The sequence below is a fragment of the Phalacrocorax carbo genome, chromosome 3 (assembly GCF_963921805.1).
Source record: "Phalacrocorax carbo chromosome 3, bPhaCar2.1, whole genome shotgun sequence".
In the NCBI taxonomy this organism is placed as follows: domain Eukaryota; kingdom Metazoa; phylum Chordata; class Aves; order Suliformes; family Phalacrocoracidae; genus Phalacrocorax; species Phalacrocorax carbo.
The window spans coordinates 92,667,156-92,739,244 of NC_087515.1; the positions used below are offsets into that span (position 1 = coordinate 92,667,156).

Consider the following 72,089-nt stretch of genomic DNA (forward strand, 5'->3'; position numbering starts at 1 on the left):
TTCCAGACTATTCAGAGCATGACTTGGATGGTAGGAACAAAAAACTAATTCAACCCATTTTTTTTAATTAATTGGAAAAGGATGGTGAAAGGCATACAGCTGGTCTTCATCGGAAATCTGTAAAACAAACATGGCAAGCCAAATGAGAAGTTATGAGAGGTTAGCAAAATTAATCTTGCTGCAAGAAATATTATTTGCTCGATTCGTCAAAACCATCTTCTCAAGATACATACTTTCTGTTTCACTAAGCAACAGACATATCATCCAGCCAGCAGGGTCAAGCCTGCTGTTGTACTAATGGCATGGCAAGGGTAAGCATGTCGAAGCTGCTATTGATTTTTTCTAAATGCAGCTGGACTGAACTAGAATTACTTTCAGAATAGCCGATATAAAATAACTAATGAAGGTATGGCCAAACAACTATGTTGCTAAGCCTGACAGCAACGTTTTGCTCTCAGAGGCTTTGGGGGATGAATTGGAGTGCAGAACAGGACCCTGGGCAATGTGAAAATGCTAAGGAATAGACTAAATTTTAAAAGCAAAAATTATTAAGGAGATTGTTTGGCAAGTAGAAAAACACCTCACATCTTAAGGTTCACAAAAGCAATGCATGCAAACTAGCCTATTTTAGACAGCATACCTGTCTCCATCGTAACCTATTTTAGCCATGAATTGGTCAGCATAGGCTGCTCTTAGATAACTCCTGAAAAAGAAGCTACAGGTTTTTTTAAACCTATTTTTAATTATTTCCTCACTTGTATAAAGGCAGTTGCCTTTTGACCACAAATGGACAAATATGATACCAGCTGTATCAGACCCTAAGTGGGTGAATATCTAACACCCAGTCTACTTTCTACACTTAAAAAACCAGTTCTATTTAAAATAACAGGAGGTAACTTTGACTCAGTATGAACTTTCTAATGTAGATGACTGCAGTCTAGGAAATTCTGAGAAATACTAAACTGAGCACAATGGATACCTTGGTATCATAATTGGAAGCATTTCTTAATGGAGTCTCAATAATGGGACATATAACAGACCGTTTCACAGAGTTTTTGGACAACAGGATAGGCTGCACTGGAGGCCAGCGTGAGGGGTTCCTCCTGAGACCCCTCACATCATCAGTGGGTCAAAGACAAGCAACGGTCCAGCAAAGACCTCAAGGAAGACTTCACAGAAAGGAAAGAGGCGTATTGTTTCATATGCCCACAGATCCAGTTTAACTTCTTCATTGCGATTCACTTGCCTGCCTCCCCATGTAATCACTAAAGCCTGTACCTGCAGTCCTTGCTCCTGTTGAGCAGACCTCACTCAGACAAGTAGCGTTCAGCAAAATAAATGGGACTATCTGCATGAATGAATGATACTCAGCAAACTGGGTTGCAGATTCAGGTGGTGAGGTAACAACTGCGAATCAATGTGGACTCAAAGAGCAGACTTTTCTTTGGGATATAACTGGTGAGGGCCTTACAAACCTACCACAGCATGATCCAGTGCTCAGACACTGGCCTACGGGCCAAGAAGCCTGGCCTGATTCTGATTTGTGCAGCCAACCTAGTGTGTAGTAGGTATATCTTCTTTAGAGCAATTTCTAACAGCTCCTCTTTCAATATTTCTTTTGGGTTCTTTCCATTTTGTCACTCACTGGGATGCAGCCATCAAGCATGACAAGCAGTAGATAATTGTTAGTCATGGTTTTCATACCTACAGACATCTCCATCTTGCCATGATTCAGCTTTGGCTGTGGTATCTTCACGCTATCTCCATGTTGCTGCAATCTCCAAGCCTGAGTTGTCTCACCTGTTTATCTGAAAGCTTAATCTATATGTTGAACCGAATAAGACCGATTTTTATGGGACTTGGATTTAATGACAATCACAGCTGAAGGTGTAGTTTCTCTCACAGGCTGGAATTCATGTATTAAGAATAAACCCCTTAGGAATTCAGAGCAGATTTCTTGTGAGGCTGATCAAAAACAGTGCCGTGAACTTCCCCAGGAGCTAAGAGCTATTTATACTTCTTGGTACAAGTTACACTAACAAATAAGCAAAACCAAGTGAACTGAGTTATAATGTTTCTCCTATGTTTGGAGCTCGGTGAATTCCAACAGAGATAGGAACCTTTGTCAGTGAAGCAAATCTTTTTTTGTCTCTTACATGGAAATTCATGTCTTGCACTAATATGGGAAATGAAAGACTGTTCCCAAATGGGTTCAGTGCCACAGAGCTGGTCCTTGCACAGAAGCAAAGAACCTAAGGATATTACTATGGACTTATTAAATTGGAATTGCACATACCTACATAATACATTTTATTATACTTACATTATTCAGGAATTTAGGAGACTAGAGGAGAAAACAAAAAATCCTGCATACAGTCTTAATCTCAGCTTCCCACTCAGTGATTCCTTCTCTGACCTTGGAGGTTTTTGTGGTATTGATTTGTAGCATTTCCTAAAACATTACTTCTTTTCTAAAGGTTTTGCTGACCTGATTTTTTTGGAAACTATTTCATATTTGTTTATTTTAATTAAAAAAAAAAAAAAAAGAAAAAGAGTTTGGTTTAGTTCTAATGAATGATTCATAGCTCCTGCAGATCATCCAGGGACGCCCTTCACAGTTAATGATTAAAATGCAGTAATAAAACATGAAATGTTTGAAAGTCAACAGTGATGCCTCTGAAGGTAGATCTTTGACAGAAATTGCTGACAGCATCAGAAACTCTCCCTCTATAAATATATATTCAAACACACTAATTTATCTTCCCTCCCCCCCCTTTGCATTCTCTCCCTTGCAGGTGTCTTCTATATGTGCCATTTCAGGTCAATACTCTAGCAAGAAAATAGTTTGTCTATAATTTAATTTAACATTTTCTTCCTTAATTTAAATTTTTACTCATTTTTAGCCTGCAGTGATTATTTGCATGGAAAGAAATTGTCTTCAAAGGCTATATTTAGCCTGATATATCGGATTAGAAATGTAAGCCAATCATGCAAAGAGGTTAATTTTAAATCCTGTGGAAATTGTACCACTCTATTCGGTTTTCTCAGTACTGTCACCCATCTTGTTTGAGATCATATGACCTTTAACTCCAGTGTCAAATGTAATTTCCCACCAAAAGCAGTACAAGCAATCCCCTTAAAATAGGCATTTTAGAGTTTGTAAGGAGAAGCCTGAGCAGATTTTTTTTTTTTAAAGCTGATGATCTGAGGGCTCTGATTGTGTTTTAAAATATGCAGAGAATGAATAGAAAAGTCAAGGGAAAAAAAGCAGAAACTTGTGCTTGTTCTCCTTTTCCTACCACAAGCAGTATTCACCAATCTTACTTCGGGGTCACCCACCAACACTGGTAGACCTGCACTTTAGCCAGTGCTGTGTTTATTAGATTTAGCCGATGTTAATATCAGTTATTATGGAGTTCTACAGTTGCCTGTACTGCTTCCTTCCACCTCAGTTTGCCCCCATTCTGCACACCCCACCCCCCCACACCCCACCCCCAAAAAAAGCACCAAACATTTTGGATTTTTGTTTTTTAATAATATCACTGTTTTCTTGGCAGTGACTGTCTAGGGATGACTATCACATTCATCATCCCCATCAAATCTATTTATATCTATTGGTTAAAATTCAGCTTGTGATCACTGAGCTGCAGATGGAGCTCCCCGAACAGCAAAAGGAGTCCATGCATCCGTGCCAGGAACAGTTGGAGCCACAGTGGAGAGGGGGCTGAGAGGATCTGTCATTACAGTCTTTATCCCTTCAACCTCAGAGAGGTGTCTTAAAAGAGGCAAAGACTGCTACCTCACCTGGGCATTAGTGTCAGGGCTTTCGGCAGGCTCAAGAGAAACCTGGTTATTCAGGGCTTTTTGCAAGGTGACATGAATTTTACAAGTAATTAAAGAGAAAATATAGGGAGTATATGTGATTGCCAGTCTTCCAGGGAACTATTGACAAAACACTAAAGGGGTGTATTTTTAAAGTATGGAAAACGCAGGGTAGAAGTTCTTTTTTAAATGTGTTTTTCCAGCAGAACTCATTAAACGAGATCAAGGCATTTCCATTCTAACCTATCAACTTCTGGATGATCTGCCACAGGGATATTTTTGTTTTCTAGGACATGGGCTCACTTGAATATTTAATTTCTTAAGTGCATGAACAGGAGCTGAAAAAAAGGTTTTGAGAAAAGAAGGAAGGACCAGATAATCGGCGAGGATATGCTCCTCCAAGGCCATGAGTCGTGCAGCAGGGTCCCCATCCCCATACATGGCTGCACTGATTTCAGAAGGGCTCCAGATGGACACCAGGGTGTCTCCTCATGGAGCACCACAGAATTAGGCTAAACCAAACATATTTAATATGATCTCGGACAGCTAAGCTGCTTATCACTGTGTGTCAGATAATACATTATACAGCTGAGTGGCTAATAGATCAAACAGAGAAAGGCTGATGGCAGGGCATTTTCAGCTGCTTTGGATTATATTCCCCCTCTAGGAATGACACTGAACTTGGAAGGCGCAGGAAAGATTCTCAGCTTCCTGTTTTTCTAGAACACCTGCTTAAAAATATGTATATAGTAAATACTGTCTTCTGTATGGAAAAAAACCAGGGCAATCTTAAAAGTCATCATGTTTTATAAATCTTGATATGAATGGATATAAATCTTGATATGAACGGATCTTAACAAGGAGTAAGGAATTAATAATTAGATATACATATTATTACAGAAAATCAGTCAAACATAGAACTCTTTGGTTTGGTTCTGAAATTTATGTTTTCAGTTTCAAAAAGGGTTTTCAATCTACAAAAGCGTAAATGAAATACCATTGCTAATGAAAAGGTATTTGCATATAGTTGTAATGGTGCGCACGAGCCTTCGGTGATACCTGTCCAGTGTACAGCCTGGGAAGGATCAGGATTTCATAGTCACAACTATTGCCATCAGTGAAATGAATGGAATGAACAAGCTAAGAGAATTTGTGTGAAAATAAAGCAGTGGTTTTATTTTCCATATTTATATTTATGTTTCTATTTTTGGAAACTGTGTTTATTTACTTAAACCATACCAGACACTGGAACTTGGCCTCCTTCAGTGTGAAACTGTGACTGTGGCCAGTGCCATGGCTTTCATAGAATCATAGAATCATTAAGGTTGGAAAAGACCTCTAGGATCATCAAGTCCAACCGTCAACCCAACACTACCGTGCTTCCTCAACCATGCCCTGAAGTGCCACATCTACACATCTTTTAAATACCTCCAGGGGTATTTCCCCCTAGTCAGCTAGGACTCTCCCCAGCGATCCCCGTGCACAGTTTGGGAGGCAGCATAGGCCAGGGAGCGCTGCTGGTTTGGATGCAGGTGCAGAGTCCCAGCCTATAGCTCATCCCCCAAATTGCAGGTTGGGTCAGCTCTCCTCCTGCCTGCAGAGACCTCGGTGCCAGACCAAGGCCTTCCTGTTCCCCACTAGTGCAGTAAGGTGGGGGGTTGAGATGTACAAAATAGTTTAGAGGACTTGCGGATGTAGCTTCTGCTAACAAGACTACACCCTTGCACTGCTGTGCAAACCTCCGTGCATGCTGGCTGCTTGCCAGGCACATATGAATTTTAAGGGAATTGAACTGAATTGAATCATAAAGGTTGGAAAAGACCTCTAGGATCATCAAGTCCAACCATCAACCCAACACCACCGTGCCTCCTAAACCAGGCCCTGAAGTGCCACGTCTACACTTTTTTTTAACATCTCCAGGGACAGTGACTCTACCACCTCCCTGGGCAGCCTGTTCCAGTGCCTGACCACTCTTTCAGTAAAGACATTTTTCCTAATATCCAACCAAAACCTCCCCTGATGCAGCTTGAAGCCATTTCCTCTCGTTCTATTGCTAGTGACCTGGGAGAAGAGACCAACACCCACCTCACTGCAACCTCCTGTCAGGTAGTTGTAAAGAGTGATAAAGTCTCCCCTCAGCCTCCTTTTCTCCAGACTAAACAACCCCAGCTCCCTCAGCCACTCCTTACAAGACCTGCTCTCCAGACCCTTCACCAGCTTCGTTGCCCTTCTCTGGACACACTCCAGCAACTCAATGTCTTTCTCGTAGTGAGGGGCCCAAAACTGAACGCAGTTTTCGAGGTGCGGCCTCACCAGCGGAGCTCCCCAGTGCAGGGGCACGATCACCTCCCTGCTCCTGCTGGCCACACTATAAACAGGCCCAGAGAAAAAGGTTTTCTCGTTAAGCGCGATGAAAGGGGAGCGGCCCAGCACGCGGGCCCCTCTAAAAAGGCAACCAGATCGAAGGACAAGGACGAATTTAAAGACGGGACGAAGCTGTTTCAAATCCCTCCATCGCCTTTCAGGGCTGGTTTTACTCTTACAGCGCTGGCCAGGCCGGATCGCTGCCTCCGCCGGTCCTGAAGCCCCACCTAGAGCATCGCCGCGCTACTGCGCCCGCCGCCCCGCCCCGCCCGGCCCCGCCCCGCCCGGCCCCGCCCCGCCCGGCCCCGCCCCGCCACCGGCGCCGCTCGGGGAGGGGGGGACGGCACACAAATAACGCCTCCGTCGCCCTTAAGGAAATGGGGAAGGTTGAAGGAACTGAGGACAAACCGGCCTGCACGGCAATCCCGCGCTTCTGCTGCCGGGTCGCTTGGCAAAGGTGCTTCAATGATTTGAATTTGAGGCTTTCCATAGAAAAAGTTAATGTTGAACCAATATTTTCGGACAATAAATATAATTGCTTGCATAACTACAGGCAGCTTCAGCTAGCAAGTGTCATCAGCAAACTAACAGAAATGCTGATACGGGATACTAATGGAAGAATTAGCGGATTATGGATTTATTAATGTCAGTCGACAAAGCTTCCCAGGAACTCAGACTGTCAAACAAATTTGATACTGTTTTAATGAGATTAAGCATTAGACTGATAATGAAGATCGTGGTTGAAATAGTGTCTTTACCAAACATACAACATAATCTTGCATTAAAAAATAACTCCCAACAGTAACAATGTATCTCATAGTAAATGGTAATTTTAAAAACTGGTTAACAACTGGGCCATAAAAATATACTACAGCTGAAGTGGTTTTATTCCAAGGGACTTCATATTTTGTGAGCTTACGGAGGGATCTGTTTCAGCATGAATTTTTTCAATACGTTTATCAGTGCTCTTGATGAAAACATAGCATTACCGCACATAAAATGTGCAATATGACACACAGATTGCTAACGTGGAAAACAACAAAAGCAACAGTTCTATTGTACAGAATGGCTGATCATTTCTGAGATAAAAAAATGTCCAGTTTTGGTAATGCAGATGAGAACCCAAACGCAAGCTCATGCACCTAAGAATAAAAAACATCATCAGATTTCTAGGTCTGCGGCTGAGTCTTAAAATGCCATAGGGCAAGGAGACTCCAAACCCCATTGGAAGAAATCCCGAGGTGTTAATCCACAGCAGTTGGGTGATGATGCCACAGTGAAAAGCCCTAATCAAAACACCACATACATGAGAATTCAACTGATAAAGTATCTTATTAGGACCAGTGTCATAAGCCCCATCACTCCTCGCACATAATATGCAGAATCACAGAATGGCTGAGGTTATGGGGACCTCTGGAGATCATCTAGTCCAACCCCCCTGCTCAAGCAGGCTCAGCCAGAGTAGGTTGTCCAGGACCGTGTCCAGTCAGGTTTTGAGTATCTGCAAGGATGTGTGCCACCAGTGCTGAGCAAAGAAGGGTCACCTCCCTCACCTGCTGGCAGCTCTTCCCCTCCTGCAGCCCTGTGTGCCCTTGGCTGCCTTTGCCGCAAGGGTGCATTGCTGGCTCAAGTTAACACTCATACATCACGCATGATGTATCCTAGCATGGACTTCACAGAATCACAGAATGGCAGGGGTTGGAAGGGACCTCTGGAGATCATCTCATCCAGCCCCACTGCTTGAGCAGGCACACCCAGAGCAGGGGGCACAGGAACACATCCAGGTGGGTTTTGAATGTCTCCAGGGAAGGAGAGTCCACAACCTCCCTGGGCAGCCTGTGCCACTGCTCTGGCACCCTCAATCACCTCTGTCACCTCTGTCATCTCACTTCATTATACATTATGTTCAGGTGATCAGTACCTAATTATCTCCCTGGCACAGGTACCCAGCTATCCTTGTCACACAGAGGCTGGTCCAGCCTGGACATGACCTCAGAGCTAGGATCCAGTTAAAACCATGGGGTTAGCTGCTTTCAGCATCCTGCTTTTGAGAACTGCTTCGTGGCACTTATTTCACCAGGTGACGTAGTCAACCAGGCCTTTCACATTGTTCTCATGGTGTAGTGTGGACACAACCCACCAGTTCTGGCACATACTGCTATGGTAATTTAGTGCGGTACAATTCCCCCTTCCCCAGAACCGCAGCTTCAGTTACCAGTGAAGATGAGTTTAACTGAAAAAACCAGACTTACTCTGAAGTACCCAAAATAGAGCCTCTCACCTCCTTCTGTAGGCTTTTGTAAGAGCAGTCACCTGCAGCAGCAGGGCAGAGCAGACAGCTGGGGGCACTCACGACTCAAAACTCCCCCATCTGTTCTGCTCAGTTCATCTGGGTAAAAGCACTTCCTTTCACTGTTAGAAATGTGCACTTTCTTGCTCTGAACTAGCTCCAACTTCTAACCACTAAGGTTCATTGCACCTTTTTACTGCTCGACTAAAAGCCGTCTACCACCAGGAACAACAGAGCTTGCTATCAAATGGTGTCTCAACCTTTTTTTTTGTACTGAATCTTCTCTTGGGTGTCTCTCCCTGTAAAATCAAGTTTTATGGACCCCAGCGATTCTTGAAATGTGTTTGTGAAGTCTTTTTAGTTTTTCAACACCTCTCTTCAAGTGTGGATGCCAGAACTGCCTACCTTATTTCAGCTGACAGGTTTCACTTGTGGCACAGAAAGATGTGATGCCACTTTCCTCTCCAAACTAAAACCCCAAGGATCAATACTCCTTATAATTTTTTTATTACTGTAACAAAAATGGACTTAAAGCCCCAGTTACAAGTTGACTCCTTTCTCCATCTCCAGAACTGCAGTAAACTCACGGCCATGAAAGGTGCAGGACAGAAAGAAAGGAGGAGAATCTGCTCTGTGGTACAGGTTAACCCAATCCTTCCTTGAGGAAGCACTCCCCTTCGCCATCTTCTCCCATCTTGTAGTAGCTGGCTCATCACGCTTCAGATGGTGCATCCAGCAGGGAGGCAGTTCATGTCACTCTGATGGGCTACTAGAAGGTTCCCTCTGTGGTGAACAGAACGAGATAAAGCAAATGAGAGTAAAGCCTACTTCACCTGCTCGGTTTGGATGGGCGTTGGATCTCCCTTTTAACTGATGATACGGGTTGTCCAGAGAACTAGCTTCTCGAGCCTAACATTAGCTTTTGTAAACATCCCTTGTGCAGGCCTTCGATCTGTCTGAGCAGGCCCAGGATTTTGCTTTAACTGAAATATCCCTCCCCTGTTTGCTCACCTGCAGTCCAGGGTTGACTCAGTCACTGTCCTTGCTTTTCCACCAACTACCCAGCAATTGATCTCATTATTTACTAGGTCTTAGGAGAGGATTGACAGTTTTGGTTATAAAAACAGAAAGGGAAAAAACATCCAGAAAGCAGTCTTCATCAATCAAAGCATCCTTGAAGCACAGTATGGAGGCACAACATGAATAATAGAATATTCTAGCTTTTTTACTGCCAAAAAAAAAAAAAAAGTTAAACTACTGCAAATCCTGAGAAGATGAAAAGGGCGTTGGTTTAACATTACTTAATTCTACTAAAGAGAATTCCAGGATGCTGATGCATACATTGCAGAGTTCATACACTTCCAGCTGTAATGGCTCAGACTTATCCTAAATAGGATTTTAATAAATTAAGGTAATTATTAAGTCAAGAATGCTGTCTCCAAGTTCTTGTCTTTATCAGTGGTGCCCAAAGTTCCCAAGGCATGTGTTACGCTCAGAGGCATCTCAGCCTTCGTGGTGATGGGGCAGCTCGGGGAGCGTCTCATGGCTAACTTAGGTCTGCCTACACTCCCTTACCACGCTTCACTTGGGAGGCACATGCAGAAATCCAAGGATGCAAGTTTCAACTCCCTCCGCTAACTGAGCAGGCACAAATCCCTACCTCCTACTTGCCCGAAGTCTCTGATACATAAGACTGTGAGCTGAGATGTTGGCACTTCTGCCCCCTCACTGGAAGCGTTCCATTTTGCATTTAAAAAAACAAACAAACAAACACAAAAATACAATTTTGATGATACATTCAGGTGCTTAGAAGTGGAGTGAGTTGCCTAGTTCTCTTTCTGAATCTAACACTAATAATCAAGATGTGTTTATATTTGCAATGAAGGTTTTTTTTAAAGGGGAAGATTTTTCTTCATCACTATATGATGGTTGTGGAGCTGGGACAAAAAAGTGTTTTCAAAGCAGTCACGTTCAACGCTGAGGCCAAATTTATTTTGATATAACATCCATTCTCTTCACTGGTTTCAAAGATACATTTGACCTTATTTCTCTACAACATAATTTATATCACTAAACCCTACAGAGACAGAACACAATTCATTTGCTATCCTAGCACTACAAATGAATTTTAAAGCCAAAAGTGACGGATGTTCAGCAGCAACACACATTGTTTTTGATTAAAGAATATGTCAAAATTATTTGGTTGCTGCATTAATTTTTTTTTTAAGACTAATACATATTGTGAATATGAAATTGCAGATTATGCAAAAGCAGCAGAAACAAGTCCACAGATACTGCGTTTGTCCTTCAAAAAGCAGTTTTCTGGAAAAACATCACTGAAACCTTCTAAGAACAAATGCAGCATTTACCATAAAACTGCCAGATCCTGAACAATCTGCATGAAATTTTCCTCCCAGTAGCACATGCCTTCTGGAGAAAGATGTCCTTAACTGAAATGTCTCCTTCAAATAATATTTTTCTCTAACCAAACATTCAACACTTGTTTTTTCAGCCTCTTCTCCACCTTCCCAGACTTTACTAGGCTCTTTTATTATTTCAATTGCTTTAAAAATACTAGTTGCTAGCCTGTAAGCAATAATTACATTGTTTTAATTTGGGACCCTGTTAAAACACACCTATATCCACAACATGAGCACTTAAAGCTTCACATTGTAGTAATGGAGCATCTTATTTTATTATGTGGAAGTATTAATCCACCATATTGTAAATTATATTCCCGTGATTCACCAGCAACCACTGTTGTTATTCACCTAGTACTTCTCCACAAGGCAGCTGTGAGCTCAAAGTCCAAGCAGGTATACTGAAACAACGAATTTTAACAAATCCATAAAATCTCTGAAATCAGCTAGTGGTGTGAAGTATATGTAAATCTTTCTTTCATTACACTATATTTCCCCTTTAATATTTCAATATTTCACAGTCTTGGAAAATTGTGTTGTTAAAAACAATTCCCCATGAACAATGCCCAACGTGCTTCTTTTATACATCTTCAGGTTCAGCCGAGGTCACGGAAGCCCATTCTCCGTTGCCTGTCAGAGACACAAAAGGGGTGTCAGTAACACCGTAACAGCTCCAACGCCACCGCAGGCAAGAGAATGCTCAGGAAAATCCCCTTGAGGGGGCTGCAACTAGTCATAGTACGAGAAGTGACACTAATAGACGTTCTTTCAAAGAATTATAACACTAAGCTGTAAAAGGTGAGCGGTCGCTCTTCACCAGATGACTTGGGAGCACTTGAGAAAAGAAAGAGTGAAAAGATTTTGAGTCCCTTTAGAGTCCAGGGCATGGGAGACAAGCTTAGAAAGTAATCTTGGGCTTCTCATTTCTCAAGGTAGGTGAGCATGCAGTAGGAAAAGCAGTTGGCCTCCAACCAAAACATAGCTTATTTTGATAAATGCATTAAAAAGTACAAGGAGAACAGGAATGTTTATAGCACCAAAACAGACCATTTAATTTTATTTGCATTAGAATTTAAAATATTTTGACTATATGATTGCAGATAATTGAGAGCAAAGGGAAGGATGTGCTCATACATGGCCTATCTTGTACGTAGGAGAATATTCCAACGTGTGTTGAAGGAAAAAACCTTCAGCTGGACCCTAACTACATCTGTACTCGTGCTCTAATACAGAGGTCTTAATCACATCATAGCCCACCTTTATGGCAGTGGAGAGAGGGAACAAATATCTACCTTGCTACTGGAAACAGCAGCCTCAAATGGCACTCTTGTCTACCCAGATCTGCAGAATTGCTTTGATCCAAAATCTTCTTAGTATCAATTCCTGGATCTTAAACAAAGCTTTTCTGCAGTGCAGATGCAAGATACCACCTCTGGTGTACATATAGAGATATGTCTAGATGTGTTTATGCACCTGCTCCACTGTGCAAGGCAGTATCTTATAGCCTGTTCTGAAGGAAAGCATCAGAAAATGTGAAGGCTGTAGGAGCCAAAAGGGACCTTCTTTGGTATTTCATACTCAGTCTGATGGTTTTCATCAGCCTTCGATCTTTTGCAGAAATTGAGTGCCTAAGTCTGTATTGGATTTGTGTGGCAAGGTTTTGGTAGCGGTAGGGCTAGAGGGGTGGCTTTTGTGAGAAGCCACTAGAAGCTTCCCCTCTGTCCAACAGAGCCAGTGCCAGCCGGCTCCAAAATGGACCCACCGCTGGCCAAGGCCGAGCCCATCAGTGATGGTGGTAGCGCCTCTGGGAAAATGTATGTAAGAAGGGGAAAAAAATATGCTCAATTGCAGCCAGAAAGAGAATATGTGAGAGAAATAACCCTGCAGATACTAAGGTCAGTGATGAAGGAAGGGGAAGAGGGGCTCCAGGTGCCAGAGCAGAGATTCCCCTGCAGCCTGTGGTGAAGACCATGGTGAGGCAGGCTGTTCCCCTGCAGCCCATGGAGGTTAATGGTGGAGCAGATACCCACTGGCAGCCCGTGGAGGACCCCACGCCACAGCAGGTGGATGTGCCCAAAGGAGGCTGTGACCCTGTGGGAAGCCCGTGCTGGAGCAGGCCCCTGGCAGGCCCTGTGCATCCATGGAGAGAGAGAAGCCCACGCTGGAGCAGGTTTACTGGCAGGATTTGTGACCCCGTGGGGGACCCACACTGGAGCAGTCTGCTCCTGAAGGACTGCACCCCGTGGGAGGGACCCAGCTGGAGCAGTTGGTGAAGAACTGCAGCCTGTGGGAAGGACCCACATTGTAGAAGTTCATGGATGACTGTCTCCCGTGGAGGGACCCTATGCTGGAGCTGGGGAAGAGTGTGAGGAGTCCTCCCCGTGAGGAGGAAGGAGCAGCAGAGACAACGTGTAATGGATGGACCACAACCCCCGTTCCCCATCCCCCTGTGCCGCTTGGGGAGGATGTAGGGAAATTGGAAGTAAAGTTGAGCCCAGGAAGAAGGGAGGGGTGGGAGGAAGGTGTTTTTAAGATTTGGTTTTATTTCTTCTTATCCAAACTGATTTGATTGGTAATAAATTAAACTAATTGCCCCATATTGAGTCTGTTTTGCCTGCAACAGTAACCAGTGTGTGATCTCTCCCTGTCCTTATCTCGACCCACGACCCTTTCGTTACATTTTTCTCTCCCCTGCCCAGCTGAGGAGGGGAGTGATAGAGTGGCTTTGGTGGGCACCCGGTGTCCAGCCATGGTCAACCCACCACAAATTCTAAATCTCACAGTGAAGTTTCACATCATGCTGTACTCTGGTTAAAGCAAGCAGCATGTTGCTTTAGCTCCCTCATTTATAGCATCACACATTCTTTAAGTTGCAACTTCTTCAAGAAGTTATGGTATTCAAAGCAATACCATGACGATTTTCCCTTGCCAAACCTGACCACCATCTTTGTTCTGGCAATTCAGGGAATCTGTTCCATCCATCACAGTCATTGTAGTAGTTCCCGCCCTGTATGCCACAGCCATTGCTACGGTGCCATGGAAATCAATAGCATTTTTTCCATATGTCAGGGATTTCCCATCGATATTTACATACAACAATTAAATGAGCATGGGTTCTACTCATTTGAATAAGCCCAGGGGCTTTATCCCTGTTGGCACCTCTGGGAATACCAAACTGTGTGACACTGTGACCTGATTTAGTTTCTGAAGGTTTCCACCCTCCTTTCTGAAGCATCCCTCCCCTCAGTTAAGCTCTGAAGCCAGGGCCATTCCTTTCAAGCCTTCTACCTCCCCCTCCAGCTCTTGAATGAAACACTCTGTTTCAATGACCTTCCCATCCAAGCATGCAATTAAGACATCATGCTTGCTTCACAGAGACAGGAGAAAACTGCAAAACATTACTTCTTCCTCAGGTGATTCATATATTTGTCCTGTCCAAGGGAATCTGAAATACCGTACCATTTATCTGCACTGTTATCAACTGTTACGTGGAGGACAATACCTTAAATACACTACTTGCGGGTTTTAGATTAACAAATTTCTGTCAATTAATCCCTATGCCGATAACAAACAGTATCTGAATTTATTCCAGTCCAGCCACTGATTTGAGTATGTTCACATTATTCTGTACAGAGCAGTTGATAGAGAAGCCTGATGAGATGTCATTTGTCCTGAACAAGAGACCCATATATTCAGTGTAATTCAATACCAGTAGTCAATACCTGTATTAAATACACATACTGCCTAAATTCAATACTATATTACCTACATTCAATAACTGATTAATTAGTTGCTAATCAAGCCCCAAATGGTCATTCATGAAAATTAGTCTATAAATTATCAAAACAAAAAGACGTCTCTTCCACATTTCTTAATGCTTTCTCTTGTTTCTATTAATTGCTTTTCCTGATTACAATTTTCCTAGCTACAGTGGGCATGGAGATGGATTATGAATCCCTTTCATCCGATTTACAGCAGCAACAGCATTTCAGACTCTGGCCTGGCCTGCTGCCAGGTACAAGCAATACATTTCCTCCAGTTGCAAGCAATAAAATTATTCCGTCTTTGTTATTCCGCATTTCCCTGGATCTTTTTGAAGGACATCAATGATTCTCTGCCAGCGTTGCTGTGATGAATTATACGCTTTAGCTGTTTAGCACAAGGGTGAGCTATACAAAGCCACAGGAGGATGAATTTAAAAAATTATCCACATGAATTTTTATTGTTTTATTTTTTTAAACCAATTTCAGAATAGTAATACAACTATAGCAAAAATATTAAGTGCAATTAGGGACACTATCAAAATTATAGAATTCAGGGACTGATGGGGGTTTTTTTTTGCATGCTTCATGCCCATTTTCTGGGACTTCAGGATCAAAAAATTAAAAGCTCTGTGCAGCCTGGGAGACTCCATGTCAGGTCTATGCGTTCCAGGTGCTTTTGTGCTTTTGAAATACCTATTCCTGCCTCCTTTTCTTTTACAGTTTATGTCAACATGTTTATGATTCAATTCTAGCCTACTCATTAAATTACATTTTCAAGAAATTTAATTAAGCATATTCAGAGTTCTTGTGCACAATGTCAGTTTTGAGAATCTCTCAATTCTGACTTTCATAATCATGAATTTTCTTTCTTTTTCCATTGAAATGGATAAAATTTTTCCTCCTAAAATTTATCTTCTGGGGAGATGTCAATCTTTTAATTTCAAGTGCATTAAAACTGTATTTTCTCACATATTTCCTTATAGTTTATTGAGAAGAAGTGAGGAGTTTTGCCCGAAAACACTACCTTGGTTAACAAAACTGGTACCATGTCCTGTTTCCTCCAGGTTTTTTTATTTTCATTGAGTGGTCAACGAGTGTTAATTTTGAACACTTGGAACTGCAGAGTCAGCTGTCAACTGCAAACCTGTCTCCCTCTCCTGAATGTCCCATTTATGCCTTCCCATACAGGCAGGTTATAATAACTTTTATATGAAATGTTCTGTTTTATTCTACTCCTCCCAAATTCTTACATCACTTCCATCTCTCTGCTACCATATAACATATTCCATCAGTAAGCCAGGTAAGCACGATCTGCTATTTGTCTCTTTTTCCCTTATGTCTCCAGAAAGAAGTCTGCTTGACTATATTCGTTATTAGAAGTTAGCATTAGGAAAAAATATACCAGTAACTTGGAGTAATAGAAGCCAATGTTCAGAAACCCTCTTACTTCTTTGTGTAATAAAGCCCAACAGCCTTGTTACGTTGCGCCCACCCTTAAATTCAAGCTTATTTGCTAGCTTTACGCAGTCAAGCTTTATGCTTTACACAGTCAAGCTAGCAAATCCTTTACCCTTTTGTCAGCATAATCCACTTTGCTTTAAGTTCTGGGGCATTTTATAATTTGATACCATTCCTCCTTTTCTTTCCCAGTGGTTTAAGGGGGTTTTGTGTTTAAATAACATCGCACACACAGAGTGCACCTGTATAGCTATATATGTCTATATACATAAAACCTGTCATACACATTATTCATCTAGTTTCCCATCCTGCTTAAAAAATACTCTTTGTTTTAATATTTATCCCTTTTGCTATCTTCTCTGATCAGTCATCACTCCCAGATGCTGCTCTGACCCACAGCCTGATTTTCAAACCCCAGATGATGATAAGCACTGAGGCCACCCAAGGCTTCCCTCGACAGCTCCGCCGCCCCCCACCTCCGCCCCCTCCTTGGCGGTGTTACGCGGAGGATGGCTCCTCACCATACGATGGGTGCTAGCGCAAAGATGGGCTGCTGCCCTCACCCCCCGGGCGCCTCTCTGCTCCTGCGTTTTGACACCCCCTCCGACCGCACACACGCCTCCCCACACAACCAAGATGGCGGCGCCAGAGCAGGGCCTCGCAGCCTGCCGACACCTTGGGGCGGCGCCTCGGAGCGACCACCCCCGCCGGCGGTGGCTCCCCGAGGGGCGGGAGCTGGGGTCGCACAGCCCGGCTCAACAAGGTCCGGCCTCTGCCGCCACCTTAAGCCGCCGCTGGAGCACCACGAACACAGGCAGCAGCTATCCGTTGAACGCCCCTTATGTCTCCCCTCAGCGCCTCACCCAATCAGCAGCCGAAATGTAGCCTCCCACCAATAGGGAGAGACGTTTCCTCCACCCCTACCAATCAGCAGCCGGGATCCGCCGCGCTCCGTCGACCTGACAGGACAGATAGGCAATGGTTGACGACGAGAGCCCGCCTCCTCCTCCTCCCTCCTCCTTCGCCCGGTTGCTCGGGTAGCCGCTGTCAATAGCCGCGGACCGGCGCGGCGGCCCCTTTAAGCGTAGCGCGGCAACGGGCCGGCGCGTCTGTGTCCGTGTCCGCCCGGGCGGGCGGATGGGCAGGTACCGGCGTCGGCGGGGCCGCTCGGGGCGGGCCGGGGCCGGCTGGGGCCATGGGGGTGCCGCGGGGCGGAGAGGGGAGCTCCGGGGGGTTGGGAGCGGGCCCGGGCCTAGGCCTAGGCTTAGCCTCCCGTGGGGGTGGTGCTGGGATCCGCAGGCTGTGTGGGCCGGGGTGACCGGCCGGGTGCCGGGGCAGGCGGCGGGGACGGCGGCTGGGCCCCCGAGCTGCCGGCGGCGGAGTTCGGGTGCGGGGGGAGGCTTCGTCCCGGGTACCGGCGGGTCTCGGGCAGTAGGGCCTCCCGGAGGGCGGTGTGGGTACGCGGGCGTTCCGTCCCTTTCCTCGGCAGTCGTTTAGGGTAAAGTGATTTTATTTACATTATGGTGCTATTACATTACATTATGGTTAAGTGATTGCACTTATAATGTGCTCTCACATGTAGTCGTTGGTTGCTTTAAAAAGTGTTAATTAAAAAAAAAATATTCGGTATGTTCTTTAAGAACGTCTCAGTGAAGGAAAAACGCTTTGTTCGCGCTTTGGGAGCTGGAAAGCTGCTTTCAGGAATGGCTAAATTGAACCAGGTAAGTCTACAGACACCAGTGGTATAGGTGGAAATATGAACAATGGCATCGGCCTCCTTGGTAGAGGATTTAGAAAGATAATCTCTTTTCCTGGTTGTAGGACTGGCCTGCCTATTGCCTATTTGGACAGCCATTTCCTTATCTCTGACCTGGGACTTAACTGGAGCTTTTTTATTTTGAGATCTGCTGATGGAAGCAACAATAAGTATTACTGTCACAGAGTCAGATAAATTGAACGTTGGCTCTTAAAACCATATAGAGTTTTAGTTCCCCAAAAGCTGGTAAACCTAGAAGAAATGTATACGGTTACGTTAGCAGCTGCAGAAAGCTTCCCTAATAAAATATTTGCTCCTCACTAAAGCTTCATCAGTGAGTATGTTTTGATGTGACACAGTTCTTTTGCTCCTCTCTTTTTCTGGAGAAGCTATAGTATTTAGATCTGAAAAAGATGGGTGGAGGAAGAGGAGGGGACAAATTTCTGTTGAAGTTATTCTTTGCTCTGAAGTTTAGCACTTTAATAATTTGGATTGATGCTTTTGTACTCATCTGAAGCTGGGTCCTTCTTGCGTTGCCCCTTTCTCAGAATAGGTGGAAGAACTGAGTGGACCATTAGAGGTCAGCATTTGTAGTCGGGAAGTGTCATATGGTGACCAGTAAAAGCATCTAGCTTCTTCTGGTCTTAGAAGGGTATTAAGACTGAAAAGGACTTAAAAAGTTGTATGAGTCTTGCATTCACAACTGAGCTCTGGGTGTACTGTGAGAGAGGAATTACTGAGTAATTTTCCTTTCTCTCTGTTGCTTAATACCTGTAATCCAGTAGTTCAGTTTCTGTTTCTGTGATCTACCTAGGAGTGATAGGGAGATGGTGTTCTGTCACCACTGCAGTTGTTTTGTGTTCTCTATTTTGTCTGTCACATCCTTTGCAGTGACCTGGAGGTTGACTGGTTTTTGTAATAAAGAGCATGGTTTCACTACAAAACATGGAAATAATAGCAATAGTAGAAGTTGCTGAAGTGAAGGAGTATGGAATTCTGGAAACAAAACTGTTTCTAAAGTTTGTACAAGTCCCAGATTTACTTCAGCCATTCTATACTGATCTGATCTTGATGCATTAGGCATCTAAAAGCTTTGAGGGGAGGGGTTAGGGGTTTTGGTGGTGGTGGAGCTTAGTAGACCCACTGATAACCTGCTATGTTTCACTCCTCACAAACTTATTAAATGTACCAGGAGAAAATAGATATCTTTGTGGATCTTACCCCCACGAGTTGAGCTTATTTTATAGTCAAACTATTTGGTAACAGTTGAAAAGTCAGTGAACCAAAACATTTCTTAATTAGACAGTACTTAGGCTAACTGAAGTAAAACTCAAATATCCTAGTCATTCATTTGTTCTCAGGATAAACTGTGCATCCTTTATGTTAATCAAATTACATTATAAACTGGTGGAAAACTGAATTTGGCAAAACTTGACCAATTAAGATTTCTTGTTTTGTATGGAAAATGTTATAATATTACTAATTTATAAAACCAGAAACCATTTGAAGATTCAGAAAATGTTTTTGGTGATTCCTCAAGGGAACTTTTATTGGTTCACCTTTTTCAATTTGTTTTCAGTCCATTGTTTTTCAAAGTACTTCTGGAATGCATCAGAAATTACTGTTCATTTATGTTGCTGTATGTGAAAATGATACTTAGCAAAATAATTCTCAAAAGTGGGGAATATCCAGTACAGAAGTGATGGATAATTCTAATCCTCCAGTTCTCACAATTTGTCTGTTTTAAATACACTGAGTTATGAAAAGCATTCTTCAAAAAGATTATTGCCTCTTCAGTGAGCACTTGTGGGACTATAAAATAACTGATCAGCTTTAAGTCAGTAAGTGAAAGCGAGTGTTCATGTTTTATATATATAATTAGACATCTTGATGATTGAACTCTAGGCATTTATGTTTTCCCTAAATGCAGTCCCTTTTGTTTTCATTCATATTTGTTTTCTTCTCAAGAAAAAGTCTGTGCACAGTGATTTCTTGCTGTCCTGCGTCCTGAAGGCAGACAAAATTTGGGTGTATCTTGGCTATATCTACACTGTTGAAGGTATTTGCCCCATAGAGTAATCCGTGCCTCCACACAGGGCTACGTTAAAGTCCTGTAGATGTGGTGGTGCCTCTAGCACTGATGTGCCCAATCCTGGAGTCCAGACTCCTCTGGATGCCACATGTGGCCCTGGGACAGACTTGCATCCAAGTAACAGACTAGGTTGCTTGAATTCCTGTCAGGTTGTTTTATTCAGCATGTTGTTAAGAGCAAAACAGGGAACACATCTTAGACGCAAAGCCAACACTTGGTTGTTAGTCTAATTAAAATCTTAACGGTCTAATCAAAGACTTAGTCCAGTTACTGACACAGTTCAAGTTATGTACAGTTACAGTGATATAGGCACAAACTCTAGTACCAAAACCTTTCTCTGGTGTTATCTTCACCCACCCACTCTTCTTCTGGGACTTGCCTAACTTCAACTGGGAGGGGGAAGTCTTTACAACAAGTCATCAGCATCCCAGATACTTCCCTGGCAGGAGTATGTTGGTGGTTTCTTCCTCCTTGCCTTGGGTCCGTTGGGGATCATTTTTACATGCTTGTTAATATACTGTGCCCTTTGGTCTTTTTCCTGTTGTCCTGGTTTCGGCTGGAATAGAGTTAAATTTTCTTTATAGTAGCTGCTATGGCGCTGCGTTTAGGATTTAGGATGAGAGTAATGTTGATAACACACTGACATTTTAGTTACTGCTGAGCAGTAACACAGACAGATAGTCAAGGCCTTTTCCTGCCTCTCACAGCACCCCACCAGCAAGGAGGCTGGGGGTGTGCAATGAGTTGGGAGGGGATACAGCCAGGAGAGCTGACTTCAACTGACCAAGGGATATTCCATACCATATGATGTCATGCTCAGTATAAACTAGGGGAAAATCTGGCCGGGGGTCTGCTGCTCCGGAACTGGCTGGGCATCAATCAGCAGGTGGTGAGAAATTACATTGTGCATCACTTCGTTTTTTATTTTTATATTTATCATTATAATTTATCATTATAATTATTTTTATATATTTATAATTTATAATATTTATATATTATTTTATCATTATAATTATTTTCCCTTCCTTTTCTGTCCTATTAAATTGTCTTTATCTCAACCCATGAGTTCTACCTTTTTTTTCCCAATTCTTTCCCCCATCCCACTGTGGGGGCAGTGAGCAAACAGCTGTGTGGTGTTTAACTGCCTGCTGGGTTAAACCACAACAGTCTCTTTGATGCCCACCGAGGGGCTCAAAGGGTTGAAATAACGACAGATCTGACTGCAGTGTGTTAAGGCAAACTTCTGATAAGCATTTATTATTAGGTTAGTAGTCACTGGTTGCAATGTTGATTTATTTGCTCTCAGAGTTGTTGTGCTGCTTCTCAGAGTTGTTTTATGCAACACCTTACTTGCTGTATATGTTCCCTGTTGTGCCACTTACCACCTCCAGAGACTGGATTAAGGTTATAATTTTGCTGCACTGTGTAACACTTGCTGATGATATGATAAAATTACTGGTCAAGAGACTAATCTGGTGTTTGTATTCAGCATTGCTGTCATCTCTCCATACTTCGGAAACCATGTCTTGGAAACTATTAATAATTACACTCTTTACCTTTTCTCCTCAGAGAGCCAATTTATGGGGGAGACAAGGGGGGACAATCTCCCCCACTCCTTCCCCTTCTCCTCCGGGCTAGTTACAATAGCTCTTGAGAATTTTTAATATCCTTGGCATGTTCAAACTAGCATGTTCCTATTGTTATGTCTGATGAATGTGTTTCAAATCTTGTTTAAGGTTAAACTACTATTTAAGAATACCACCTAGAGATCTGCCCTGAGGCTGGATAGTTATGAGTGGCAGGGTGTGTGGGATAGTATGAGCAAGTACCTAGGACGGTGGGCACCTCCAGTGTTTTGGAACTTCACCCCTGAACAAGTGCAGAATCCTGAAAAACTAGTAAAATATTTGGAGATAGTATGATGACACCCTGGCAATTCCAGAGAGACATAAATCACTGCAATGTGCTGGGCCTGGCCCATGCCTACTGAGCCCTGTTCAACACTTTTCAGTACCCTCAAGGGGAAGAGCAGGACTCTGGATATGATGACAAAGCGACAGGCACCGCGGCCACTCAAACCCCCATGAGAGGCACTGCAGATACTGCAACCCCTGCGACATGCACTACAGCTGAACTAGAGAGCTAACCTGTGCCAGTATCAGTCACCTCTATACACAAGAAGAAATGTTGGAAGTGAAAATCAGCTTGTTTAGTAAGGAAAGAAGCTTCCACTACTAAGGGAAGAAGTGGATGAGGCAGATGGAACAGAATCATCATGACAACAGGAGGCAGACTTATAAATGAGGCAGTAACCACCTGGTCCCTGTGCCTGAGTAAGCTGTGAGACATGTGAAAAGATTTAAGTCATTGTCCAGATGAGCACATTGTTATCTTGGGTGCTCTGATGCTGGGATAACAGTGCCAGTAGCCTGGAATTGGAGGGTAGGGAAGCCAAACAACTGGGATCCCTTTCTAGGGAAGGGGGCATTGACAAGGGGAAAGGAAAGGAGGCAAAAGCCCTCAGCCTCTGGAGGTGCCTCCTGTCAGGTGTGAAAGAAAGGAAGATGTCCTATGTCACCCAGGTAAGTGGACCACCATGGGAAGAGGTATCCTGTACCTGAAGGAATTAGCCATGCTGGAGGTAGTTTACAATGACCTAGACAACAAGCTGTTATCCAAAGATGCAGATGAAGTCAAGTGCATGCAACCCATGTGGCAGAATTTTGTACGAAGTGCACCAGCATCATATACTATCTCATTAGCAGTAACAACCTGGAAAGATGGAGGATAAACAGTAGATGAATTGGCTAGCCAACTCCAGCAATACAAAGGAGGTCTCTCTTCCTCCCTGTGGGCCTGAATCTTGGCTGTGGAGAAGCAGTCCCAGGAGGTCCAGCCACTCAAAGAGGACAAATCTTATTCCCCACATGTATCGACTAGTATCTCAGCTATTAGGAGTAAGTGTCCCTCTGCTCAAGAGAGAGGATATGGTGGGCACACACCACGGGCCAACCTGTGGTTTTATCTGCCTGACCATGGAGAGGACATGAGGAAGTGGGATGGAAAACCTACCTTGGCTCTAGAGGCACAGGTAGATGAGTTGCAGGGAAAAACAATCATTTGTGGGGTTCTTCCAGGAAAGTTGTTGCTCCAGTTTCCGGTGAGCAGTTTCCCAGACACAGCAGAAGGGCTGATCTTACTCCTCATCTTAATACAGGGACTTCTGATTTGCATTTACAAGAAGTGAGTAATGAATACTATGATCAAGACTAGAGGGGCCCTGCCTCCAGCCAGGTGGAGGAAAGGGATAACTGAGTTTACTGGACTGTGTGGACCCGATGGCCTGGCACATCAGACCCACAGGAGTTTAAAGCTCTAGTGGACACTGGTGCACAGTGCACCCTAATGCCATCAAACTATATAGGGGCAGAACCCATCAGCATTGCTGCAGTGACAGGGGGATCCCAAGAGCTAACTGTATTGGAGGCCGAAGTGAGCCTAACCGGGAATGAGTGGCAAAAGCACCCCATTGTGACTGGCCCAGGGGCTCCGTGCATCCTTGGCATAGACTGCCTCAGGTGAGGGTGATTCAGGGACCCAAAAGAGTACAGGTGGGCTTTTGGTGTAGCTGCCTTGGAGACAGAGGAAATTAAACAGCTGTCTACCTTGCTCGGTCTCTTGAAGGACCCTTCTGTTGTGGGGTTGCTGAGGGTCAAAGAACAACGCGTGCCAGTCACCACCACAACAGTGCACCGGCAGCAATATTGCACCAACCGAGACTCCCTGATTCCCATCCATGAGCTCATTCATTGACTGGAGAGCCAAGGAGTCATCAGCAAGACCCACTCACCCTTTAACAGTCCCATATGGCCAGTGCAGAAATCTAACGGAGAGTGGAGGCTAACAGTAGACTATCGTGGCCTGAATGAAGTCACTCAGCCGTTGAGTGCTGCTGTGCCAGACATGCTAGAACTTCAATACAAACTGGAATCCAAGGCAGCCAAGTGGTATGCCACAATTGACATCGCTAATGCATTCTTCTCACTCCCTCTGGCAGCAGAGTGCAGGACACAGTTTGCTTTCACTTGGAGGTGTGTCCAGTACACCTGGAATCAACTGCCCCAGGGGTGGAAACACAGTCCTACCATTTGCCATGGACTGATTCAGACTGCACTGGAACAGGGAGAAGCTCCAGAACACCTTCAATACATTGATAACATCGTCATGTGGGGCAACACAGCAGAAGATGTTTTTGAGAAAGGGAAGAAAATAGTCCAAACCCTTCTGCAGGCCAGTTTTACCATAAAACAAGGTAAGGTCAAGGGACCCGCACAAGAGGTCCAGTTCTTAGGAATCAAATGGCAAGATGGACATCATCAGATCCAAATGGATGTGATCAACAAAATAACAGCCATGTCTCCTCCAACTAGCAAAAAGGAAACACAAGCTTTCGTAGGCATTGTGGGGTTTTGGAGAATGCATATACCAAATACAGTCTGTCTGTAGGCCTTCTCTATCAAGTGACCCGGAAGAAGAACGATTTCAAATGGGGCCCTGAGCAACAACAAGCAGCTGAATAGATTAAACAGGAGATAGTTCATGCAGGAGCTCTTGGGCCAGTCCAGGCAGGGCAAGATGTAAAAAAATGTGCTCTACACTGCAGCCGGGGAGAATGGCCCTACCTGGAGCCTCTGGCAAAAGGCACCAGGGGAGACCCAAGGTCGACCCCTGGGGTTTTGGAGTCAGGGATACAAAGGGTCTGAAGCCCACTATACTCCAACTGAAAAAGAGATATTGCCAGCATAGGAAGGGGTTTGAGCTGCTTCAGAAGTGGCTGGTACTGAAGCACAGCTGCTCCTGGCACCCCGACTGCCGGTGCTGGGCTGGATGTTCAAAGAAAGGTCTCTTCTACACTCCATGCAACTGATGCTATGTGGAGTAAATGGGTTGCACTGATCACCCAACTGGCTCAAATAGGAAACCCCAGTCACCCAGGAATCTTGGAAGTGATCATGAACTGGTCAGAAGGGAAAGATTTCAGAATATCATCAGAGGAGGAGGTGACACGTGCTGAATAGGCCCCAGTGTATAACAAATTACCGGAAAATGAGAAGCAATATGCCCTGTTCACCGATGGGTCCTGTCATCTTGTAGGAAAGCATCAGAGATGGAAGGCTGCTGTATGGAGTCCTATGTGACAAGTCACAGAAGCTGCTGGAGGAGAAGGTGATTCGAGCCAGTTTGTAGAGGTAAAGGCCATCCAGCTGGCTTTAAATATTGCTGAACGGGAAAAGTGGCCCGTGCTCTATTTCTGTACTGACTCATGGAAGGTGGCAAATGCCCTGTGGGGTTGGTTACAGCAGTGGAAGTAGAGCAACTGGCAGCGCAGAGGCAAACCCATGTGGGCTGTGGCATTGTGGCAAGATATTGCTGCCCAGGTAGAGAACCTGGTTGTAAAGGTATATCATGTAGTATATCACACTCCCACAAACCTGCCTAGGCAAATGCCATGTGCTTACAATGGTGGAGACAACCACCAGGTGGCTGGAAACAGTATCCTGGGCCTTGGAAAGCAAGTCTTACGGCAACACAGCACTCCAGAAAGAATTGAGTCAGACCATGGGACTCATTTCCTAAACAACCTCATACCTGGGCCAAAGCGCATGGCATTGAGTGGATGTACCACATACCCTATCATGCACCAGCCTCTGGGAAAACCAAATGATATGGTGGGCTGTTAAAGACTACACTGAGAGCAATGGGTGCTGGGACGTTCAGACATTGGGATACACATTTGGCAAAAGCCACCTGGTTAGTCAAAACTAGGGGTTCTGCCTATCTTGCTGGCCCTGCCCAGTCAAAACCTTTATTCTCTGTAGAAAGGGATAAAGCGCCTGTAGTGCATGTAAAAAATATGCTGGGGAAGATAGGCTAGGTTACTCCTGCCTCAAGCGAAGGCAAACTCATCTGTGGGATTGCTTTTGCTCAAGGACCTGGGTGTGCTTGGTGGAGGATGCAGGAGAATGGGGAATTCCAATGTGTACCTCAAGGGGATTTGATCTACTCTATACATTGATTCATGATTCCACATTACATCTGAATTCAATACATGTGGTGTGTTTTGCATGTGTCAAGTACTTGTCCTTTGTTCTATATGTTACCTATCAAACTAGTTTTACCCAGCTCCCAAGACTGCATTCCACTGATGACCTGTAATTAAGCACAGGTGAGCTGTTATAGCTTAGGGCCCCAGTACTGTGCTGTGTTTGTGCTTTCCGGCCCCTGCAGTCACCCCATGCCCATACTCCCTTATGCTGCATTTTTCCAAGGGCTGCAGATAGCTCGCTCTGAGAATAACTACTTGTTATTTATAAACATAAATGTAACAGTAGGTGCTTGACAGTTGTACAAAGCTAAGCAAAAAGCTAAAACAGGTTAGGTAAGTTCCCTCTTTATAGCTTATTTAGCTGCAAGAAAATTAGTTAACAGAAAAGCTCCAGACACCCAAGATGAGTTCAGACAAAGTCTGACAAGTTTGGTGGCCCATGTTAGCTGGAAATGAAGCCTTTGGCATCAGTGACAATACCACACTTCGTGTGGGTTACAAAGGCAACTACTGCTTTTAATAGTTGTTTTTTTTTCAGTCAGGATGACGGTAAATAATATGAGGTCTGTGTTACAGCCCTCCAGAGTACTATTTATATATTTTATATTAGTATTCTAATATAAGTAAAAAATAAGTCTATATTTTATTTTCTGTTTTGCATTCCCTGAGATTCTGACCTGTGGAGACAGCTGATGCAGTCTTGCCTGTGCACCCTCTGGAGAACAGGTTGTCCTGAAAATTCTGCACATGTTTCAGTCTGGGCTTGGTTTTCTCTTCAAGGAGCAAAATAACGTGCATTCTGTGGAGATGTTTGCAAGCCCAGTACTAAAGAGCAGAGCTGTTTGAGAGTAGGGATGCACCCTGAATATGTTCTGATATTCTTACATGATCTTATTTTTGCATTCATGAACATATATGAGGGTCTTGATTGCGCTTTACACACATTACACACTTAGACATTACACGTCATTACATAAAGAAAAACAAGATAATACAATTATAGTTAGGTATGTACTTTCAAAATATCTTTAACAGCTGCATTACTTCAGAAGAAAAAAGAAGTCTCTTACTGATAATTTGAATGTCTGCGATAACTGATACCTTCCAGCATGTGTTTACCAATCTCTAGGACAAGTGATGTCAAGCATAGCTTGTCTTCTTTCTGGGTTTTGCAGTGCAATTTTAGTTTTCATCAGAATCCTCTCTGACGTCAGTTTCAGGCATGTAATTTCTTTAACCACTTTGAAAATATTTAGGTGCTTAAAAAACATTATTTTTTAAAGTTACTCCCTCAGTAAAAAAAAAAACCTTGCTCTTCCAAATAACTCAATATTCATTTCCCAGCAGCTTCCCGGTTTAGAAACCTGTTGGGATATTTATTCCTTGAATTCCTTCTGCATAGATTATGAAGGCAAATGGATTCCAGTCACTGGAGAGAGTGAGCTGTGCTAACAGTGAACTGGGCCAGAAAGCTTGAATTTGTAATGAAACCTGTCTTGGCAGCTGATACTTCTGTTTTCCTTGGCTATGCAATTCTACATCTATAGACAGTGGAATAGAAGGCCAAGAAGCATGCTAAGTTTATTTTATTGGGAAATAATACAGTGAAAAATTTACAGCTCATTTACAGGTATGTTGTATGCCCTGCAGTGTAGAAGAGTTTTGATCTGAAGCTGCTCAATTTTTTGTGTGTAGTTTGCTTCGCCATTTAGAAATGGGCTAGGAGCTTATGTCATTCAACAGGCAGAACTGATAGGACTTGCATTAGAGCCCATTTATTCACCTATTTAAGGCTTGATGTCCTGAACATGGATTGAAGGGAGATAGTGAAATAAGCTTGAGAGCTGTGAAGAGTGTCGAGAGAGACAAAAGACATGGGAGGCTGAGCATAGTCATTAAAATACTTTCTAAACTGATGAGAAGATTCTTTTGACTAAGTAGGTGAGGAAAATTTTGGATGTATTTGCTCCATTACATTCTCGGGAAGTATCTCCAAAATGGAAAATGAGGTGATACTACCTTGAGATTAGGGGATTTTTTCAGTTTATGTCAGAAGACAGGCTGCAGGAGCAGCCCTTCTCAATTTATACCTGCTGCAGATATAATGTTTACTATATACCAGCAGCATGGTCTCTCTTATCAGATATAAAAAACCCAAAAGGCTGTATTTTAATTTTTCTATGAAGCACATGACACAAATGGGTGTGCTCCTGCCAGTTCCTGAAGGCATGAAACACTAGATGTTGTAGGGTACGAGAATACCTTCCAGGGCAAAGACTGTGATACATAGGTACAGTCTCATTAGCGGTTAGGACAGAATGTCCTCCAGGCAAATGGGACAACTGATTTTAAAGCCCATTATTTAATATCATTGGAGTGCCAGAAACTGAGATATGGAAGATTTAATCAAATTCTACAAATATCTCAATTCTAGTCATGTGAATAAGTTGCTAATTTATTTTGTTTTCAGATGTGTTTAACTTCTTTTACTGAATAACATCAAGCTTTCACTTCTCTTCTGTTTTGTTTTCCAAATGCTTCTTTTCCCCTGTCTGTAACCTGGGAGTAATTTCTTACTCTAGATTTAGCTGTGTTAATTTTCTGATGTCTCTTTTGGGGATGAAGTGCCTCAAACTACTGCATGTAACAGTAGTAGCATTCCTAGAGTGATGTCCATCACATTTAATATAAATAAGGCTAATGTAGCACAGCACATGGCATGAAGTTATAGGAATCCTAAATAATTTTACGGTTTTTTTTTTAATGTTTCTTTCTTAACTAAACAGCACAATCATTCTCACATTTTTCCTCTCTCTAAATTGTTACAGAAAAAAATGCATTCTGAATGGTAACTACTGTTTGCTGAACTGAACTGCAAAGATCTCATGCTTTGGAGATGAAGTTGATAAATCCAAGGAAATAATCCAGCCGCTGCCATTGTGACAACTGAAAGGTCCTTAGTGTCAAAATGAACAGTCTTTGAGAAGAATCCAGAAAGCAGTTAAATCTGAAAAATGGGAGAAAGAGTAAGGAGCCCAGATTCTGAACACGACAGGAAATCAGATGGGGATAAAAATAGTGACTCCTATTATTCAGATGAAGATAATGCATCTCATTCATCTGGCCAGTCACCAACACTAAGCTATCCATCTACAAGCCAAGAAAAGAGAGATCACAAAACACAAACTTCAAACAGCCTTGTGCACTACCAAGGTAAGTAGATAGTAGAAACTGCTGCTTTTTAACTGCTCTAAAGAGTTAATTATCTTTGAAAGCTGAAATAAAAGTGGGAAACTAATGTTATGAGAACCTACAAATAAGGTTCATGTGAATTATGCTACAGATGGCAGGTAGACTGTAACTTAAATGAACCTGTTCCTGCAAAAGAAGGATTTTTGGTGATTTTTCAGAATTATTTCTATTTTACTTAACAAGTAAATGTGGCCCTTATTCTAGCCTTTTGTTGAATCATGCTGATGCTCTCTTTTTGGCTTTATCAAAAAGACTTGAGGCTGAGGACTCAAGGCAAGTCCTTATAGGCAGTCAGTAAAAGAGAGACAATTGTTAAAATTTCTCTGACAAAATACCCCTAAAGATATCCATCCCTCTAGTGGAAGTCTAGTTGACTAAGCTTTACAATGTAACATTGGGTACTTTGAAAAAACAAATAAATGTAAAACTATTAATGTAGCAAGAGAGAGAAAATGTGTTTGGTGGAAGTTAGGTGCATGTGCAAAATCAAAAGATATTTTTCCTCCTCCTTCACTGAGGGAAAAATATCTCCAATTTGAGATTAAATAGCTCCACTTTGAGCTCTGTTGCACACACTTCACCTACATAAGCTGCTTTCTTGGTTGAGATTGTACGGAAGTGAACACCCCTACAAAAAGGGAGAGAATGCTTATACAGGTCCTGGGCCGAAGTAGGGATGTGAAGCCTCTCTGCCACACTTTGACAGCTTGTTCTAAATAATTACATCCATTTTCTGGTGAAGTCAGAGCATATCCTGCCTTTCTCAAGCAAGTGCTCTATTTCATTCATAAGTGCTTGATACCGTGTGAATCATTTGGTCAACATTATGATCTAGAGTGTGCCAGAACATCTAACCGTAAATATTGGAAGTTGCCCAGGGAGGGTATCTCTTCAGATTCAGGTCCAGGTGCAACTGTTGTTTTGCCAAATTTCTCTGTGACTTCTCCACAGCAGTCATGGGTTAGCTTTCTGGGAAACAAAAACTACAGTTCCACTGTGCTATTTGATTTGAAGGGGGCAAATGAATGCCTAGTTCTTTGGTTACATAGCCAGAATTGAATATAATTATTACATGATAGTATTGTGAATGTCATGTTGTTCTTGAAAGATGCTATTCCCCAATTAAGCTCTATGGTCAAAAGTGTAAACTTAGTGTTGGAATTTTCTGTTCTGCCCTAAATGTGGAGAAATTCTTAAAGGGGCTGGAAGTCTAGGATTAGTGGGAATTCCCTTAGTTGGTGATAGGAGTAGCATCATTCCTGCAGCGCATGTTTTAGATAATCTTTTCACACCTGAATGTGACAGTGTTCTTCATAAAGGAAAAAAAAACTTTTGTTTGCCCAAGCTGTGGGAGAAATGAACATCAAGCAGAAAATGAATGAGTATTTGTGCAAAATGTTTAGAGGAAATTATAAGAAAATATTTTAAAGCTGTTATTTTTGCTGTAAAATATTCTCTGTAGAATAGAAACAGTGTGAGCACCAAAGGGGAGGAAGAATTTGCTGTCACACACTCGCTGTCTGTGTATAGGTAACCACTGTTGCTATATCCCACCTTTCAAGCCTGAATTATACGCTGCTGCTTAGTATGTCGCTTCTGAACACTGATGTACCTTAATGAATTATGCACTCTCTATATATGCAGTTCTTTTAAGAGGTATTTTTGGTGGATTATATGCTTCATTCTTGGAGTATGGCTTGATAGGCAAATGAGATAGAAACAAAATGTTTAGCTTTTATCTATGGGGATGATAATAATATCAAATAGGAATGTGAGTGATGCATACTAGTAATCAAATAAGGATACTGTGTGGAAAACAACTTGTGATACAAGAATAAATTATTCAGGGCAGAACTGAATTTTCATGGGATTTGTAATTTTGCTTTGGAGGCTTTTTGCATTGAGCATTTGAAATCTGCTGTTTTGTCTGTAAGCGTGGCAGCTGGATTTGAAAATACTATTGCATTTGTCTGAGAGAATTACATCTTGCATAATATATAACTAGCTAACGCTTTAGCTAATTGTTGCCATTTAAAAGCATTTGATAATATTGTATGCATAAGGGTACAGTATTTCTAAAACATTTTAATAAATATAATCAAATATTAACAAAATATGACTGTTATTTCTGACGATTTGCAGATGATTACAATGATGCTGTATTGGTGGCTGCAAATATTACCTCTTACAGTAGATCACAAACATAAATCTCCATTTTTTGGTTTTTTTTTTTATCTATCAAAAGGAGCATAAGTCTATCTCATATATGCCTTTTATTGTCTGGTTTGAAAGCTGCACTCTCTGCTAAGTATCGTAAAATTGTTTCAGGCAGAGCTTTATTCCAAGAAGGATGTCTGAATAGACAAATTGCATTGTCTAATAGTAAACATGCTTTTTTATTTTTCCTCTCTTAGCCACAAAGAAATTGGGTTCCAAATATGCACCAAGCAAAAGAGGGACACAGTGGGGTTTCCGTTCTCGGAGCCTCACTAGGGATTCTCCTGCAAAAGATATAGATCTTGTTACAAAAAGAGTTCTTTCTGCTAGGCTGCTGAAAATCAATGAGCTCCGAAATGAGCTGACTGAACTCCACATCAAACTAGATGAGCTGCAGAAGGAAAACAGGGCACTGAAGAGGCTTCAGCACAGGCAGGAGAAAGCATTGAATAAGTTTGAAGATACAGAAAATGAAATCTCTCAGCTCCTTGCTCGGCACAACAATGAGATTAGAATATTAAGGGAGCGTCTACGAAAATCTCAAGAGAGAGAACGTGCAACTGAGAGAAGGCTGAAAGATTCGGAAGATGAACTGTACAGAACAAAAACTGCCTTGCAGAAACTGAAAAAGCTGTCTGCAGATAAGCACCTTGCTGAAAGAGATGACCTGGCAAAGAAACTGGCCTATGCAGAGAGCAGGCTAGAGGACAGTGAAAAGAGAATTAAGGTGAGTGAGATGACTTCCTTGTCATAAGAAATTCTGGTACAGACATTTCTTACCATAATGAGCTTCATGAACTGTATTTTTCCACAGTTGTGGAGCAAATAGAAATTTATTTTTTTTTAAACTATATAAGTATCATCAAGTAAATTATTTCCAAGATGATTATATAGTTACATACTTGGTAGTTGTGCATGCAAATTTCTGTTTACAAATTAAGTATGTTTGTCAGAATATATGCTGTGGATTTGTGCTTTTAAGTGTTTTTATAACTAGTAAAAACATTTCAGAAATGCATGTGGCTATAATACAACTTTACGCAATCTAATTTATCCTCTCAGAGGGGAAACATTTGTTAAACATTTTCTGGGTATTTAGGGAACTGTACACTAAAATTCTAAGAAACATACCTACAGTAATTCTTTTTCACTTTTGTGAACTGCATTCATGCAGTGTTTGAATGTCTGCTATTCTGCACATCTGAGAGCTGTGCTGAACAAAATTACCACAATTTTTTTAGTACCCAAATGAGCTTTAGAACATTTTACAGGTATCCATTTTAAGAATTTTGTGCAATATATTTTAATTTTGTTCAGAAATAATGTTTGCATTTTTGTAAACATGTCTAAACGTTTCTACATTGTAAACATGTCTAAAAACTCATTTAAAAATAATTGTGTTAATACTATTAAACTGTTGGTAGGTGTATGCAATACTATTTTTAGCTGAAATTATGTTGGTCATTAAAATGGTGTTAAAGTTTGGTGTCTGTATTAGTGATTAAACCTAAATTACATTACAGGGATAATAGATCTGGAAATCCAAAGGATTAAGCTGGGAACTAAGCTTTCATAAAATAAATCCCAAAATACCAAGGTATAAATTGCTGAGTTACCCAAATCACCTCACCCTGTAGTGTCACCATCTGGCATCTTTAGTTTTACAATCAGGTATTTCAGCACTTGTAGTACTGGGTAAAGTTAAAATGAGTCATGCTTTAAAAAGTAAGGGATTTTCTTCTACTTTTTTTTCCTTCTCTCATCACAGGTTCACTAAAACAGCTATGCAAGGCAAGGGTATGTAAATGAAATCACAACCACAAATTCCTTTCTAGTAGAAAGGTTAAAAATTATCTCTTGTCTTCTTCTTTCTAATGCTGCACTTTCAGGGAGGTACTCTATTTCTTAACCATCAGTTTGAGATTTGTCTTAAGAGATCTGGAGGTCCACCGTGCCAAGAGCCTTGCAGAAAGTAGTGTGTGTTCCCATTATGTCCTTAAGTCACCTCTCAATACTCCAGAAGGATGAGCTGCAGCATCTGCAGGTGCTCTGTCTGCCCCCTCAAAGTTAGGATTAAGGGTTTAAATGTATTCAGTGTTACAGCAACGGTGGAGCCGACATTTGAATCCAAGACGCTGGTTTACTGTCATTTTACTTAAGTAATTTGACTGTCAAAAAAGTACTTCAGTCATAAAAACACTATTTTGTTTTAATTGAAGGATCTGGAAAAAAATCTTGAATTAAGTGGTAGCAGCTTTCAACGAGAGTTACATTTAAAGAAAAAAAAGATATATGAAGCTCAAGAAGAAAACAGAGCTCTCCAAGAAGAGCTTCATCAACTAAATCAGAAGCTGAAGGTAAAACGTGAGCAATACAAGTTGCTAACATGTTCTGACATTTTATCTTTGGAAGTATCTGTAATTAGGTTTGACTAGTTTACCAGTGACTGCACTCTGATGTGTACTTACTTATATACCACATATGAGTTGTTTTCCAGCTTTAAATCAAAACGTTCTGTGCTCTAACCCTACAGTGTTTATAAGTGGAAAGTCTCTATGTTAATCATTGTTGTTAGCACTCGTTAAGAAAAGCAAGATCAAGTACATAGCCAAGCATTGTGATTAAACCACAAGATTTACTGGAAAACTAGGTTTTTGAAGGCTTGATTTTAAAAATTAAATCTGCAGGTGTAGACAGTATTTTATGTTACTAATGTACTTGCATTACAGTAGGTTTCTGTATTTGTGATATCCGCATGTGTTGCTAAATTTGTGCAAAGTTTTATTTGCCTCCCCCCAACCTGTTGTTGTCCAAATTCTAAATTTAAGGACTGAAAATATTGTTATGTTCTACCTAGTCAGTTTATCTTTAGGGGAAAAAAAATAAATAAGACTTGAGCTACTTAGTTTTTAGGAGAATTTCCTTGAAGCCCCAAGTCTCAAACATACATTTGTAATGGAGATGCACCAGTGTACCACCTTCCTAGCTATCGAGCAAGTAGCAGTAGTGTTATAACTCAAAAACTTATTTCTTTAAGGGTTTTAAGCCTGGTTTGTTAGTGGAAAGTTTAATATTTTGAAAATATTTTCATTATCACCGTTATCAGATGATTTCTGACAACTCACTGTGCATTTCTGTATTTTATTCAATAAATGTCATGAAAGAAGAATATGTCTCTACCTCTGTGATGCAGTGGGCCTCTGCCCCGAGGTACTGACATGCCCTGTGACAAGTAACATTGCTAGCACTGAAACATTTACAATACTGAAAATTCAGTTGTGCAATCTATACATACCTTGTAAGTCTTATTAAAATGTGTGGAAGCATTGGCATTTAGTTTAGTTCTTACTGCAGAGGTGCTTCCCCCCCCAGATATTTTGCTATTGAGGTTTTTGGGAGAAAAGTTCTATCTGCTTTCTTACAGCGTAAGCGAAGTTAGGAATGTGATTATTGTTCTCCTGAAAACATTGGATGTAACTATTGATTACTTAACTCTGTTTCTATTTACAACATGTACTTTTAATTTAATTTACAGTTTTGCTGCTGTGTAGTAAATGGAACATTAATAACTCATTGTTATACTTACATCTTCTATTCACAGGAAAAAGAAAGAGAACTCGAAGCAAAAAACATATATGCTAATCGTATGTTGAAGCTGTCACCAAGGAAAGACACGGATATTATACAAAGAAAAAGAGGTAACTTACATAAAGCAATAAGGGCAGAAAAATTAACAGCAACACTTCTAAAATACTCTTCTAGGTTCTGTCATTCATGCCATTCAGTGGTTGACCCTACCCCTGCTTGTTCAAGCACGTTGTACTTTTCTGCACTGCTTTAAACACAGCACTGGTTACAAAGAAGGGCATGTAGTTTGACTATTCTGTAGCTGCAGCAGAACCAAAACCCAGAACTTCATCAAACAGCATTCTTAACTCCTTTCACACTAGATGTTCCTGGGTGGAGGAGGAAGGGAAGATTGTTTAGTAAATTCTCTAATAGATCATAGGTAATGTCTATATGACATATAAATGACAGAGGCTTTAAAAATACGTAAGTTCCCTGCTATGAACATTTTGGTGATATTTTCTATTTATTTTTTACTAATTCAAATATACTGTCTGTCAGATGAGCTGCACTCTTTTTTTCCCCTCAAAGAGCAGATATGTCCTAGAACATAATCTTCTAGAAGTATCAGTGCAGTGATTTCTTCTGGTGTGACAAGGCAGCCTCAAGCCTTATGCTCTCCATGTAAATATGTGTGTCTATATGTGTGTCTGTGTGTGGACTTGGACTATTTTCTCTGGATCAGTAGAATCTACGTTTTAGAAGAAACAGGAATATATGGGACTGTTTTAAATATTTAATGCCAGCATTTCAAACAGTTTGTCTGCCGCTCATTTTATTGTACATAGTCTACTATTATTTCAAGTTCAGATTTTTAAAATTGTCATTCCATAGAGATAGTGCATGTGTTTCAAAGATGCAAATAAGTGAATTTTAATTTTATCAGTTTGCTTCTCTACATATAGCTTCTGTGATAGGCAGCAAGATAAGCGAGATATTTTCTGGGTATTTTTTAACAAATACTCAGTATACTGTAATGACTTTGTAAGTAGCTTTAAGGCTTTTTATTTAGTTTTTCAGTAGAAGTTTTGCATGCAGTTTTTTTAATAAGTTTTTACAGATGCTGAAAACAACTGTGTGAAATTTGTCAATACTATCCACTTCCATTGCCTCTGATACAGTCTTTCATGTTTGCTGCAAATCACTAAAAATGAGAGATAGATATGTAGTGGGATATTTTCAAGTGAAAACATGATTTAATTAGTTTGTATTTTCTACAGCCAACAACCAAAATATTAAAAAAGGAGCTCAGCTCACAAAAGGTGTACAGACCAGTGGATACTTCTCACCAGTAGAATTTCTTCTAGAATCAGAACTTGTCTGTGGTGACACAGTAAACAAGAAAGAAGGGATTCTTCCTAAAATAGTGAGTTCCATAAAAATTTGAGACTTGCTCCAGATAACTCATCTATCAGACTGAATGTTTAATGCAGAGCTTATATTTTAGAAAATAGGTGTATGTATACAAATATAAACACATAGAAAATACAACTTGGAAAATGTTCTGATCTTTAAGAGAAACTCTACCCTTCCAGAAATATCATACTCCATTTTTGTGACACTTTGTTCATCCTGTTCTGTGTCTCACTGATAACCATTAGCTTAATTTGTTTCTTGTTCCGCCACTGTCGTTTCTTTGAAGTTTTGAAGACTTCATTTTGGTTTTCTCCCCTTTTCTTTATTTCTAATGTTGATTTGAGCACTGTGTTGTAACAGTGCTGGCTGCCTTGTCTCTCTTTTTGCTTTGGTCTTAATTATGGTTTCTTTTACTTTCCAGATTTATTTCACAATGCATAAATCTAACACTTCCTCTTATTGTCATAGTGCTGGTATTTCTTCTGTCCTTTTTCCAGCTTTGTGAATATGGGTGGATTTTTTTTTTCTTTTTCCCTTTTTATAATAAAATAGCGCCATTAGAAGTATTGCTAATGATTCTGTGACCTCAGGCTAAAATCAGAGAGGTTTGTGCGGTATTACAAATCAGAATGACACAGATTCTGGTACAAATTGTACAAATTCTGATTACTTAAGGCAAGGACCGTTTGTCAGAAACAATGCTCTGATGATGGTCTTGACTGGCTTCCTGGTAGGACTGAAGCTTTTTCATGGCAGTTTCGTTCATACATATGTTCTCTCTTCCAACGTAATGTAATTTAGTTCTTCCAATGTATGTAATTTAATGTATGCATTCTTCCAGCATATAGTTTGGTGTGTGAGTTACAGAACCGCACAGTTGGTACAACTGCAGCTCATCGAGTCCAACTATATGTCATCTTGCAAACCTCTCTAGTTTCTGTATGGCTATTGCTTTAAGTAACATAAATTAGATTTGGGTAGCCTGTGCTTTCATCAGTTTTCTAAGTCAAACATTTTAAATACGTGGCCGCCATCACTTTATGAAGTTTATAATTTTGTTTAAATGTAATAATGATAATCTTGTACATGAAGGGAAAATACTTGAAGTTGTTTTGGCTAATCATCATAGTTTCTTTGTTCATTAAGTAGGAACTGTTTCTTTTATTTCTCTTAGAATTGTATTTTAATCTAGAAGCTTATTTGACTCTAAAATAAGCGCAAGCTACAAAGCATCCACATGTTGGATTACACTGGCTTTCTCCTCACCTCATTGCCGCTACTTTTCTGTGTTAGTGATTTTTACTGCTGACATTAATATCTTTTCTGGAGGTTCTTTCCTTTTAAATGTGTACGTATACTCACTAGCTGAATTTTTCACCCAAGATTAAACCTTTCTCTTTCACTGTTTGTTACTTAATACTCCATAACTTTAAGTACCACTGTGAAACTGTCTGAATCTACAACCCACTCACTTGAGTAAGAAGATAGAATGTGGAAATAGGGGGTAACTAATTGCTTGTTTGTGAAAAGAATAAGGTGGTGGGATCTGGCCTTCTATTAAAGTCCTTGAACTAGCCTAACACAGTGATAATTTTGCTTTATGACATTGAAGCTGCAGCTTTCCTGAAATGTGTAATACAGAAAAGAGTTGACTGTCTATTAATTTTGTTTCAGGTGCATAAAACTATGTTAGAGGTGATAAGATTTTAGGGCCAAACCCCTGGGTTGCCAAAGCTGGTTTGGTTTAGACGCTTGCTCACTTTTATGTTTGGCAGTAACAATGTGATTTCAGAATGACATAGAAGTTAATATGATTTTGTTTGTTTGTTTTATTGGCTATTTTTCCCCATCAGTTTCAGTTTTGTATTAATTTATTTCAGGAAAAAGAAACTCAAGACACAGGATGGAAAGAGGAAGCAGACCTCCTAAGACAAGACCAAGACAGGGAAAGGGAAGAGAAACTGAAAAGTTTTCAGGAAATACAGGCTTTAGAGGGGAGGGTTCAAAAACTACACGATGGTAAGGAAATGGGCAGCTGATAGCTGGAAAATACACCATAGAATACTGATCAAGTGAGGCTGCTAGTTTCTTGTGAGAAGAGCAAAATGATTTTGCAGAGATCACTACAGTGGAAAATTATTTTCAGTTATATTATGCAAAGAGAATCAGAAAGAAATATGGGATATGGAATAATCTGTGTCCTGTACTCAGCTGTGATTGAGTATGCAGCAGCAAAAAATGCTGTCCACGAAAAAGTATTGGAGCCTGAGAGATTTTGCTTTACAAAACAAGGATGACACAGCAGGTAAATGCTGATGTTATCTCTGACTTGCTAGATGATACTGAGGTAGGCAGTAGATTTTTTTCTGTTGTAGAACAAATCTGCTTTCCTTAATATGGCCAGTTTTTTCAGTACATATCTACTTCACTTCTACTGTTTGAAATTGTAGTTTCTCTTTTCACTTGTGGTTATCTGAATCATTTGGTGTGACTATTTGAGAAATGTCAGTTTCTATCATCATATTTTAATACTGCCTTTTTTATTCATTTGGTTTTCACAACATCTTAATGACTTACATTCATAAGTCTCTTATCTGAAGTATTTTAGATGGACGGCATCCTGTCATGTTAAAGTACTCTTTCAGTGATTATAGTTATGGAACATTAACACTTATTCTAGATGACAAGGAAGAATTCTAAAAATCTATAGCTGCTTTCAGAGGTAAATTCTGTGTAAAATCTTCTATCTCCACTGGCATCAGTGCACAGCTTACATAAGCCAAGAATCCACTCTGCTATGTCTCTAAGTAAGATGATTTGACCACCTTACCCATCTTACAGAATAAGCTGATGTTTTCCCCACCTTACATACAGAAAGGTAGCTCCTTACTTAACTTGGTATAATGATATCCCATTGAAATAATATAAATATTAATATATTAACAGAACTGTTGCAGTTATTTCTGTGGGCTCAATCTGAAGTACAATAGATAACATGGGACTTTGTGAAAACATTAGTCAGAAGCTTGAATGAAGTGTTCAAAAGGGAGTGCCAGTGGTTTGTAGGGGCCAAGTTCAACTTTTGGCCAAACACACGTCTGTTGTCTTGATAGAAAAATATTTTGAGATAAAAATATTTGAGAAGCTTCCTTTTTCTTGTACACGTAAGTATTTGCAGGTTCTATCTAGAAGTTTATTACTGTTTTGCACCTTTGGTGTCCCTTTATAGCTGTGCAAACTAACATTTGGTATTTGCGCAGACGCTCTCATTGAGTTCACGTGGTGATGCACCAGACACTCCTGTAAAGCTGTTTTCTGTATGCAGCAGATGCCATACATCATAGATCATTCACTACTTGAAAGTGTTAATGACTCTTATGACTTTTTGGTCTGATAGCTTCACAGGAGTAGTTCCCTTTATGGAAAGGAAGACCCCAAACTTATATCCCAGACCGTCCTAATGTCAGTGGTGCTGACAAAGAAAAATAAAATACTGTGCAGGTCAGAACTATTAAAATCAGTGTTGCTGTATTTGTTTTCATTCAAACCCAGGAAATGGGAAGGCAATTGGCAGAAATTAAATTTCTCTGAAAATTCTAAAACTTGGATAATGTCCTAATCCCTTTAGAAGACGACAGTAAACTTTTATATCTTGGCAGAGAACCTGGTGTGAATTTAGTTGTAATTTTTGAAGAATTTATTTTTGCAGTAGGAAAACCATGTTATACGTAGAAGAGCGTATTAAAAACTCAGTGGCTTTTGCTTGCATTATTTTCAAAATATTCTTTTAAAGGCATTTTAAAACAAAAACATTTTAAATAATGTTTAAACATTTCCTGCAGAGTGGGAAAGGGAAGAATATGACAAAATGAAGAAAGAAAGAAGCTTTTTATTGGATAAAGAAGAGAAAACAAAGATGGAAACAGAAATCCACAAACCTGAAATAGGGAGAGAAGGCACTGAAATGCTGGAAGAGCGGCAAAAAAGAGAGTTCCTGCTTGCTAAAATGCAAGAAATTGATAGAGAAACTCAAAATGAAACGAACACAAAACCTGCTTCCCAAGCATCACTCATAAATACAGCAAGAAAATCTGATTCCCTGGAGAAAAAAGAAAAACCTAATCAATTCTTTGAGATTCCTGGGAAGGTTACTAATGGGTTTCCTGTAGATGACAGCCAGGATGATGCCACAAGAGCACAAGGGCAGAAGCAACGAAATCTAAGGACCATGGATTTAAGTAGTGAGTTAGCATTTGGTAGTTACGTACCATCCTTTGGGAAAGGATCAGGGAGGCCGAGCTGGCTTATGCAAAAAAGTGACAACTTAGAAGAAAATGTTAAGGAAAATTCAGATTTCAATAGTAAGAAAGAAAAAAAGTCCAATTTAATGGAACAACTCTTTGGAAGCAGTGCCAGCACCATCCTTCATTCCAAAAATAATACAGCACCTTTTGACATAGATTGGGACTCTAGTAATACTCTTCTTGTCGATAAAAACAGTAAAGTCAAAGTGAAAGAAGACAATGAGCTTTTCAGTGAAGGAAGAAACCTAAACAGGCACCGTTTGCAACACACTACAAGCAAGCCAGGAGTTAAGACCCTTGGTTCTTTAGAAGATGAAATCGAAGAAGTAATCTTACAATGATCATATTTTTATATGTTTTATATGTAAATACTGAAAAATATTTTTATGAAATATTTATTAGATATAGATCTGAAACATTTCAGATATATTGTAAAGCCTTATGAAGGAATAGTTTTCATAAATGGGTATATGTATAGAGGAGAGATGCACTTTGATAGAACAGCCTAACCTATATGCAGGAAATTTCTTCTAAAATGTAATATCCAAATACAGACCTTGGAGATCTGGCAGTGACCCTTTTGGCAGAAGGACAGGGAAAGTGTCCTGAGGGACTTTGGTAGATGAGATAGGCACTGGCTGGCCGCTTCAGTCAGTCAGAGAAGGCACTTTTGCCCCAGCTTGGGCTCCAGACGGACTGTCACTGTTGCTGCGTGGCACCATCTGGCTTGTGCAGCTGTGGCTATGGGTCCGAGAGGCTCGGTAGTGCAGAGCTGGTAGAGATGCATAGGAATGGAAGGACTTGTAGAGGCTTTCATGCACCCTTTATGCTCCCTTCCATTCTTGATGTCTTTGTTCGCTCTCCTCCCCCCTCATACTTGTCTCTCTCCCTCTTTCCCTTTCTCACCCTCTCTCTCTTGCCGTCACCCTCTAAAGCTTTGAGGCTTACTGATGTGTAATGGTATGTCAAGTAAAATTATACTTCTCGCAAGGGAGCATTATAATTTATTGCAGAATGAGTTGGCTAAGAAGACAACAAGCTTTCATGTGGCAGCCCTGGCATTCAGGGCAGCTACTAGATGTGCATCTCTGGCTACCCAGCATAGGAAGTGTTCAGGGTATTTTTTTACCTGTAGACTGCTCACAGTATGCTGCTTTTCATCTGGAGTACTTCTTTTAGGCCTCAGATATTTTCTTTCTCGGGCATTTGGGAGCCTTTTAACTCTGTCAGGAGAAGGCATGTGTGATATCAGTGTCATGAAATGGATAGAAGAGATGCACCTATCACAAAGGCTCAGGTAGAAAAAGAATATTCTACACTGTAATCATGTATCTCAGAAGAACATCAACAGAAATGCAATTAACTCAGGAACAGCTGATCTGTCTTCTGCATAGGTTTTCTGTAGATCTGACTTCCAAATTTGTCTAACTCTTCTCATATATTCAGGTTATATTTATTTTATAATGGCAGTTTTTTGTAATTTCTGAATTTTATATGTAAATTTCCAATCATTTCTAAGTCTTTTTTAACAAAATGGTTTTGTTAAATGAGTTGAGTAAAATTTTTGTGTGTAGATCATCTTTAACACAAAGTTCTGACTTTTTATGTCTTGTTATTGATACCGGTGGGGGGAGGGAGGGTTGGGAGCAACATTGCTAGTGATGTTATTCACTGCATGGTGCCGTGTACACAATTTAAAAAGGTAGGCAATGAAGGATTTGGCAGAGACATTCCAGAAAATAAGCTGAAGGTCATTCCTTACTAGAACACCAGATTTTGAAAAGCTTCTGTGATATGTTCCCTATGAGCCTGATTCAGAACCTACTAAAACACAGAGAAGAATTCTCATGATTTCAAGATGCTTTGAGTCAAGATTTCTCTGAACACAATGGCTGTTCTGAAAAGAAAGACTGGTGTCTGCATCATGCAATAACTTCGTTCACTCCCCCAATCAGAAAGAAAATTAGTCACAGATCCAGACCCAGTGTGTGGGACCGTCCTCGCTAGGCACCCTGTAGTGAAGAGCAATTCACGTTCACCTGCTTGCTTACAGTCCCAATTAGATGGGTTATAATATTACAAAATTTCGCTGGTTCATTTTGCTTGCAAATGCTCAGAATATCAGGACAATTCTGACCAGTACCAGTGAATTTAACTGGTTACTCTTCTGCAATGACTTTGGGGGAATACTGTGTTGTAAGAGGTAGGAGAAGTCTGCGGGTAAACACTGTGGGTGTTCGTGAGTGACTGGTTATTTGTCTTAACTTGCTTGTCCTAATTGTGGGTGACGGCTGCCCTTCTGGAAGAAGGAACTTTGCTCCTGAAGATACTGCTGGGGTGGGTTGTTTATTTTTCTTTCCTGTGGTTGAGGATTCTAAGGCATGAAACAATAATGTAGCTGCTGCGGTTATTAAGGATCGTGTAGTGTATGGAGGGTTGTTTTTTGTTTCTTTGCAAGTCAACCCATTAACATCTGGCAAATTCTAACTGTCGTGCTGAACTGATGTGCCCTGCTGTTTCAATTACAAATGTATAGTTTCTAATCTGTTTCATATTATCAGCCACTTCTTAAGTCACAAATGTTCGTATCCTGTTACCAGAATCTTCCTCAGCAAACACTGCAGTGACTTGCACAAAAAAAAAAAAAAAAAAAAAGGGGTGTATCTGCATTAGGAAGGTGAAAATAAATTGATCTGCTGGGAACAGTATCACAGGTATAGTTTGCCATATCCCCTCATTGCTTCTCTGTCTCTACAGCTTATTCTCTTTTCTTGCTTCACTTTCTAGTTTAAGTTACTTGTATGCAAATACCATTACAGTTAAAATGTATAAAGGCAGTGCTTTGAGAGGGAATCTTCTGTGTGTGTGGGGAAAGCTTTGCGTCTTTCTAACATCTTTAAGCAATGTTTCTGCTGTTGAGTAACAGTTTTCTGCTGTCTGGAAGCAACTTTTTTAAGGTCTTAAAAGGGTCCTATGGACGTTATGATTAGGCATGTTCATCCCCTATAGTCTTCTTGACCCCTGGTCTCAGCTACTGTATCCAGATAGTCTGCATGTTGCTTTACGTGGTGGCAGTGTTTAACAGCACTTTATTGACTGCAGAAGAATCCATCTTTTGTGGTAAACATTAGGTCACAAATAATCATTTGTCTATGATTTGATGTTTATGTCCAGTTGTGGATTCTGTTAAGTGTTCAGATCGTGTGGCTGTTGGTTCTGTTGTGTTTTGCTTTCCTTCTGAACCACCAAAGGTGATGGGAGAAACTCCTCCGTTCTAACAGGAAAAGATCATTAAAGCTTGATTAATGGTTTTAGTGGAACATTTAGGGTGGTGGTTACTGCCCCGGGCAAACTGGTCTTCCAGTTCTGATCCCCAGGAGCATGGTCATCAAACAAAAGTATCTGAGGAGCATCTGATGAAGGTTGTCAGGTGTCAGGGCTCACCTGACAGAGAAAATGGGAAATTGAAGAAGAATAATAAAGATTTTTCTCTTTAAGAAAGGAGATGAACGGGGTGTGGGGAAGGGAGGGGAAGGGCGTAGTAGATCTTCTGTAATCCAGGAAAAGAGATGTAAGCTGTAGGAGGAGAAATTGGGATGCCCTCCACAACTCTGAACTGAAGCCTGAAGAACAGTACACCGGTAAGAAACTGAGAAATGCTTAAATGTATTGAGAATTTTTCTCAGATACGTGGTATCTTCCGGCTAGCTAAAGAGTAAAAAAAAAAAAGTTACTTTTCAGAACCCTAATAAATCCTATCTTTCTGATTTTTGCTTCGCCTATTGCATACACGTTTACAGAGGTGAACTGCAAATCTATAATGCTTCCAAAACGGGGATGGTTGGTGAGGATGTGCTTCGGTCACTTGGTAGCCTCAGGTTCATTGCTGGTCCTGAGACAGAAGGTCTAATCCAGCTAGCCCAGAGCCTATTTGCACTGTCCAGGGGTGTGAAAGAATATCTGATCTGGCGCGTTAGGAGTAGGAATGTGTTCAGGGAAACACCTTGGGGCAAATGGCTACAAGTGCATCAGCGGGACTTTTGCTGATACTTGTGCTTTGGGTGAGCCTTTGCTATTCAGGAAAATAGTAATAAGGTCTGCATAGTGCTCTAAAGCGGCGACCAGCAAAAATCTACTCAGCAGAAGCGAGCACCTTCAGGAGTATCGTGCTGCCAATTACAGGAAGGAAGGTTTTGTTCTCAGAGTTGCATGGCTTCACTAAGCCTGACCTGCTCTTGTTGCGAGATGACAACTTTAAGCATGAGAGATGCCCCGGGTGACATTGCTCATTTATAAAGTTCCCTTTTGTTGGATTAAATTTAACGTGGTCTCCTGTTTCGAATTATCTCTTTGATTAGCTGCAAATTTTTGATGTCTGCAGGAGGAGAACAATTGCATCAGTGTGCCCTGTCAGCCGGGACTTGGGGCTGCTGGGGAGTTGCTAGGATACCTCTCTAAAAGGTACGATTCACTTGATTAACCACCAACCCAGTTTGCATGAGAAATATTTCTCCTGTCTTTGTTTTGTGCTGGCATCAACTGTGCATCAGATGTGCGTGTGTGTTTAGGGCAAGCTATAGGTTGATTGTCATGTGTGTCTTTTGCCTGCTTTTGGTTTGCAAAAAAAGGTCTGTGCTCCAGAGCAAAGAATCCAGAGCAATTATAGTAGCAATCCCAGTAATCTGTAAAATGAGCATTGCTTCCAGAGGGAACATCAACCATAGAGAACCAAGCGAAGGTTTGACTTTGGATATGCATTTCTAGTGTGTAGCTAAGGCTTAACTTTCTATCTGTGAAGATGCAAGGGAATTTTTCATCTCCCATGTATTCTTTTCTTTCCCTGCTGCTCTGAGCAGGAGGTTGGACCAGATGATGCGCCAAGGTCCCAACTGAAGCTATTCTGTGATTCTGTCATCTTTGCCACGTCCCACTGGTATTAATGCTCCCTTCCAGCAGAAGTCCTTTGCACAAAGCTACTTGCACAAAGTTGCCTCAGACACCCCCTGTGTGTCCATCTGTTCTTGAATATGAGCGTGTTGTATTCAGGACACAAATCCTAACTCAACTCCCTCCACAATGGCTGCTTCGTGCATGCACATCCTTCCAATACACTTTTTTTCTCCATCTTCCTGTTTCCTGAAACATTTTGTTCAAACTTTGTCTTCAGAACCTTTTGCTGTCACTTCTGTGAATCTTCCCTTGTCCCACAACCCTCTTTCTTCTCTTTCCCTCTAAGTTTCATAAACCCCTCTTGCTGCTTCCACTGTGTCTTTCCTCTTAATGGACCATCATTCATTCATTCTGTCTGAATAGCCTTCTGCATTTCATCCCCTGAGCACCACAGTTATCTTCCCCCTAAGTTCCCTTTATCTCCTCTCCCACAGTTTCTTCCCTCACTCTCGAGCTCCCTACCAGCCGTGTTGCACTATGTTTCTTCTCACCTGTGGGTGGAAGCAATGTTGCAAGAGGGTAGGAAAGGCCTCATAGGAAGGGGAGCTGTTCTTAATTTGAAACTGATTTCGATTGTACTCGCACCCCTACGTGTGAGCTCTAAGATGCATGTACTCAAGCGGTCTGTCCAGTGACCAGACACCGAGACACTTGTACCCAGTTGACCTGGTCAGGGATCCTTACAGCGACCCAGAGAACGCGGCTTGTCTGCTCTGAATTCCTCCTCATGTCCCCTGTCACTGCTTTGGCTGGGGAGGGTGGCTGGCTTGGGAAGTGCCTGTTGTGCCCTTTGGGAGCTGCCAATGATTTTTCTATCTGTCCTGTGCAACCTGTGAGAGTCATTGGGATTTCCTCACTGTCCTTTCTCACCTCCTCTGAGCAGCCATGGGGTCCAGCCTGTTCTTTATCATCCCACCATCGCCCCTCAATGCCTTAAGTCTTTATTTTAGTCTGGATATAGGCCACCCCTTCTATTTCAAGGAACCTGAGAAGCTGCACGTTGCTGTGCTAGGATCTTGACGACCTGCTAATCCAGGTGCCTCTTACAGCCCTTCTGCTGATCCTCCTGCTGCTCCCACATATCAGACCTTCCCAGTCATTCTCTCTTTATACCAGTTGTCTTGCTTCCATTGCTGTTCTCTACGGTGCAATGTATTGGGAGTCTGTGGGACCCAGGCTATGTGCTGCTGTGTTTTGCAAAGCTTCTAATGAGCTGTTAGCTTCACAGTTTGCTGCTTAATAATTCTCATAGTAGCAAGGATGGATAACGCAGGTGCTGTAATTCACTAGAGATCAGTTAATTACTAGTACTCAGCATGAAGAAATTGTGTTTGGATTGGCAAAGGGCACAAACTGAACTGCCATACATGACCTTCCTCTTGCTGTGAAGCTAACTCTGGCTTTGAGTTCTCAGTGAAAACAAGCACGGAAGTAAGCCTTAAACCGCCTGTGTGAACCAAGCACCCGAGCCCAGGGGAATGATTCTTATTTAACTAGCAAGCATTTGTTTGCCTGGTACGCTCATAATCCAATGTGAAGAATAACAGCAACTGCACTTGGGTTTCAGAGGCATTTTTGTATCAACGTGCTCAGTAAACCTGTTGGCCTCACACCACCCATGTGGAAGCCCTGAGGAAATGAGAGGTACGAAAGGCCTTCTCTGAGCCACACTGGCCGGTGACAGAGTTAGACTAGAAATTTCCACAATCTCACTCTGCATAAGGTACCACCCCCATTTTCATGTGCGTATAGGCATCCTCTATCCAAATCTCAGGTATTCTAATGAAAAAGGCATTCAACCAGTCTTCAGTCCTGGAATGAACTGCAGTGTGTAATTTCTTCAGGCATAAAAAGCATAAATCTAGGATTAAAATGTTCCCAAGAATATTCCAATGTCTTCTAAAAATCATGTCTCTGATTTTTTTTTTCTAGTGAATACACCACTTATGCTGGTACATGGATGTAACTTTCATAAGCAAAGGATGTAATTTTGCTTTAACTGATGAAACACAGCATCCTCATTATACTATACCTGCAATCCAGAGAAAAAAGCACAGTTAAAGCATGAGCAACATCTCAACATTCACTAGAAATATTTAATTCTAAGCAATATTAATATTTTTGTGTTCTTCTCAGTTAAAATTACACTCTGAGATCTAGAGTTCTTTCAAAACCTAATCAAGTAAATCCTCATTTTAATGAGTGGCAATCACAACACCTGGGAAAAATTGTCCTGACTTTCTGAGCAGCAAAGCATTGCAGAGCCTGTAGAATTCAACGCAAGATTAATCTTCCTGAGCAGCAGAGTATTGTCCTGAAATAACGTATACCCACGTCTAAGATCTGCACATCAGTACATTGGAGATCAATAGCTCTTTTCCTGATTTGGGCAAATTATGTTCTTTGGCTGGCGCAATCAGCCAGAGCTCAACTGCAAGTTTGAAACAAAGCATGTGTTATTGTTCAAGGTACTTCATATTTCTTAAAAGAGGCTATGTTGATTTTTAGAATTGAACTGCAGAGTAATTGCAGACTCCTGTTGGCTGAGGCAGAGACAAAACACCGCTTGCAGAGCTTTAGTTCCTCTCTGGTGCTTGTTTATTCACACACTTCATTCCTGAGTAGCTCTTGTAATGGCCCTCTATGTACCCACTGCTGGTTTGTGTTATTCAGCTCAGGATAAAGTTTTATGAAGTAGACCATGGCCCACATTCACTTGTGCAGACTGTCTTGCTAGTTCGATGTAGCTTCTTTTCTGAGCCATGATCTGAGGTCTTGCTCCCAATAACATTTACGTGTGTTTTGGGACAAGGATGCCTTCTTACCCTAGACAATAAATGTTTGAAGAAATCTGAACTTTGCGCAGGCTGTCTCTCTGAAATTCAGAAGGGATATTGAGGGCTCTGTATTTTGTCAGTTTATTGATTATTTAAATTACTGCTCAGAAATTGTTCTTGGATTATTCAGTGGCTGTATGGGCAGTGGCTACAACAGCCATCAAGAGCCCCTGTGTACCACGTGAGTTTCCTTTAGAGGGCACCATTGACTACCCTGAAGTCTACGTAAATGCCTGTACTTGCTGTTAATGAGGCTTGTTATCCACATCTGGACATCTGAGGTCCATTTGAGTATTTTTTTTGCTCTAAATATTCGGGATACCGTGGGCTAGTGCACATTGTCTATTGTATGCAAATATTTGACGTAAAATAGATCTTGCAATAGACTTTTCAGGCCTCGGCTATGATGATTTTCTTAGTCACCAAGCAAAATGCTGAAAGAAACCTACACTCCAGGATGCTGAACGGTGTTTTCTAATAAAGGGTTTAAGAGGACTGGAAGGCTCAGCTTGAAGCCGTAGAGGCCAGCATACAAGTGAGCCTTCGCTTCCACTGTGTGGTCTCAGAGGTGCAGGTTCTCCCATCCACTGATCTACAGAGATATACTGGATTCTTCTTCCCTACGACTTCACCTGTTTTCCAGTAGAAGTGATATTTCTGCAGCCAGATGTATCACTCCATCTCCCTCTCTCTCTCTCTCTCTCTCTCTCACTTTCTGTTTTTGTATGCTGTACCCAAGCTGGGCAGGACGTGGCTGTGTGGTGATCTTCCTTGATAAAGTGATGCCGAAAAGGTGCAGCTTTAGGAGGTCGATGGGTGACAGGAGTTACTTTCCAAAATGAAGAAAGTTGCTTTTAGATTTCTTAATCTATTTTTTCTGCTCCTTGTTTTTTAATGGAGAAGCACAGAGATCAGAGAAGTATAGAAAGGGCCTACCATGGCCTCCCAGCTAGAGGCAATGCACGGTTCAAGGGAAGTCCTCAGTGATGTGAGCAAGATAATTGTGTAAATAAATGTCTGCTCTGCAACAAAAAATTAGCTTAATTTTAGAACTGAACCCTCAAAAGGATGTGTCTCATTTGTCCAGATAATTACTGTAATTTCATGGAGATGAATGAAAATCCAACAAAGTGGTCATTCAGATGCTTACCTTCTCTCTCACTCCTTATTATGATTGCTTATACACTCTTCTGTGCAATTGCATCAACATGGGCCTGATAATGTGGGTTTATATTTTATACTTACGCAGTTAATTAACTGCAGAGCTGCAGTGAGCCCATCTCTAACATTGCAGATGGCTGGGGGTTGTTCAGCACATTTGTAACCTTTGAACCAAATCTTTGATCATGCCCAGAGCGTTGTCTTCTTCATTGGCTTAAAAGGTACCTATAGCCCACAGCGAGAGCAGGCTGGCTGGCACAGGCAGAGAGGGAGGACTGGACTGAGGGGAGAAGAAAAGCTCAGGTGAGGGTGGAAATACCATCCTTTGATGGCTTGCAAAGGGTTTTTGCAAGGACAATGAAGCACTCATAGGGCAGCAGAAATAGCCAGAAGGCAGCCCAGCAGACATGCCTAGGTATGTAATCCTATGAATCTCACCAACCCACCAGTAATCTCTTCTTCCATATCTGCCATGGGTCATTTTCATAACACCCAGCAGATTAAACCTTCTGGATGGACCTGATATTCAGGAAACTCAACATAAACTTACCTTGTGTTAGTGGGACTTGCTGTTATGCCTCGATCCCCAAAAGCTCTGCAACCTCGCTCTTACAACACATAGAAAATGTGAAGTATCTTCTAGAATGTTATAAAATGTCCCTTTTTTCCTAGTTAAATCAGTAGAAACAAGTTGGAAGAAAATTTAATTCTACCAAACTTCTAGGTTATTTAGGTAGTCCTCTATGGCAGGCATGTTTACATCTCTGTGATCCTAAACCTCAGGGAATTGCATTTCATTGCAGGGCTACTGAGTCTCTGCAAATACCATGAGATTTTTAGCTTTGATTTTTTAAAAAACGGGCTTTTTTTCCAATGTTTGTGGAGAAAACCTTGAAAGATAGAAGCTAGAGTCCTCAAAGAAAAAGAAATAGAAAGTACATTTAAGAAATAAAAATACTTGATAAAATAACCAAAGTTCCAAATGCGTATTTCATCTTGTACTTTTTTTTTTTAATATCTTCATTTTCACGACAGAAGGCAACAATTCATTATTTTGGTTTACTCAGAAAAACAGTTCAAGTCTCCATTAAGGTGACTGTGAGTTTCAGGCTGGTTTGTGCCATTACGCTGAATGCTGTGTTCTTCCTAAATAAGAGAAGAGGAATTATCCAATTAAATACCATCCAATTAAATAAGTATACATTATCAGTATTGCTGCTTTACAAGAAGAGAACGAGTACACAGAATCTGACTCTTCCAGAGCTGCTGAGAATGTCTGGCTCCCAGGTACCTTAAGGGAGGTTAGCCACTCAGTAACTATGGCCACTTGGTCCTGTTTCAGACTTGGAGTGCCGTGATTTAATCTCCGTTCATATGGGAGCCAGTGGGGCTGGTGACAACCTCTCTGTAACCACAAGTTCCTTGTACCTCCCTCTTCTAAAAGGCGAGAACAGTGATGTGTCTCAGAGGGCTACTGAGACAAAACTTAAAAGTATTTGTAACCCTTTCCAAGGTCATCTTCCTCTCAGTTCAAAGGTCTAAGACACCTCAGAGTTGAGATCATTCCAGTGAAGTGCAACCCAAATTTGAAGGAAATTAGTTACCTATTGATCTAAGGTGTTTTCACCTGCTCTGTTTCAAAACAATTTATAAAAGACTTCACTCCTAAACCAAGCTCAAGAGCACTCGAGCACCTGATCTGCAGGGAAAGCAGTGGATAGTAGCTCCTGAAATACTCCTGAGCATCCAGGGCACAAGTCTGGAGCACCTCTGAGTGTAGTGAGCCTGGCAGGGTGCAGCAATGTGTGGGTGGACCAGGGTATCACTGTAGCATATGTGTGATATCTCAGTCTTATCTCGCTAGCTTGCTTGTAATGATTCTTCATGAGATGAGTGGGTTCCCAGCTGTCAAAAAGCAAAACTAGCAATGGAGAAGGTAGCTACAGACACAAACTAAACCTGAGCCTGGAGTCGGTTCTTGTGCTGATTCACTCCTCATAGCATAAGACATCTTCCCCTTTCAGTGCAGCTCCCTGCCACAGGCTCAGCTACAGCATAAAAAAAAGGAAAGTACTTGGGACCCTGGATACCTCGTAGGCTCCAAATGCACCTTTGTACTGTGAAGCAGCATAGAAATTCTAGTCCTGAGGAAAGGTCACGTCGCAGTTGTGAGAGATGCTTTCAGCAGCAGAGGAGGTTACTTCTCTTCTTACAGGTACATTCTTGGCTCTCCTCTTCCTGGAGGCTTGTCCCAAGTACAGCAGCACTTCACCTGCTTCAGCCTAAGAGAGGTGTTCTCCAAACAAAGGTATGTGCTCCTGATCTTCCTCTTTTGAAGGCCAGTTACTGCCAGTGCTGCCACTGAATGGTCTGAAGTCACTGATGAAAAATTACAAATTTGTTCCTCTGTCACTATGTCCATAATGGGTTCCGCTTGAATTTTAAGCTAGAGTTACCATTCCAAATCACAGTCAGCTTCCTCCCTGGAAAGACAGAATTCAACTATATTTTCTTTATTTAAAGGGAGACTGTAGTTGATACAGCAATAGAGTTGCATCTTCTATCAAAAGCAATTTATTCCTTGTACTCTGAATGTTGTCCCACAACTGCTGTGCTGGTCAGAAGCCATCAGTGAAGAGGCAGCAGTCAGTTGCTGAGACTCTTCAGCATGGGGAAAGATAAAACCAGCTGGGATGGAGTAAGGGTACCACAGAAATTATAAAACAATCAATGACATGATGGGTGGTGACAGTATTATCAGAACAGAGAAAATAACATTAAAGCGACATATTTAAATCAAATTAAAGGAAGTGCTTTTTTGTGCAATGCTTAATTAAATTCTATAATTTTTGCTGAAGGGTGTTGGGTAAGCCAGAGGTATAAATGTAGTTATAGCGGGACTAAATGCATCCAAGGAGAATTGGTTCATGCCAGTTATTGGAAAGGCCCTCAAATGCAAAATGTTTCGCATGAGGTGCCATAGGAAAGATCATACTATGGACACGAAGCTCATCCTGTTCCTCGTAGCCTTTCCTGAAGGATTTGGGCAGTGATCAGTCCTGGCTACTGCTCTCAATCACTGCTGTCACTGTGGTACTTGGTTTCAGCTCATGCTTCCATTTGTTTGGCTGGGCTCAGTACCAGGGCCTGTTCGGGTTTTTTGCATGCCCACAGTTTGTGTGGAGCTGCTGGTGTGGGGTTTTTTTTATAACGTAAAATCAACTTATTTCTGAAAATTAAAGTTGACTTCTCATTTTCCTCTAGACTACCAGTAACATCCTGTGATCATGTGTAACTGATATACAGCCTCTTCCCTTCCCCTGTTTCCAGTGGCACACCCTGTTTGCTCAAACCACTAGCTTTCCCATCAATTGTAAAAGTGATGGTCAAGAGAATTCTGTTGCAGCCACCCCCAGTTACTCCAAAAGATTAAGCTATTACCTGAATGGAAACACTGGACGATATTCTGAGGCTTTTCTGAGGGTTCAATTTCCTTCAGATGTTGTTGCATTGTTAGGGTGACTTCCGACTTCTGTAATGGAAAATAAATGCCATAAATGCCTGGTTGGTATGGCCATACCTTCAGGAAGTCCATTGCTTTAAAGCAGTGGCAGTGTCATATCTTTTTTTTAATCTTTTCAAGACTTGATGTTTCTCTCTCTCTCATTTTAGACATTCTCCAGTTCACCCATGCAAAATGCCATAGCACTCTAGCCTCCTAAACCTCTTTCACTTTTTCCCAAAGATTTTCTTTTTATTCCATTTTATGATCTTCATGTAACTTTCATACAAAGTTCCGGTGCACCCACTCCTAGCCCCCAGCCTTTATTTCAGTGTAGCAGCAGAAAAGCAGAAGGGACTTCATCACGAAACCCAGTCCTGCAATCAGACAAGAAAATAATGTCACATAATCCTGGATTTAAGCTGATTTAGCCCAGGCTTAACGTAAGTTGGCTTTCATGCCCCATGCTTCCTTCTAGAAAGCTGTTCTTACTGCTTTAGTGACAAGGACCAACCTGGTCCGTATGGGTGACTTCAACTACCCAGACATCTGCTGGAAGAACAATATGGCAGCTCGCATGTCATCCACCAAGTTCCTGGAATGCGTAGAGGACTGTTTCCTCATGCAAATGTTAGAAGTGCCAACCAGGAAGGAGGCGCTGCTGGACTTGCTATTCACAAACCGAGAAAACCTGCTTTGTAATATCTCGGTTAGAGATAGCCTTGGCTGCAGTGGTCATAATATTGTGGAGCTCGGGATCCTGCTGAGCATGCTGAAGGTCAGTTCTAAGACAAGGGTTCTGGATTTTAGAAGAGCAAACTTCAGTTCACTCAGGGCTCAGTTGGGAGGGATTCCATGGGATGTTTCCATGGAAGATAAAGGAGCTAGTGAGTGCTGGGTGTTCTTCAAGAACTCTCTCTTGGAAGCACAAAACCAGTTTATCCTCTATGAAGGAAAGGGAAGTAAGTGGAGCAAGAGGCCCCCTTGGCTCAACCATGACCTCCTGGGTCTACTCAAATCCAAAAGGGAAGCATACCAGAGATAGAGAAGTGGAGGATTATCCATCGAGAGCTACAAGGGCATTGCCAGAGTGTGCAGAGATGCAGTTAGAAAAGCAAAAGCCCAGCTCAAATTGAAACTGGCCATAGATGTCAAAAATAACAAGAAAGGTTTCTTCAGCACAAGCAGAAAAAGAAGGAAAACATAGGCCCACTGTTAAACAGAATAGGAGAGTCAATCACCAGCGATGCTGAAAAGGCAGAGGTCCTCAACACTTTCTTCACCTCTGTCTTTACCAACACTGTTGGGTCCCAGGCTTTGGGAACAAAATTGCTGGTTTAGCCAAACCCACCATCAGTGAAGTAAGAGTTAGTACATGAATTATTACAGGAGCTTGACCCCTACAAATTGATGGGCCCTGACGCCATCCACCCGAGGGTGTTGAGAGAGCTTGCTGACATTGTCGCAAGTCCACTCTCCATGATCTTCGAGAAGTCGTGGAGAACGGGGGATGTCCCAGAGGACTGGAGGAAGGCAAAAGTTACCCCTACCTACAAGAAGGGCTCGAGGGAGGATCTGGGTAACTATAGGCCCATCAGCCTTACTTAAATCCCTGGGAAAGTTATGGAACGAATCCTCTGGGGGCCATCACAAGTCAAATGAAGCACGTGATTGGGAAAAGCCAACATGGCTTCACTAAAGGCAGATCGTGCTTGACAAACCTGGAGGCCTTCTATGACAAAGTGACTTGCCTGGTTGACACAGGGTGGGCAGTGGACGTTGTCTACCTGGACTTCTCCAAGGCTTTTGGTAGGGTTCCCCATGGCCTCCTTCTGGAGAAATTAATGCGTTATGGCCTAGACAAGTGGTCTGTGCAGTGGGTGGGGAACTGGCTGAGAGGCTGCACCCAAAGGGTCGTGGTAAATAGCTCTTTTTCAAAGCAGCAACCCATCACAAGTGGGGTCCCCCAGGGATCGATATTGGGCCCAATGTTATTCAACACCTTCATAAGTGATCTGGATAACTGGATCAAGTGTAGCCTGATAAAGTTTGTGAATGACACCAAATTGAGTGGGGAAGTAGACACTCCAGAAGGGAGAGCTGGTCTGCAGGGAGGTCTGGATAGTCTGGAAGAGTGGGCCAGCAAGAACCTTATGAAGTTCAACAAGGAAAAGTGTAAGATCACGCACCTGGGAAAACATAATCTGGGAGTGCAGCACAGACTGGGATCCACCGGGCTGGAGAGCAGCTCTGTGGAAAGGGACCTGGGGGTCCTGGTGGACAGGAAGCTCAACATGAGCAAACAGTGTGCTGCTGCAGCCAAGAAGGCCAACAGGATGCGGGGTTGCATCAAAAAGGGCATCACCAGCAGAGATAAAAAGTCATTATCCCACTCTACTCAGCACTTGTCAGGCCATACCTGGAGTACTGGGTATGGTTCTGGTCCCTGCTATACAAAAAGGATGTGGACAGGCTGGAAGGGATCCAGGTCCAGAGAAGGGCCACCATGGTCAAAGGACTGGGAAGCCTTCCATATGAGGATAGGCTGGGAGAACTGGGTTTGTTTAGTCTTGAGAAAAGGAGGCTTAGAGGGGATCTCATCACCGTGTACCAGTACTTAAGGGGTAGCTACAAAGAAGATGGAGACTCCCTTTTTACAAGGAGACCCATGGAGAGGACAAGGGGGAATGGACACAAGTTGCTCTTGGGGAGATTCCGATTGGACACCAGAGGGAAATTTTCACAGTGAGGACAGTCAACCATTAGAATAATCTCCCCAGTGAAGTGGTTGACTCGGCCACGTTGGACACCTTGAAGAGTCATCTGGACAGGGTGCTGGGCCATCTTGTCTAGACTGTGCTCTTCCCAGAAAGGTTGGACTAGATGATCCCTTAGGTCCCTTCCAATCTGTGATGCTGTGAAGAAAGCCTCCGATTTTCAAAATTACCCTTACGGTACTTTTCTGGTTCTCCACTGGCTCCAAGGTATTTCTGAAAGGAGCTAATCTTGATTTGTTTCATGATGCCGAACAAGTCAGGAACCCCATACCTCTTGTGCAAACGTAGGCTCTGTAGCCCCTTTACTGTCCTTACACCCTCCGAGTTTGTATGGAGCTCTCTCCGTAGGAGCTTGTCAGGCAGAGGTAAATTGGTGCAGGTGTCTGCTAGAATCATTATTAGATATTATTTTGAGTTGAAATTGATACATGGATGTGAGCAGCTTCAAAGCTAAGGCAGCTAGGACCCAGGCATATGAGCTGTGACTCATCTCTTAATATTATTTATTATTGATTTTAGTGGTTTGCTTGAAACACTAATAAAAATGTGGCTGCAGCTCCAAAAAGCTGATAGTTTGATTAGGAACTATACTAAAATTTTATGACAGTTACTCAAATATATCACAATGAAATTTGTCATCCAATGTATTGCTGATAACTAATGGGACCTATAGATAAAAGTCTATATCCAACATACAGCTCAGTCCCCAATATTTTTCAGCTTCACAAGGTAACTGCCTTTCACACCTAGCTAACATGAGGACAAAGGACTGATATGATGAGGGACAATTTCCCATTGTTCCAGTTGAGGCCAGAAATGTTGTTCTTCAATTAACCCATATTAAATACAGAGCTCATAGAAGCCCCTGCTCTTACTCAGTGTACCATCCCTTAAGCATTTAAAGATCATGTTAATCCTTTATGCCATCACCTTGCACTGAAGCTTTGTGATCAGCACACCATCTACTGTGACTCCTCAACTTCTTTTCTTTTCCCCAGGGCATAATCTCTGCTCCCATAAGCACAAATGTACTTTTTCCAAGTGTGTAGCTGTTTGGCTTCACTGTAAATTAATTCTGTTTGCTTGTCTGTGCTCAGTTTATTGCATCTGCTGGAGGGAAGACCAGGCCTTTTGGTTATTTAACCATCCTCCCGTTTTTACTTTGTGTGCAAACTTTATCAGTGGTATTATATTTCCTTCCAGTTCACTGATAAAAGTTAAATAATGTGAAGAGACATGACCAAAAATGCAGTTCCTTAGTGAGGATTCCCTAGGTATGCTTATGTTTGAGATTGGTCAGTTAACTGGCTTTATCATCTACTGTTTATTGATGATTTAGCAGAAATATAATCTATAATAATTGAAATTTCCTATATATACCTATATTTCATATATTGGCTTGGCATTTATGCATTTATCAACCAAATCTGTGACACAACCAAAAAGGTACGAAGTTGCTTTGGAAAAAATCTGTTTTTCTTATTTTCTTACTGATATTGGTTGTACGTCTCTGCTTACGTTTATTTAATAATGAAGTCCTGTATCTGCTCTTTTGTTATATTTACTAGAATTGATATTAGGTTGACAGACGAACAGTTAATTTTGTAATCCTTTTAATGCCTTTTATGTTCTTGCACATAGCTATGTTTTTCTTCTTCCTGCTTCTCTTATTAAACATACTTTCAAATGCTAAAAAATGTATGCCAAAAGGTAGTTGTCATTCGCATAAACGAGCATATTGCCTTCTTTTCAGTTTATGACAGGATGAGACTACCAAAGTGATTTTCTGTAATCAGACACAAAAATGTGAAAGAAGTCTCCAGAACAGACAGAGCGATATATATTTGTATACTGAGTCCATCTATTTCCAGGGAGCATCCTTTAGCGATGAGAGAATTAATTCCCTTTCCTTGTCTTCAGCTTGCGTGTATGGTCACTGCTGCTGTGCTTTTACACTGATGCTTCTCCACCTTGACATACTCTTTTTTCTTCATTAATTTTAGGTGACTGCCGCTCTTGTCTCTGTTCTTGGCGTCCTTTGTTGCTATTTACGGAGTAGGAAGGTCGGTTTGCTCTCTTGAGACTTACTTTGTTAATCCTGTCAAGACCCCATTTGTTTATCTGAGAAAATATTTGGGACCTCATTACTTTTCTCATCAACCCATAGTGAGGTTTTCCTTTCACATATAAATGTCTCAGACACCTGATAAGTCTGGGGCTAGAGATGGGTGTGGAACAGTTTCTCCTGCTGCAAAATTATTTCAGAAGCTCTCTTATCATGTTCTGGGACAAACCCAAGACTTTTCCAGGTATTTTATGTTCACACACAGGGCGAGAGAGCTGGAGGTGGTTCAGCACATGGGACATGCATTCAGACGCTGTAGCCCATATCCAGGATGGGAATTTGGCCAGTCCTCTGCAATACCCCTGTGGCAGCTCTGTGGAGAAGGAGCAGGAGACAGGTACAGGCTAAGAAACCTAAGTTTAAGTATGTGGCTCTAGGTTATAGAAGCACACCAAATGTCTGAGCTTCTTCAGTTGATGAGTATCAATGGGGGCAGTTAAACTTACTCTGAACTAGACGCCTCATGTGAAGTCAGCTGAGCTGTGTGGATCGGGTGCTTGATACAGTCACCTACATATGGGGCTTTGCAATGCCGTATGTTGCCTGCCTGGCTGCCCAGCTTTACAAGGGTGCACATCTCTCTCACCTCCCGTGTCATGTCTACTAGCCCTTTGTAACCTTTGCATTAAATAAGCAGCCCCAGTGGCACTGGGCTGGAACTTTGACCTGAAGTAAAGAACAGGTTTCTTTCTCTGGTTGGTAGATATGCCATTTATACAATGTAGAACAGCCTGGGCAGATGAGGAGAATTTGTTAGTAGCAGAAGAAGGATCAGAGTGAGCATCTCCTGCATCCCAAAAGCTGTTGAATATTGCCAGAGGAGGCATTGCTGATATTTTGGTAAGAACTTCATGACAAAATTGTTATTAAAACTAGAATATTTCTGAAAAAAAAAAACAAACACCCACCAAATCTTTGATAGCTGACACCTTGCATGAAAAAAAAAACACCACAGAAAATTCATGACCTAAACATAGCCCTAGTGTTCTTAATAAACATAATTGGAGCACTTGAGTTTGTGCACAAAGCAGTGCCAAGAGTCTTGTTTCCTTTCAGCCACCTACCTGCTTTCATCGCACATGAGGTTGGTGAGCTGGGCTTACTTTTATCCACCTGCCTGGACTGCAGCTCTCCCTGGGGGGGAATTGCTGAGCCATGTCCCTCCCTGACCCTCGTCCCTGCAGCTGGCCCAGAGGCAGCGAGGTCTGAGCTCTCCCGCAGACATGTCCCACCGGGCAGGCAGGACTTAACGTCTCCAAGGAAAGAGCACATACAGCCAGAGGAGGATACACAAGGTGAGGCTGTTTTGGCACACAGGCATGCTGCCAAGGGGCTAAGGAAGGCTGCCTTTGAAAGACGGCGTTGAACTGCTCACCCCATGGCGCTTACAGCCCTGTGGCTGGCACCCTTGCAAGAGACCAGAATGGCTCATTTGAAGCCTCTCTCTGTTTTCTGGCTCCATTTTTAAGATGTTTAAGATGGAGTTTTGGAGATAAATCTGTAATTCCAAAATCCCACTGTATGTATTATCATCCTTAAAACTGTTGGCTTTTTTTCCGGCTTAATTCCACTATGAAATAAAGAAAACCACTTCTCCTGACATCACTTCTTACCCAAGCCTATATTTTTTTTAATGGGCTAGAAGGGAGTGCAAACACTTTGCTTGGATTGACGGGGTGTTCAAGTGTTCAATCAGATTTCCTCAGTGGCAATGTCCTAACTTAGCTGTTGTGATTCCCTATCAATTAAGCAATGATTTCTGTGTGATTCCTCAAGTCCAGCATGATTCTTCATCCCCTGTTGAAACTACTCTGCTTTTGAGGTTCCTGAGCCCAAAATGGCCTCGGTGCTGCAGGTTAGGATGCCTCTTTTTTCTTTTTTTTTCTTCTTTTTTCTCCCTCCCCTTCCTTGTTGTCTGGGATGACAAGCTTTCAAGATTTGGATAAACATGTTTAGGAAGTTATCAGCCCAAATATACTGTTATTATGTATCCATTTACCCCAGGGCAAGTCCTTTCAGTGTTACTACTTGGCTACAGTTCTCTGTTAACCATCAGGACAGCTTCGTTTTCCTGTTTCAAGGGTTGAGTAAATTCAGTATCTTCCTACATCTATACCCCAGCAAATCTGGAGTTTCCACTTTCAGAAATACTTCTGAGAGGTCTCAGCTCAGAAAACTGCTTAACTTCTGATTCTATGAACAGGGAACATTTACAGAATTCCATATCTTTTCTGAGGTCCTTCATTTGGGTTCTTCAATATTGGGGCTTGGAAGATCCAGGTCACCCAGTGTTCAGAGTAATCGACATCCTCTGGAAATCAGAAATTTAGGAGTTGGTGAGTGTTTCTATCAGAAGTACAAGCACCTTTTTGTGTATATGTAGTGCTTGTTAAAATGACTCCAGGGAGGTATTCTCTTCTGGGTTGTGGGTTGTGGGTGGCTGACGGCAAGGTGCTATGGTTTTGGCAACTGTTTTCTGCACACCATTTTTTTTTCTCTCATTTAAGAAGTGTGCTGTCTATATGTGGCCTAAGGCCATAGGCTCTGTAGTGAAATGAGTTGAATATTTTCCCACTGTTTTGCTCTTCCCTGACCCCATTCCATATACGTTTTGTCCTAAGGGCAATTGCCATCTGCAATGTGCTCTGCTGGCAGAACCAGTCCGTAAGGACAAGGACAAACCAGCCTCCCTCCAGATCTGCTAGGAAAAGGGAGTCATATACTTGGGTCAGGCACAAATACCTGGAAGCTGGTTTAGCAGCTGCAGCACCCAAAGGAGACAGCCCTCATTGCAGAACAAATACTTCCTTCTACAGAGAGATGCCTTCTTGCTCTCCCCTGGCTTCCAGACCTCTTCCTTCCTGCTTTTCCTTGTATTTCTCAAAAACCTTAACATGATTTTCAGACCACCTTCTTCACCCACTCCTCTTTCTGGGGTGTTCCAACAGAGCTCCAACCTCTCTTCTTTTCTCTCCATGTGTAGCTGCTGGCTGATCCCATATACAGCAAATATCTCTATGCAGGTGAAAGAGCTGGTTTAACTTTCTTCTGGCCCTCTCTTCTCTGTTCAATCCAGGCCTGTCTTGCTGACATGTCTTGGGTAATTATCTGGTCCCAGAATGACTAACGCAGATCTCAGCCAAGCCTTCTCCTGGCCTCCATTCTTTGTGGGGGAAGATTGTGGGCATCTCATGCTGCCAGCAGTTGGGGCCCTGGAACTGGAGATGTGCCTCAGGTCACACCTGTCATCTTCAGACTCTTCCTGTAATTTGCGTAAATATAGATATAGACATGTCAAACATCATATGTATCAAATATATTTATTTGTGGCTCAGCTCATCTAGGAGATGCAGTTTCACTATCCACCACTTACCCAGAAATGCTGCCCAGGCTCACAGCCACCCCTGCAGCATCCTTTTCTTTGGCCTCAAATTAGCTGTGCCCTAGCAATGCTACTTGGAGGGTGGCTTTTGCATTAGTCTTGCCTCCTAGCATCTGCTTTGGACCACAGAGGGCCCATAGCATCCTTTTATCCCAGGAAAGCCACCTGATGTGAGTGGAATGGCTCTCAGACCCTCCCCGGCAAAGCTGGGAGAGAAGTCACAAACAGGTGCCTGCCCTTTCTTCCTGAGGCTGTTAAATACAACAAGATATCTCGTTGTTGTCTTACCGCTTACAAAAATTCTTGGTGCCAGTTCTGTGGGAGGAGCTGGCATGGACCAGGCAGGGCTGGGAGATGCTCACTGCTCTTCAGGACAGGGGAGGCTGTGGGAGTCTGGGCAGAGGAGCACCAGGGGACTGACACTGCTGTGAGTAACGTGATTGCCTCAGCCTGAGGATTTCCTTGGGAGTGAGCTGAGTGAGGGTGGCTGCTCAGGCAGCATTGATTCCCAACAGATGTTGCAAGGGCAGTTTGAACATTTACTGGACAACTCAGTTGACTTGTCAGATAGCATTGCCCAGGTTTGGGAAAGGTGAAAATTCAAAGTCAGGCTCTTAAGCCAAGCAATGCCACTAAGGACCTCAGATCTGTAACAATTAAAGAAGTAATGGCCTTTTTGTTCTGGCTTTGTGCATCATGCAATGAGGTCTTGATCCATGACTACAACTCCTAAGCAATAAAGTAATACAAATAATTAATAATAATAATGAGTTGGGTTTCATTACGTGTCTTGCACTGCATAAAATCCCCTGTGAGCAGTTACCGCCTGCGAGAATATTTGATGTCTTGCTGCAATTTGAAAATGTAGTGCGAATGACAGTGTAATAAACCAAAGAACTCCATCAACTTCTAATTGAAATTAATGCGAGCTGAACTACTGCATTGTGCATAAAAGAAGAGGCTTCTTCCCCAGCCTTACAAGCTGTTGGCTCCAGGGGTGGCGTGGCTCAGTTTGAATTATCTTCTTTTTCTACCACAAATACAGTTTTTATTGCATAAAACTAGTCTTATTTCAGACAGACAGCAAGTATCACATGGAGTAAAAAGTTAGACTTTTCTCTTGATTCCTGCAGAAGTGTTTTCCCTATATATGTATCAGATCTGTAAGAAATGATGGCCATCTGTATTTTGGGAGACTAGGAGCTGACAATACATTCCTTACCTATAAGGCCATTTTCTACAATACTACTTCAGAACTTATGCATAGACCAAATTTTAACAAAAAAAAAAAGGCTCTGTTACTTCAAGGTCATTTTATACCTCTGCAACAGAGGTATGAAGGTTAGAAACAGCATCAGGCAAAAGCACAGTGCACTGAGGCATGCCAATGTGTTTCTCCAAATGGCTGTGGAAGACCCTTTCCCATCCCCTGGCAGCAGAAGTGAATAACAGAGATGGCTGGTACTGGCCATTGCATTTTATTACTGTGCCATAACACAGGCAAATATGATTCTCCATGCTAACATTTGGCACCAGTATGATTTCACGGACCCCTAACGATTGCCATGGGGCACAGCTCAAGCCACTCAGCTCCAGGTAACTCAAGTATTCCCTGTCTTCAAAGCTACATGTAGTATTTACTTTTCTGATAACTTTTTGCTATTAAACCCGCTAAAACAAGAATTAATCTTTTTAAATTTTTTCTTTACTAGTTTGCACAGCTTTGCAGAGCTTTAAGAATGTCTAACTTGCTGCAAGTTTTGGCACAGCCATCTAGATCATTCCACGTTACTATACTGCAGCTGTTTGCGTTACATCTTGTGGCTCACCTGTGAAGGGAAGAGTTGTTGTGATGTATTGTACTTGCTGACAGCAGGCACAAATCAGGAGAATTGTACTTGGAGGCATATCATTAAATTTCAGCAAACGGGTTTACTGAAGAAGTCATTCTTCCTATGAGATCACTAAAGCTGCCATTGTCCATAAACTATTTAAAAGACCTGAAAAAAGGGCTGCTTAAGGTCTTCAGCTGATAAGGCTTAATGCTGTGTTTTCTTGTTCCTTTGTTTCTTATTCTCCTACTTAATAGTGATTTTTTTCTCGGCGCCAGAGAAATTTCTGCACATGGACACCTACTTTCAGGATTGTTGGAGAAATAGGATATTTAAATACTAACTTTGTCTAATACCTACAGAGAGACTTAAAGGTCTCTAAGTTTTTTGATGGCTGCAACATAAATAGGTGGTTAGCTTGTGACAAAAGCATGCCACACGAGCCTCTAAGAAGCTGAGTTCAAGTGAGTGTCAGTCTTTACCTCAAATACTGTTGTTTTCTTTCTTTTCATAGCAGTTATGTACACTGTTTCTAAAAATAATTCTTTTTCGTATACCATCAGCCTGCACCCTGGGTCTAATTCAAAGGCAGTGAAGTCAATGGAGATTATTCTAAGCAAAGATAAAAAAGATTCTCTAGAAATAGGATAGAACCTGTTCTTTTACTTTATCCAAATGTGAAGACATAAAAACCACAACTTCTGTTTTCTGAAATTGTAATTAGTCTTCACCTTCCAGAGACTTAGAAAGCAGTGCCCAGAGTCCGCATGCTCTTCTCCAAAATATTTACCCTCTTGGAACGAGAAACACCTTGTTAAAATCCCATCTTTCATAATGGAATTTACTACTACTTGGTGGAGAAGGTTGCTTTCTGCAGCAGTATTATGCACTAACAAGGCATGAATCAATTTACATTTTAATCATAGGGGAGCCAATACCATCAATTGGTGAGAGTGCTTTTACTTTATCTGAACTCACAGTCATTGGACCGATCCCAGCAGATTTGCCTTTATGGCAACACTTGCTTTTACCGTGACATCCCTTCAGCGCTTAGCCTCCATAAAAATAAATAAATTCTTCTGAAACTGTGGTAAATTCATTACCAATGAATCTTGTTTCATTATATGACATTCTAAATAAAAAAGACAGGTTTATTTTAAGCTTTTAACAGACTGTTGTAGTTAGTCGTGTGTATCAAGCAAGAGTCTTGGTTGCTAAGAAAATCTTTGGCATGCTTCCATGGGATTTGTATGTTATTGACAGAAAAAGTACCAAATGATAGGAAGTGCATCTGTTAATTTGAATAGTGAAATATAAAAAAATAATAGAACAATTTTCTGCCCAACTTCTGAGTTAATGCAAGCCTAGGCCAAAAATAACATACTTTCCATCAATTTACAGAGTAGATATCTGGCTTTAAAGTCCTGATTAAAAAAAATCAAATCCCCATTTCTATCTGGATAGAACATACGGCCCTCTGGTTGTCAGTGGTTGCCCTTACACTGCTGCACAGAAGTTCCTAGGATGAGCTCAAAGCTAAAATACATTAGTTATTTGCAGAAACACCCAGTATGCTTGTTCCTTCCAGAAGAAATCTCAGTTGCATTTACATTTAACATTCTCCAGTGTGCAGTTGTCTGCCATGTGATCCGGCAGAGCTTTCTCCATAGTTTTCCCAACTGTCCCAATTGCCATGGTCCAGAAGAGGGTGAAAAAAGTGGCCCGAGGTGGGGGTAGAAGACAGAGTGGCACCGCCTTTAAAAAGCCCTGATACTGCTTGCCTCAGGAGCAGACACAGCAGTAGGCATCCAGGGCTTCAGCTGAATTAAGCCTGCCTAGAGGAACAGATGCCTAGTACTGGGTCATAGCCTGGAGCTCAAAATGCTGCCAGGGAAGTTCTGCCAGGTACAAGGTGGAGGCAGCCAGTGGCAGAGACAGCCAGGATCCTGGCATGGACATACAGCCCCGCACAGGCCAAGGTTTAAAGACTGGCTGACCGTGAAAATCATACTTAGTCCACTTGAAACTTTTATTTTTTGTATTTAAATATAGACTGGAGTCACCTGGCAATCAAGAATCAAGCAATGGGATTGGATTCTATTGTTACGTTCTCAGAAACTGTAATTTCGGTTGCTCTGTATTTAGACCCTTGGCTATGCTCCATAATCAGTACATGACCCATAACTTATGATTTTGGAAAAGGAATGAGTCCCACAGGTCTGCAGGCCAAATAAAACAGTAGATGTATTGTGGGAGGATATATTATTTAGTAAGATAGCAGAGTTCAATAAAATAGAGTGGTGGCCAAGGAGCCTATTCAGAGAATAAAGTTTCCAGGCACAGTGAGAACATTGATCTACAGTGCAAGGTTCAGAAAATCCTGTGGAAAGTGAATTATTCTGTGAGATGATGATTTTATTTTGAATTCTTTAATTCATGTTGGTTTTAGGTATCTTTTTTTTTTTTTATGACTGGACAAGGAAAAACCACCCTACAGCTGAAGCCTACAGCCCTATATGGCACATGTATTGCTCAGTAATTGCCTCCTACGGTGTTTATTGTCCTGGTGACAGAAATCTTGATTTTTGGTTCTTTCTCATTTAAATGTTTTTTCCTTATTTCATTTTAAACACGGGAGGATTTTATAGGCTGGGAAATGGGCTCCTGCCTATGATTTCTGCTGAGCTAATTAGGCAGCAAAACACCACTGGACAATGAGGGAATCCTATTGGAGGCATGAAAATTGAGAATATAAGACTCTCTGTTATAATTCAGCAATAGCACTGGAGAGAACTATTCATTTGCTGTGGGAGATAAGCAGTCGGGGGTGTTTTTTGTTGTTTTCTTTCTGCTTCTATTATTTTACCCACTCTGTGACTTTGGGCAAGTCCTCCCAACTTCTTGGTCCCTCCGTCTTCCCTTTCTGCAAAACAATAAATCAAACTGCCTTGCTGGAATGCTGGAGGAATGGATGTAGTGCTTTATAAATATGTAACAAGCACTATTTTTTGCTAGGAGGCAGGATGGACTAATATACATATATATATATTTAATGTTTGCCAGTGCTCTTCGTATTTTTTCAAGACGTGACAATAAGAGAATAAACTTAAAAGCTGCTATGACAAATCTCATTGAGTGTCAGAGGTTTGTATCAAATATTTGATTCAAGGTTTTCTATGAGTCTGCTTTTAAAGCAACACTGAGGCAAGGCACATTTGTTTAGCCTGCACATCCCTAGAAAGAAACTGGCTATACATTTTTTAAAAACATCTTCATTTACTTACAGAAAGTATATCTGTCTGCAATCCTTCATGTATAAAATGTTTCGTGCCTCCATAACATACGCACAGAGCATATGTTTTAATTTTAGTTCAGTACAATATTTCAAATTTAAACAAATTAGCCCAAGGCATAAAGCACTATGAACAATTTTTTTTCTGTTTTTTAATACATGCCACATTGTAGAGAGGCATTACTAATGAAAAGGGCAATCATTTACCTGAGCATATTTTATTTACTCCTCATTAAGGGCACAATATACCTGTCTTTTTTATTTAGAATTTCATATAGTGAAAGAAAATTAATTGGTAATGATCTCATCTTATTCTTTTTATACAGATTTTTGTCAGAATTGTTTTATGGTATTTTTGAGTTGAAGGTGCCATTCAAGCTTTGTTATTCAGGGCTATTCTCCTTAAACTTGTCCAGTTTCCATGCTCTGTAACCAGGGAACATGGAGTCCATGGTCTCTGAACTACTCCTAAGAGAGCTGCTAAAGATAACTAGGAAAAGCTCATCAGAAGGCTTAAATTTACTGTTCAGGAGTCCATATTTTTAATCCTGTGAAAAGGTATCTATTATGTATATTGAACATGTACTCCAGTAAACCCTCTTTTCTCCCATGGAAGGCTTCGTTTAACATGGGATGCTGTTTCAACAAGATAAATATCCTATGGCAATGCAACCACCAAAGGTGATTGTATCAATAGTTGTATAAAATTTTATTATGAACCTCCTTTAACTTAATTCAGAAGTCTCCTCCTGAGAATCCTCTCACTGAAGGGAAAGTCAATAGTTAATATTAGTGCATCTTACTGAATGCTCAGCTATTTCAAACAATTGTGTAAGTCATTTGAATAGAAATAATGAACAGACTTCTTTCTGTACAGCAAAATGGCCATTGCTAGAGGAACATTAAAGACGAGCCCAGGTTTAACGCCCATGTGAAGCAAAACCTTTAAGTCTCCTACAAAATTTATTTGGTTGTTCCTTCCTCTGTCCACAAGGACCCTTTTATCACCGGCAGGGCTGCCTACAGAGCCCTCATGCCTTAAATCTTCTACCTATCTCACCTGCTCATATGAACCTTCTTCACTTTGTCTTAAGTGCAATTACTTGAGATGGCTCGAGAGAAATTAATTTAGGTCTTTGCCAACTTGACTCGTGTTGTCAGGAATGGCTTATAAGCAGCTCAGCTGGGAGGCTGAGGAGGATGGAAACGTCCAGTGAAACAAGGTAGGGAAAGGGAGAGAAAGGGTGCTCTGTCTGTATTGAGGAGGCATGCAAAGGAGATGAGGGTGGAGGAAGCTAGCTGGGGAGTCAAACCTCTCCAGTTGGCTCAGCTGGAACTAGAGGCAGATGTGTCCATGGCAAGGTAGCTCAGAAAGGGATCCAAAGGATTAACTTGGTGGAACTTGCTTTCGGGCACTTACCTGAAGTTGTCACATTCAGTGCAGCACCAGGTAGCACTAACATACAGGCGACGATGAGTACAGCATGTGTGGCTGCACTCCCACCCTTTCTCTGCTTCCCGTGCCTCATGCACAGATGCAGGCACCCACAGCTCACCCTTTGCAGGCAGGCTCCTGTGCTCCTTTCACTCAAAGAACATCTCTTTCCCTGTTTATCACCTGAAGAGGAGAAGGCCATAGGACTCACCTTTTACAATCCTCTAAGAGTGAGAAACCTAAATCAAGCGCTGGTCCCGGATTTCTCTCCAGCTTGAGAGAATGTCAACTCCAATTACTCTCATCAGGAGCTTCCAGCCCTGTATGGATAAAGAACTATTTGAACTTGATGTACCATTATCCGGAAATCTTCCTTCTCTATAGCAGCATCTGGGTACCTTCCTGTGGGTTTATATTTCAATAGTGGGCACGGTGGGGTTCTGCAGGGGGCCCAGTCTTGTCAGCATGCCTTCAGTACGTGCTGACAATGTCTGCCAGACAGCCCCCCTGCCAGGGCAAACACTGCCTCTTCCCTGGCCAGTCTTGCAGTTGGGCAGACACCATATTGCTCAGCCTTGTTCAAAGTGGGGCTGCTTTCAAAATAAACAGGAGTGTGTCTTCGGCATATAAGGAACTGAAAAGTATAACAGAACTGAGGCACCCTAGGCATTAGACAGAACGGATGCAGAGCCTGAATTCTGTATGAATCTTGTTTTGATTTCCCTTTTTTTTTCTTTTTGAGGTCTAGACCTGAAAGGGTCTTGCCTGGTGTCACATAAAGATGCTGCCACGGAGCAAAGAACTGGAATTCTGTGTCCAGCTCTCAGACTACCTGACTGCCTAATTTGTGTTTCAGAACAACTGCAAGTCCTCATTTTTTTACTGAGTGCAGCGAAGTAGACTTTTCGTGTGGGCTCCCACAGACCTATTCTTGATTTATGGCATTATACTAGAAGCTGAGTCAAGCTAATAATGTTCATCAGATATCAAGGGAACAAATTTTAAGTGCTCTCTGAAGAGCTTTTCTATTTTGAATTTTATGCGAAAACCAACAGAATCTACTTCTACTTATTCCAGTGCAGATCTGAAGATAGTCTACTGCAACTATGGAAGATCAAAAGCAGCCTGTGTTTTAAACCGTCATTTCTTAACGTGGTAGTCACTTTCTCATTTCTCTTTGTTTCTGGGTTATAATTAATCTTAAAAAGAAGACTCATTTAAAATTTAAATGAACTATAAAATCTATAAAAATACAAAATGAAGCATCCAAAACCCAGCACTTGACAATTACATTTATTACTGCACACTGACAGAACAAGATACTGCATTAGATACAGAAGGACAACTGACATCAAACAGGCAGTCTACATAAAGTGCAGCAATACATATTAGAGAGGAAAGGCATTTGGGGGGCATTTGATTAATGTGCTTTTAATTGGACTTTCCTGCCTCATTGGTTTTATTCTCTCGATTTAGCTCAAGCTGCTCAAATACATAATAGCCAAAGCACCTACTATAATTTTAAAAATACAGTTTGCAAATTACCACATTTGTCAGATTGTGTATAAACAAATAGTATATTATGTAAATGTTGTTGAATGCCTACAGAAATATAAACAGGCGAAGAAAGTCCAATATTCACTGAAAAAAAAAACCAAACCAAACCCACCACCTTCCTTTTGGAAAGCTATCTGGGACACTTGATCTTTGTGGCTTGTTTTCAACTGCTATTTTAACTTTAGTTCCATATTTCATGAAAAAAATTGTAGGATGGTCTGCCAATGCCATTCAAGCTGGAATTTGAGTGTACTAAGTTATGTCCCCATGTGACGCTCTCTGGTCATATAAAGAATGTGTGAGAGCGTATTCGTATCACAAAATTCAAGCAACAAAACTGAAAAGCAAACATATATTGAACGAAGAATGCCTACAGCAAAGAAACCCAACAGAAAATATTAGCTTCTCTTGCTATTTATAACTTTGAAAAGATTCTAGGATTTTTAAGAATTCCATGGTATGTGCTATAAATCTAGGATGTAATTCAAAAAGAATATTTAAAGTGCACAACTGCTGATAAAACAGATTAAACATTTAACAACTGATAAAACCATATAGGTAATTTGGATTTGATACTTACATTCTCAGCAAACGTGAATGACAACTGGGCAATAAAGCACATGGACAGAAATTCCATAGCCAGGGCGTAAGCTGAGTGAATAATTTGTTGCGTCAATATTTGGAGAAAAAGAACAGGCTGAAAAATGCCCATCCTCCATATTTGTTTGAGTGGTCATGGAGTTGCACAGGATTTAAAAATCGTTTAGTATAATATTTAATATCCATTTAGAGATCTTGCACTTTAAATACTCTTCAGTTACCATATTAAAAACCCCAAAGAGCTCTCCATCCTCAGTAAACCCTCTTTAATTTGCATTTTAGCCTAGGTACATTTGTACCCTGGGAGCACCACCTACTGTTGAACATCTACATGTACAGTGTGCAGGGGGGATTCCTACCAAGTTGATGGTTCTTTCCAAATTTAGCTTAGAAAAATACACAGCTTTTCATTTAAAACAAACATGGAAAATTAGAAACATGTTCCACAAGTCACCTGTGTATTTTATGAGCCAAGATTGAAAGATGTGACTCTTTTCCTCCCACAAATTAGGTAAACATTATTGAGGAGGAATCAAATATTGGTTTTATTACATATTTACTACTCTCCACCCGCTCTTCACTACACTGTGTTGCAGAAAAGTGTCAAATCATTGTTTGGTTTTTCTTCATAGTGCTTTTCCATTTCACCTCATAAATTCAGTCAAATACGCTTGAATAATTATTAAAATGAATATTTTCTCTTATTAAGCACTCACAAATAATTTTACAAACATTATTGGGGTTCTTGCATTTTCTTTACTTCAGAGTTACACAAAGCTAACAGTATCTAAGATGTTACCATTTTCTCATCGGGAAGGAGGATTTTTGAACTGATACTCAGTTTGTGACACGGATATTTCTGGGGAATACCTAGGTGACTTGCAGACTGACTGGGCTCATTATTGCCCCAAAGCAAAAGGTTCTGTAACATACATGCTTAGCTAAAGAATTAATTGTATAGGGGAAAGCATTTAAATTGAATCTCCCTAGCTATCTTGCTGAGGAAAATGGTAGTAAAGCAAAGTAAATGTCCATTAGGAGGTAATAGCTGGAGTATGCTCCACCACTGCTGGTTCTGCGCTGATTATGTAAACCAGCTGTCAGTCAGGAGATTCCTTCAGGAAAACTGCTCTTCCTTCTTTCCAAATTAATTACATTAAATGTGGTGAATTACATTAAGGAATGGGAGCATGGAGTAATGGTTGTGGGAAGTTTATTTCCATGCTGCCAAAAAGTTTCAACCAGCTCTTTTCAGGAAGGTGCACAGTGTAACTGAACTTCCCATACTAGTCTCTTCTCCAGCTGGGGTAGACATGGAAAAGACTCAGAGTTTTAATTTTAAATCCATGCAGTGTTGCTTTATTTTGAAGAAAAAATCCTCGCCTGCTTCCTTCTCATGAGCATACTCATGATGCATATGATGCATACATACAAATACATACATACAAATTATGCATACCTCTGCATGATTGCCTATAATATGCTTTTAATATACATATTGGCATTGATGTTCCTCATATTTTTATATATGACCTCTTCAGACTCATGGTCTTTCAACAGCATTGCCTCTGTACGTCTATGGTACCTGTTCCTCAATGGTCCAACATCCTCTAAGCTGAGCATAGGACAACAAACTGATACAACTATTTACAAAATATTTTAAAATCTTTCTTTAGTATTCTCTATCCTCTCAGGTCCATGTCTTGTGCCCAAGGAAGATGGTATAGGCTGGTTTTACTTGTGCCTACAAAATTTTCCAAACAGATTCTGAACGTCTTCTGAAAAACACAATATTCTGCTTGCTGAGATTT

At 41.5% G+C, this 72,089-nt stretch overlaps 1 protein-coding gene and 1 long non-coding RNA gene across 4 annotated transcripts; one reads left to right on the forward strand and one right to left on the reverse strand.

The window, feature by feature from the left end:
* Nucleotides 1-6,854: 6,854 nt before the first annotated feature.
* On the reverse strand, nt 6,855-16,951 carry LOC135312641 (uncharacterized). Its single transcript, XR_010372288.1, has 3 exons — nt 16,640-16,951; nt 9,488-11,526; nt 6,855-9,259 (listed from the first exon to the last, which is right to left on the reverse strand). It is a non-coding gene; the product is annotated as an uncharacterized LOC135312641 (long non-coding RNA).
* A 166-nt stretch (nt 16,952-17,117) lies between these two features.
* Nucleotides 17,118-42,406, forward strand: LCA5 (lebercilin LCA5). 3 transcript variants are annotated; one of them, XM_064447754.1, is made up of 10 exons: nt 17,118-17,263; nt 17,759-17,839; nt 25,121-25,215; nt 28,901-29,285; nt 31,739-32,268; nt 33,761-33,898; nt 35,143-35,239; nt 36,389-36,534; nt 38,405-38,543; nt 40,367-42,406. In XM_064447754.1, the coding sequence occupies exons 4-10, from the start codon at nt 29,087-29,089 to the stop codon at nt 41,167-41,169; spliced, it is 2,052 nt and encodes a 683-aa protein (XP_064303824.1). In that variant the 5' UTR covers nt 17,118-17,263; nt 17,759-17,839; nt 25,121-25,215; nt 28,901-29,086; the 3' UTR covers nt 41,170-42,406. The 3 variants fall into 3 exon arrangements, with proteins under 3 accessions (XP_064303824.1, XP_064303822.1, XP_064303825.1); XM_064447752.1 differs by lacking the exon at nt 25,121-25,215; XM_064447755.1 differs by lacking the exons at nt 17,759-17,839; nt 25,121-25,215 and having other exon boundaries at nt 17,126-17,263.
* Nucleotides 42,407-72,089: the final 29,683 nt, after the last annotated feature.

What these genes read in the sequence shown, in the direction of transcription:
- LCA5 (XM_064447754.1), top strand. Translation starts at nt 29,087, where the DNA reads ATGGGAGAAAGAGTAAGGAGCCCAGATTCTGAACACGACAGGAAATCA. An exon ending in AACTAAATCAGAAGCTGAAG is followed by an intron (nt 33,899 to 35,142) that starts GTAAAACGTGAG and finishes TTCTATTCACAG; the next exon opens with GAAAAAGAAAGAGAACTCGA. An exon ending in GGTTCAAAAACTACACGATG is followed by an intron (nt 38,544 to 40,366) that starts GTAAGGAAATGG and finishes CATTTCCTGCAG; the next exon opens with AGTGGGAAAGGGAAGAATAT.